Genomic DNA, 72,089 nt, shown 5'->3' on the forward strand with positions numbered 1-72,089 from the left:
ATGGTTGGTGGTGCATGTCTCCCCTCGTGCTTCGTTGTTTACGCATCGGCACATTTGATACGCCTTGTTGGGGGCACTGCAGACAACGAACACACCTTGCCTGGCTGCAATTCTTTGAGACTGTGGGAGAAGCCATGTACATGGAAAACCACCACCGTATTCCCTCTCGTGCGTTGCACATCTTGTCTCCTCTTGTTTCTTCCCTTCACACGCTGTAGTAGGCTTTCGCTCACAGCCACCAGGAGGCTGTCCGCGTAGCCGGCGTTACGCAGCCTGGTTACCTGCCGGTTGAAGCTCGATGACAGCTCATGCGCGCAGGACTTCTCAATGGCGGAGCGCAAAGCCATAGTTGCAATAACTCGCTTCACTTTCTTGGAGTGTGCCGAGCCGTTGGGTAGGAGGCTCTTGCGTCTCCGTGTCTCGCACCGCCAGCAGATATTCCCCATGTCGAATCGCAGGCTGCAGTCCAAAAACCTCAGGTGGCCATTCTCCGGTAGTTCATGTGTGAAGGGTAGTCTTTGGGCGTTGTCTTCAAAGTACCCCATAATTTCACCCTTCAGGCATCCGTCACTATCCCGGTCATTCACGCACAAAACCAAATAGTCATCCACATATCGAAAAATGGCCACAATCGGCTTTCCTTCCGGACTTCCCTGAATGCGCCAGTCCACCTCCGCCAGGTATAGGTTGGACATGTGGGGGGCGACGCGAGACCCTATGCATATCTCCACCCGTTGCACATAGTTACGGCCTTCATGGGACACTGCGCTAGATCGCAAATGGGCAAGTACGGCTTTTTAGAGCTGCAGAGCTGCTCAACACGTACTTGCGATCTATGGTTTATACGGCGCTCCACAGAAATTAAGCTTCTCCTTGTCTGGAAGCGCCCAAGTAGAAAACAACTGGACCTAGGCATCCAAATTAAACTTGACGGAGCTGCGATCACGCCTTCCTCATACAAAAAGATACTGGGGGTGACCTTTCAGGGAGACTGATCCAGCTCTATACTTTTTTGCGGCACTTCACTCAAACAACGGAACAGATTGTTCACATGCTCCGCCGAATCACCACGAAGACTAGATGGCTTAAGGAAGAAGCTTTCATCATATCTCGCATCAGTTAGACCAACCCATATGCCATCCTCTCCGAAAGCGACGTAAACAAACATGATGCACTCATTCGGAAAGTATATAAACAAGCACTTGGTCTCTTTATCACCACGACCCCGTACAGGCTCCTCAAACTTGGAGTAGACAACTCGGTAGAGGAGCTCATAGAGGCTCATCTGGTAAACCAGCACCACCATCCACCGACCACAAAAACAGTACTCCAACTGCTTGGTCGCCTAGGATACAATGCCCCAGGAGAATAAGCCAATTGTTTCATGGACATAAGCACAACCATAAGGCAAAACATCTAGGTGGCTCCAATTCCACGGAATATGCACCCTCCGTTTTACCAAGGAAGACGTGCTGCGAAAGCACAGGCATTTCATAGAGTCTATGGATCCAACCTTTCAACTCTGCACACGAGCGCTGCGGACTGCGCTCTCATAGATGCGATGGCAGCTGTCGTCACTACAGGCACCGAGCATGCCGCCAGTGTCACACTTACTGGAATCAACACTACCGAAGCCGAAGGAGCAGCCCTCGCCCTTGCCATTGCCCACACCTCTTCCGATACAATCATTACTCACTCTCAAGCAGCGTACCGAAGCTAGTTAAACGGAAGAATATCAAGACCAGCTGCAAGAATCCTTCTTTAGCGACCCCTTCAAGGGTTTGGGCCCTTGCCCACTCGTTCCTTCGCGGGAAGTAGCCCCCATGACAACTCAAGAATTTTTCATTCATTTCATTTGGCTTTACTTCCAATTCCAACATTAAAGTACAAAACAAACTGCTTGGACTTATAGGTGGTATTCAATAAAAAGTTTAGGGGGCGATTTCTTCGCCTGGTAACACTCAAAACCGCCATGTCCGTGGCCACCGTGCCAGCGCATGCGCTTTTTATTTATTTATTTATTTATTCATACTGTAAGCCTAATTAAAGGCTCATACAGGAGTGGTACAGTGCAAAAATAAGACACTTTAACAAATCTTTGCGCCCACATCTCGAAGAAAAAAAACAGCGTATATCGTCTGCTGCGTTTCAGCCCGACTATTTGGAGTTCGAATCTATAGAGTATGAAACCGCGGCTGCGAACGGCGCGTTTAAGCAGAATAAGTCCGACGCTGCAGTTGGCTGCCGCCGCGGATGTCAACGCAAGTGCACCCCCACCGCATCCACGACTTTGTGTCTGGTACGCGCCCTCTAATACGTGGTTGAGTACAAAAACCGCATAATTTCATTGGAGAAATGGTTCACGCGTACAGCGATTTAGCGCTGGCTTTCTCGAGTGCTAAATGTTTCACACTCAGCAAAACAACTCACGCCTGGCGTTACAGCGCGGCGGCTGGCAATCATCTAATCTGCGGCGGCTACTTCATACACGTCTGGCGATAGGTAGATCGTACTGTGCTGCACTCAACAGCACTTGGCGTAGAGGTATTACTTTGCGTTCAGCGGGCAACAGTATGGAAATGATGCAGTTCCTGCTGTCCAACGGACCACTGCGCGCACGTTAAACTTTTGTGCCACGACCGACTCGCAATCGCTCGTAGGTGTGCGTAGAGGCTGGGGTTGAATTGCAGATAAAGTTGTCACACTCATGAACGGAACCATGACTTTTCGCGTAACCAACGCTATCGCGGTACAACTGACTATCGAATCACTCGCACACGCCTTGCACAGAAACACAACTTCACGCCGCGGACCGCGGCCTGCCTGGCCGTCATGAAGGCATAAAGGAGAAGAGGGGTGCCTGATCTGGGGGTCGTGCGCACAACGTCGCCTAGGCAACAGACGCTTGGCCACAGATATGGCGGCGCACTCGCATGGTTGCCTGTATGCATTCCAGGCCATTGAATACCGACTATAGCCAACGGCTAGTATGGGGTCCAATGTTGCGATACAAGGCATTGTAACAGGATACAGAATACAAGATGCGAAAACATTGTGAATAGAGAAGAGAAGATTAGGGAATTGTAGAAACATATATTCGCACACTCAAACTTGGGTAGGATAACAGAAACATGCAATTTTTATACATAAACAAAAGAAAGGCAATGAATAATAGCAACTACACACTAAACTTCTGCTGGACCTAGTGACATTTGTGGCCAAGAGTTTGACGATTTTGTTACTATTTGGGGAGTCACTGCTGGTCACAGAGACTCATTAGGAGGTCAAGGAAATGTTTCTGAATTTTAAGGGGGAAGTTAACAGCTTATTTTATGTTATATCCCTGGGCAAACTATTCCAGATTTTGGTACCGATGAACTGCAGTTGTCGTTCTCCATATACGTTATTGGTGGGAGATAGGTTGAAATTACCAGCAACAGAATTCCTGCTAGGCCGGGATAAGGAGCACAGAACGGACGAATAAACAGGGCGGGTATACCTTATGATATGATTAATGGCAATGGCTGTTTCCTGTTGACGCAAACTGCCCGTTGGTAAAATTTGTAGTTTACTAAACCGGGATGCACCGGGATGATCATTGCTTGAGTGCGTTGTTATTTTTAATGAGCACTTCTGTTTTTCGTAAAGTTTCAAGGTACGTAATGCAAGTCCAACCCCATGAATCTATGCAGTAGGATAAATGGCAGTGGACGAGTGGAAAGTAAAAAATCCGTAATATTGCAAGGTCGAAATAATTTTTCGCTTGCAACAATGCATGAGGTTCCGAAAGAAGAAACTCTACACTTCGTGAACATCAAAATATCTGTATCTGAAACACACGTGTGTTGTATGTATCATTCAAGAGTTGCCAAGGAGGTTTTACCTTATCATTCGCCGCATTCAAAGACCGTGAAAAGAGGTATTGCTGCAATGTACCTAGAGTCTTCTCTTATGAATTCGTGCTCGCACATAATGAAGGAAAGTTCTAAAAGCCAAGTGTCCCGGTTGGACGAAGCAGGCTTCCCCTGTACTATCTTGGCATCGGTGAGTCAAACACTCATCCAAAAGACAAAAAGTAAAACGCGCAGAAGGGTTTCAAAGGAAGGTGCGAAGCACAAGGTAGCCCACTGTAGTGTTCTCCGCTCCTGCGAATCTGGGAGAGCTTTCTTCTCCCACTGCAATGAAGAGAGCCACAAGGAGCGGATGTGCAAAAAAACATTCCAAGTACTTTGTAAAATGCGCAAAAGGCGTCGTGTATGAAATTCCAGTGACATTCGGAAAGGCCTACATTGGCCAAACTGTGCGCTGCGTGAATGATCCTGCAGGGGGGCGGGCATGAGCGCACATTGGGAGATATGGATGCTAGAACCAACTTGACGGACCATTGCAGAAATTGCGAAAAAAGTGGGTGCAGGCCGTGACAGAATGAGATTAAGATTCTTGGCCAGGGGCAGCAGTGATGTCGCACGTGAGATAATGGAAGCCTTCTTGATAAAAATGCGCACAATGGCGTGAGTAACGCATCCTTGGCTTTATATAAAAGAGAGTCTGATTTGTTAAAGTCTTGCTTGTAGGGTATGGCGATGAACATGTTCCTTCTAGGAATTTCGCATATGTATGTTCGGCGCACGCACCAATTTTTATTATATTGGGGGCAAAAGCCCTTAAATAAATCAGTTGTTCGTTGCGCTCGTCCTGTTGTCGTCTCTATTTTTGTGTCATCCTTCCGCGCAATCGTCGTGGCTTTGCAAGTGTGAGCCCAACTAGACCGTCAAGAAATCTTGCTGAACAATGCATGGCAGTCAGAAGATAACCTTGAACACACTGAGTGCATATTGGCTTGCCATTAGAAACGGTTGTCAATAACGTCACCTAGGTATTTAAATGAGTTGGTGCTTTCGAGTCCATAATTAATTTTTTATTTGAATGCTATCTAGATTTATGGGCGTATGTTGTGAAAGAATTATCATGTTAATTTGCTTTTTTCGCGTTGACGGTGAATTTATTTGCCTTGAAGCAATTTTACAAATTTGATAGTTCGGTATTTGTTTTTGTTTAGATTTCTCGCATATTTTCCCCTGTAACAATTAAAGCTGCGTCATCCGCGTACAATAATAGCTCTGCGGAATTGATAACCAGTAGTGAGTCATTTACATAAAATATAAAGAAAAAGGGTGCAGGACAAATCCCTGCGGGACCCCTGTGCTTATTGGTTTTTGCGAAGAAGTGATGCCACCTAAAGTAACAACCTGACTGCGATGAGTTATGTAACTGGAGAAGAATTCAAAGGTCTCATTTTTAAAGCCACAGTTATTGAATTTGTTATAAAGGATGCTGTCGTCGATAGTGTTGAATGCCTTTTGCAGGTCAAGAAATACGGTGGAAACTAATTTATTGCTATTTAAAGCTGAGTTGGTATTTTGTGTCAATGTTTGAACTTCAGGGGAAGTAGAGTATCCCGTACGGAAACCATGATGTTGCGGACATAGTATTTGACATTTTTTCCAAAAATTTGTTGATTCGAGAAGAAAGTAGCTTTTCAAATATGTTGATTATACTGAGAACTGATATCGAGCGCTAACACAAAGGGTCGGAGGGATCACCGTCTTTGAATACTGGTAATACTTTGGCGATTTTTAAAGGATCGGAGTAGGACGAGGTGGCTAGGGAATGATTGAAAATGCGGCACAAGATGGGTCGTAATACGTCTATGTTATCCTTGATCAGGCGGACTGTGATTCCATCCAGCCTTGGGGTTTTGTAATTACACAATTTTTTCACTGTAGATAACAGTTCGCCTAACTCAATGTCATGAGTAGAGAAAGTATTGCATATGGACCTGGCTAAACACATGCAGTTGAGCCAGGATGACTAGACCCCAAGGACGAACCAATACTAGTGAAGTATGAATTGCAGCTTTCAGTAATTTTTTTGTGTATTGGTAAAGGGAGAATACGTTCCGCACGAGAATATCCTACCAGTCCTTGTATATTTTTCAGAATTTTTAATCCCCATTCGCGCGTTGAATCAAACTGGAGTAGTCGTTCTTTTTGCGTATGCAGATTATTGCCACAAATTCATTCCGTAACCTTTTAAACTGCCCTAAATACTAATTACTGGCCTACCGGGCACCGCGAGACGACTGGCTCTAAGCAGGTCATTCCCTAGTAACCTACCAAAGCGTCACAGAGCACTACAAGCTGAGTTGGCAACAGCATTCCCCTGCCCACTCGTCACTCAACAAGGAACAGAAGCATAAGCTCAGGCTTTTGCAGACAAACACGTTCCTACACCCATCCACACCTCACGCCATCAATTCCACCTTCTACAGCGCCACCTGCTCACACTGCAGTGAGAACTCTACCCTCTACCATATGGTGTGGGACCGTCAGAAAAACCCTCATGTGAACCCACTTCTCATCCCTTCTCATGAGAAGTTGGGAGAGAGAACAGGCCAACTCGAGCACCAAAACTCATTTTCGGCTGGTTGAAATGGTGGATAAAATAGAAAGCTGCAATGGGATATTGAATTGAGGCATCAGACCACGCGCTTTCGCTTTTTTTGCAAAATAAAGTTAACGCTTTCTCGCTGTCCCAGTGTGTAGTTTTAGTACGCGTTGCGTTCTAACGCGATGCGTTTGAAAACGGGTGTCCCGGTGTTTTAGTGCCATGACTAACCGATGCGAGATATGACGACGACGCCTACCACACAAGACGCCGACAGTCCGAGCCCCTAAGGTGCTTCGCTCCTTGTTGTCAATTCAACAAACGCAATCTCTTTCAGCCAAGCCTTCATTCAAATTAACAATTAAATTCTACCCTCAGCGATCACTCGGCGATCTTTCTTCTTAGTGTAACTGTGGCACTTGCCATTTGGATCGCAAGCAACAGAGCTTCGCATTTTAACTATCGTCGACGTTAGGCGAAGGCGTGCCTAAATTTTGCTACCAATACAATCCAACCTGGTCTGTGAAACACAGCAGCACTGTTCAGCCTAAAGAATAATAAAACCTGGGTTAAAAAAGTCAGAGCTCCGCAATTGTTCCATGTTTCAGTAAATCTATGTATAGAAGCACGCCTTCTCAAAACGACCTTGGCATGCAAACTTTCAACTTCAAGTCACCAGGTTTGAAGCAAAAAATCGCAACTACTGAAACTAAGGGTGCAGCAAATTTGGGACCAGCATTCTGTTTTTCAAAAAAATCGATTAAAAGATTCTAGCAACATTTAGATGTGTTTTTAAAACATGCTTCTGATTTTGCGTAATGAAACAAGCTCTGTTGACCAATCTTTGTCCTCGGACCTAATGAAATACCAGACACATAAAGCCAGCTTTTTTTTCCGATAAACAAAAAAATATAGATCATACAGGTCGTTGCGCAAACACGCAATGCACCGGCGATCCTAATTCGGTATCTATACTTTTGAACAGAAAGTTGCCTCACAACTTGAATCCCTACTGCAGTCACGGAACAATTGTTGCTGCGTACGTACCGGGGGCCATAGTTGCAGCTCCTTATTGCTCGATGTGAAAATGCCGCCATAATGTTTATTCTTTAAGTACACCACAACTGTTGATTTAATTTGTGCAATCGAGTATTCCAAGAAAACATGTCCATGCCCCTCCCCCCCCCTCCAACCGGTTGGCCTTTCACAATTGATAATCCATTTCGTTTAGAACAGCCTTGTCGTATTGTATCCTTGAGTTCAAGCCAGTGCTGTTTGAGTGCGGATTTCTGCGATACGCGAAGGAAAATGTTTATATTTAAGACTGCCGTATTCAAAACGTCGCGCAACTCTAAGAAATATCGCCAATTTTTTTAGGTCGCATTTAGAAACGGACTGAATTTTCGGCGCTCTGTTTTGTAGCGTACAAGTACAGATTTACTAGAATTTTGTCGTATTTTTTAGGGAAGTAAACGCGTTATTGCGTGCACGTGTTGCGAAGTTGGCACTGTGGAGTTTTAATGACTTTGGAAATAGTCCGTTCCTTCGTGGTCAAGATAACGGAACCGGAATGCAATCATACCATTCGATCGAGAATTTAAGGGGCTACGGAAACAGACTATTACCGATCACGAGATGTATATAGAATGAATGGATCTTTCACGAGCTACAAAAAATCTTAAGGTCGCATCTAGACAGCCTTCCCAGATAGCCGAGCTGGCCTTGACACATTTTGTCAACGGGGTGAATAATCAACGTCCCCCATGCCCCCCACCAACGACTAAGACGACAGGGAAGAAGTAGTGTACGGGGCGTAGCCAGCCCGGGCTCAGTTATGCCTCAATGTAGGTAGCTCATCTCATTATATAAATACATCGCTTTATCGCTACATGGCTCGTGACATCTGCCACCGTGTTATATTTGGTGCAGTGTGTGGGGTTATCCCCATCCTGGCCTCAGCACTCTATCGAATCGGCCTAGACGCAGCCGTCAAGGAAAACGAAGCCGTGCCTGCGAGCCCCAGCCGAACAGATACCAGAACACGACGATGTCCCCCGCCTCGTGTTTCCAGCCGGAGAGACCCCAAGGAACACCAGTCGAGGAGAGCGGTGCTCAGACAAGCCGAAAATGCTTTGTTCTCCCACCCTGCCGCCCGGACCTTGGGCGCCAGGACCTTCGGCTTTTAAACACGACTAAAGCCATCGTAGTTGCGGGACGAAGCATCGTCAACTGCACCATCGTTGTCCGTGGCGGAAAGCGATTCGTTACTGTATTTTTTATTGCAGCACTCATCCGCATCCAATCGTCAGCTTGCCTCAGCCTAGACCGAGACGGTCGGGGGAGCGTGATGTCACGGGACGTGGTGGGCAATCTTCGTCGCGCCATGGCTTACCACCAACGTCGAAGACGGCAAGGAAGAAACTGTGCGCGGGGACCAGCCATCCCAGGCTCAGTTATGGCACCATGTAAATAGTTCATTGCATTATGCAAATACATCGCTTCAACGCTGCATAATTCGTGTCATCTCATCTGCCGCCACGTTACAATATAAATGACACGAATGTGGCTGACCACTGCCCTGAGTCTTTTTTTTTTGCCTATGCAGACTCGTTGCTGTAATTGTACATCCAAATCAAGAGATGCAAACAACAAATGAGAAGTTGCAACTGGTGACATAATGAGCTACATATAAGGCACTACAAGGGCACTTGCACAGAGCTATTTTCTATACCAACAACAAGAAGAGCTGGCGGTAGGGCTCGCCAACCACATTAACCATTCCGAACAGGTTTACCTTGCTTGGGTTTCCAAAAAAAATTTTATTCAATAGCGTATTGACCGCATTGTTTATCCGTCTTTTCAGCCAGAGAAAAAAACCAATGACAGCATTCCGCAATATGACATTAGGGGTGAACCTGGGAACCACATAGCTGATTTAGCCACAATTGATCTTCTGCAACGTCAACACGCTTTATCGAGGTGCATTTGTGTACATTCAAAATCTAACGCTTTGTTTTCAATGCGTTGACAATTGGCAGGGCATGCGAGTCTTGCTCGGAACTCGTGGATTCCGTTCTCACACTGGACGAGTCCCTTTATTTTCTTACCAATATATAAAAAACTTGAAAATGTAACTTCACCAATCGCAGCGAAAAAACTGCGTATTCTGCAATGTTTCCCTCGGCGTTGTAGACTGTTGGACTTCCTGTTTGTATTTCCACAACGTGCCCCTCATTCCTACCCATTCACACACACACAAATGTATATATTGTCGCGAAGACAAGGACGATGCAGTTGTCTTGAATGAGAAACACGTTTATTGGAGCGAACTTGTGCTCCCCTAACAACTCAAAAGAATACAGAGGCGGCGAAGCAGCGGTCAACAAAGTGACTTGCGTCGGCGAGTGTCGTCGAATCGAATGCACCAGGGTCTGCTCTGCAGGCTTTTTATCTTTCGGCGCGCGTGGTTCTGAAACCGTCGATTCGCATCGAGAACATTGTAGGTGCAAGAAGATTATTCCGGGATGTTCACGTTAGATCGGAATGATCTCCCTATCAGAACAGATAACACATGCGGCACAGAAAGAAAGAATGGAACACAAGCTTCCCTTGGCGCAGAGATAACACAGACCGGCGCAGCCGGGCGGTAAAAGCAAAACACAAATAAACAAACCCAATGTATGGTTCGCGGCATTACCCCCCCTCTAAGGGTGCATCGACCCGATGCTAACATAAGCCACAGTCCAAAAATAAAAATAAAATTCGTTATCGACCGTAGAAAGGTTTTAAGCGAACCACGTGGACGACTTCGGGCCGCGTGCGTCGTCGTGATGTTCCGGAATCACCATGGGGAATCACCTCGTAGGTAAGTTGGCCGACACGTCGTAGAATCTGGTAGGGTCCGAAATACCGTCGCAGGAGCTTCTCACTGAGTCCGCGTCGTCGGATGGGAGTCCAAACCCACACACGATCCCCTGGTTGGTACTCGGCGTCTCGGCGTCGGAGGTTGTAGCGGCCCGCATCTACCAGCTGCTGGTCCGTTATACGAGCTCGAGCGAGCTGGCGGGCCTCCTCCGCACGTTGAAGATATCCGTGGACGTCGGCGTTGAGGTCATCGTCTTCTACATGTGGAAGCATGGCGTCGAGCATCGTAGTCGGCCTTCTAGCGTAGACAAGCTCGAACGGCGTCAGCTGCGTCGTCTCCTGGATAGCCGTGTTGTACGCAAACGTGACATACGGGAGCACTTCGTCCCAAGTCTTATGTTCAACGTCAACGTACATTGACAGCATATCTGCGATTGTCTTGTTCAGACGTTCTGTTAGTCCGTTCGTTTGGGGGTGGTACGCCGTCGTTCTTCGGTGATCCGTGTTGCTGTAGCGTAATAATCCTTGCATCAGCTCCGCAGTAAATGCCGTTCCGCGGTCGGTGATTAGGACTTCCGGGGCTCCATGTCGCAGCACAACTTGGCTTATAAAGAACTTTGCCACTTCTTGTGCAGTCCCCCTCGGAAGAGCGGCGGTCTCTGCGTAGCGCGTCATGTAGTCTGTCGCTACGACAATCCACTTGTTCTGTGATCGTGACGTAGGGAACGGGCCTAAAAGGTCCATTCCAATCTGTTGAAATGGTCTCGAAGGGACGGCGATCGGTTGCAGAAGTCCGGCGGGTCTTGTCGGCGGCGTTTTTCGTCGCTGGCAGTCACGGCAGCTCCGGACGTAGTGGGTGACGTCATAGGTAAGGCCGGGCCAGTAGGACCTCGCCTTGATTTTTCCAATAGTGCGGGCTGTGCCCAGATGTCCGGAAGACGGGTCGTCGTGGCACGCTTCCAAAATTTCGTCACGAAGGTCCGCGGGGATGACGAGAAGGTAATTCGCTCTTGTTCCGGGGCTGAAATTCTTCTTCACGAGGACGGAGTTTCTGAAGCTGAATGCTGGTAAGCTGCGTTTGAAGGTCCTAGGAACGGCAACGTTGCATCCCTCGAGGTACTCGATTATGACGCGTAAGTCGGGGTCGGCACGCTGCTGGGCGGCTAGGTCGCTCTCCGTCACGATCCCGAAGAACGCGCTGTCTTCATCAGCGTCTTGTGGTGGTGGGTCGACGGGGGCGCGGGACAGGCAGTCGGCGTCGGAGTGTTTCCTGCCGGATTTATAAACGACTGTAACGTCTAACTCCTGCAGGCGCAAGCTCCACCGCCCAAGACGGCCGGAGGAGTCCTTCAAATTGGCGAGCCAACACAGCGCATGGTGGTCTGTTACAAACTTGAATGGCCTTCCATACACGTATGGGCGAAATTTTGAAATCGCCCATATAATAGCCAGGCACTCTTTCTCAGAGGCGGAATAGTTTTAAATGCAGAGCATTTTAGTAACTCACGATGTCACCCGCGTTGGCGTCCGTAGTCCGCATCACTACGTAGTCCGCACCCTACACTATATAAAGAAATAATACCTTCCGGCGCCAGGTTTCGATCCCACGACTCTGCGGGCGGAACGCAAGGTACACGGCACTTTACCGACTGCTCCACGGAGCCGACACAGAATGGAAGGTTACGCACGCGCCTTATATCCTTGACTCATTCAACCGTCGGCCACAGGTGCGCCCTCTCCCCCGCGTTCTCCTCGCCTTCTCTCCGCTCGCAACACCCTCTCTCGCCGCGTTCGGTTCGCGTTCATGTGGTGGCGCGATTTCGGCGCTATAACACTCTCTCGCGAAGGGCATTGGATTGGATTCGATTGGATTGGATTGGCTTGGCTTGGCTTGGATTGGATTTGGATTGGGTTGGATTAAAGTGGATGGTGTTGGATTGTGTTGCGTCATAGCCGCGCCACGTTGCGTCGTAGCCTCTCCACGTTGCGTAATAGCCGCGGCAGGGGGTTCACGGCACGTTTCACGTTTCACCATCGACTTCATCGACAATGTCTACGCTGGAAGACAACAATTACAACAACAACAACCAATACGTAATCCATAAGACTTGCAGGCACGCCCCCGGCGGAAACGCTCTGCATTTGATCGTGCCCCTCGCGAGGGGGATGTTTTTTAAGTGCGAATGCGTTTTATAAGCGACCCCAAACCATCCACCGCCGGCGGCGGCGGCGGCGGCGTCCGCAGTGCTCCTCTATATTTAAAAAAGAAACAGCATCCGGCGCCAGGTTTCGATCCGAGGACTTTGCGGCCGCAGCGCGACACCCTACCGACCAAGCCACGGACGCGACGCTGATATCAGTGTTAGTGACGCGCCTTATATCTTTAACGCATTCAAACTACGCCGTCAGCGGCGTGCGTTGGCGACTCAGCGGCGTTATAGCGGCTTGATAACTGCGTGGTGTACACGTGATACTACAAACCCGATGGAAGAGATGGAAGAGAAGGCGGCGAGGCGGTGGGCAGCGGGGGCCGAGCGCAAGCGCCGCAAGCGGGCCGACAACCGTGCATTCGCACTTTCACATTCTCCCCCTCGGGGAAATGCGGGGGAATTTTTTCTTGGTCGTTTTCCCAGCTGAAAGGGGTGCTATGTTTCGTCAAGCGCGTGAGTGGCTCTGCAATGCGTGCGAAGTTTGCGACGAAGTGCCGGTAGTATGCGCACAGCCCGAGAAATCTTCGCACGCCCTTCTTGTCTTTCGGCCTTGGGAAGTTCGCAATGGCTGAAGTTTTTGCCGGGTCAGGTAGGACTCCCGCGGCGTTGACGACGTGGCCCAAGAACTTGAGTTCCCCGTATGCGAAACGGCACTTTTCAGGCTTCAGCGTCAACCCCGACGTACGAATGGCCTCGAGTACAGACTCCAACCTTGCAAGGTGTTCGTCGAAAGTCCGGGCGAATACCACTACGTCGTCGAGGTATACGAGGCAGGTGTGCCACTTAAGGCCAGCTAGCACAGTGTCCATGACTCTTTGAAACGTCGCTGGTGCTGTGCACAGCCCAAACGGCATCACCTTGAACTCGTATAGGCCGTCTGGGGTTATAAATGCAGTCTTCTCTCGGTCTCTCTCGTCCACTTCAATTTGCCAGTAGCCGGTCTTCAGGTCCATCGATGAGAAGTACTTCGCGTGGCAGAGGTGCTCGAGGGCGTCGTCGATTCGGCGGAGGGGGTACACGTCCTTTTTCGTAATTTTGTTCAGTCGCCGGTAGTCAACACAAAACCTTAATGTGCCGTCTTTTTTCTTTACGAGTACGACGGGCGCAGCCCAGGGGCTTTTCGATGGCTGTATAATGTCGTCGCTGAGCATGTCGTCGACTTGAGTCCGGATGGCGTGTGAAGAGACGCGGTACGGTGACTGTCGGGTAGGTCGGGCTCCATCTTCGGTTATTATTCGGTGCTTCGCTAGAGGGGTCTGACGTAGTTTTGCGCTCGACGAAAAACATTCGCTATAGCGACGCAGCAAAGCCAACAATTTGTTCCGTTGTTCTTGCGGTAGCGCCGGATTTACGTCGAAGGGCTGCGAGAGCTTGAAGGTTTCTACGGGTGTGCGTTCAAAGTCGGCGACCGCGATCACGTCACTTGCTTCTTGCGTTTCTTTATTGTGCAAAACGCAGTACCATTCGTGGCAAGCAGTGCGCAAAAGGTAGCGTTTCTCTAGCGGCCAGATTTATGTATGTGGTCTCTACGTCTCTACGTTTTGTTTTCCTGCCCTGGAAACCAATCCTTAACTTATCTTTGCCATACGGCCACTAAATTCGCTCGGGTCCGGGTTACCCAGTAGGTGCTGTCGAACAAGTTAATTGAGCCCGCCGAACGAAGCGCGCAATGGACGTGAAGCTGCGGCAAAACAGGCCCAAAAGAACCGCCGCTAAAGCAGACGACAGAGCCGATGGAATGAGTCGCACCGTCGGGTCCTCCGGCGCGCGGGTAACACTTGGCCATTCGCCGCGCCATCTACACCGTGCTTCGTGAGTTCAAACCGCCCTCCTCCTCCCCAGCCGCGTTGGGAGTTTCTTGTCCGGCACGCCACGAAAGAACCGCTGACTTTTTGAGTTATAAAGCTTTGCTTTAATAAATATAGCTTTGCGATAGAATACGATCCAAACTAGATACTTAAGTCACTTACGAAGCTTAAACACAAACAGGATATGACGTAATTTCCAATACTTCTGAAATACGAGGTCGCTGTTACGTGGTTCTTGTACAAAGAAATCGAGAGACCATGACACCCTTTGACACCATGCTGTTGCTCTGCTTTTTGCATTCTAAGGCTCCTGTAGTTCGGCTTTATTTGCGAACTTGTGGGGCGGCCGCACAGCTCACGAAATATTTTAACTTCTTACACGCCTACGAAACGCAAGAATAATTTGGCATGCTCTAACAAGCACTTGCCAGCACCAGAGTGTGGCCTGACGCCAGTGTGTGCGCGCTCAACAAGGTACACAGAGCTTGCGCTGGTATTTAAATTGGTTTATTTTATGTAAACAACTGCTCACGAACATAGACCTAACCACAGAAGAAGATAAAATGGAAGATGTTGTGCGAATTGCGACAAAAAATTTGTTATTAAAACTAAATGTTATATATAACGAAATTTCCTCCTTAGGCACTGAAAAAAAATACCGATAGAGTTGCAAGAACATTCCCCCCAAATTCCCATTTAATCTTAGCCGCCTAATATAACGACGCGTTATCATGAATAGAAAACATGCACCATCCGTTCTTAATGAAAGATGGTGAGAAGCGTGAAAGATGAAATTGCGTCTATTCTTCGCTGAAAGTGCGTCCAGTTGATCGTCCAGCTTCAAAGACACCGAATCGCAATTGAATAACGCACCCATATAATAATTTTTCGCGCACTAAGTAAGTGCGTCTGGCTCATTCCATGCCAAGCGTCCCATCACGTTCGCTCAAAGATATCAGATTACATTAAAAAAATTCATAGTTGATCACTTCTCTTCACTATTTGTCGTCATAGCCGAGATTTGGCGGGAAATTTTCTGTCTCTTACAGCAACTCCAAAATCGCGGCAGGTACGAAAGCCTACGTTGAGGAAAAAAATCTCAAAAATAAATTAACACAGTGAGCACAGTAAATATTTCCAGTGATAGAAAACGAAACGCGCTCCATTTGTACAATGCATTGAGAATTGCTAGTGTTCTTGAAAATAGGCTTTGCGGTGACGCATTGCGGTGTTTCTTGGTGATTTTTTACACAATTTTACAGCTGTTTATTCTGTCTAGAGAGTATGCAGATGCAGATATTGTTGATTTTGGCGCAATGTGCGAAAAAAAAAAAGCATGGTAACCGGGAAGCGGGTGGTTTCAGCGCGATAAAGACAATGATTTTTTAAAAGTTTGTAAAATGTTTAATGTTTACACGGTTCTCCCTCTACACTACGGTCCATGTAAAAATGCACATTTAGGCTTATTTTAAACGGCGTACAAACGAAATTTGTTTCAGAAAGTGTAATTGGAGTACGCTTTGTTTTAAGCGAGAGAGAGAGAGAGAGAAACAACGTCTTTATTTGGCCTGCGGAAACCTCGGGGGGTACCTACTATCGCCGGCCTCCCTGGTGGGGAGGTGACAAGTTCGGCCGCTGGCGATCGATGGCCGCTAGCGCGAGCTGCGCAGCCATCTTCTGTAGTTCATAGTCCGCACTGGTCACCGCACTCTCCAAGCGCGGCGGCAGCGGATCCGCAGTGGTTGAGTCCGTTTGCTGGCATTCCCAGAGCATGTGCTGCATGGTAGCGCGACCGTCACCACACATCACACACTTTTCTGTCTGGAATAATTCGGGGCACACGTGTTTGGCGAACACAGGCGTCCATATCGCGCGCACCTGTAGTTGGCGCACTAGCACCGCCTCTCTTCGGGTAAGATTCCGGTGCGGCGGCGGGTAGGCTCTTCTGCCCTCCCGATACCAGGCCAGCACCTCCTTGTATGTGTCGATTGGAGTTGCCTCGACGTGGTGTTCTTCATCTTCTTCCTCGCCTTCCGCAGGACGAGGGGGGGAGCTCGGGGCAGCGCTGTGTCTGGTAAGCACGCGCGCCGCTCGGTCTGCCCCCTCGTTGCGGTTGGCACTCGTTCCCACCGGGCCCATGTGCGCCGGGAACCACTTGATGGGCACCGGCATTGTTCGTTGTGGTAGGGCCCCGCACACCCTAGACGCGCACGAGTACACTTTGTTTGTGGCGTAGTTCATGACAGCACTGCGCGAATCACACAACACCGTCGCACACTTGGGGTTGGTTAGGGCCAGCGCTATGGCCAGCTCCTCCGCTTGCCTCGGGTCCTGGGCCCGCACGCTGCCCGCCGTGTACAGCTCCCCTGAGGTCGCCGCTATCACGGCCACAGCGTACGTGCCTTGGCGGTTCGGATATGCCGCCGCATCGACGTACTAGGCGTTAGTGTCTGCCGCATGCGCGGCCGTGAGGGCCTTTGCCCTGGCCAGGCGGCGTTCCCGGTTCGTTTCCGGATCCATGTGCTTGGGGACCGGCGGGACCTGCATGAGTCCGAGCAGCCCGCGCGGCAACGACCGCGGAGGCGGCGGTGGCACCGGTCCCCTGTCTCCCTCCCCCTGCAGCCTCGTCTGGCAACCTACTCTGTGCAGGATCGACCTGCCGGTTCTGGTTAGCGTTAGTCTAGTAAGCTGTGCTGTGCGCTGTGCTTCTGCTATTTCGCTTAAGGTGTTATGGACTCCTAGTTCTAAGAGGCGCGTTGTGTTGGTGTGTGTATAGAGGCCTAGCGCCATCTTGTATGCTTTGCGTATCAGAGCGTCAACCTTGCCGCTCTCGGCCGCCGACCAGTCGTGGAAGGCCCGCCACATATGCCACATGGCTGATTGCAAATGATTGAACCAGCTTCAGGAGGTTGTTCTCTCGCATCCCTCCGTGCCGTGTTGCCACCTTCTTGATTAGCCGTATTGCCGTCATAATCTTCGTCTCGAGCTTGGTGACGGTAAGGCCGTTGTGCCCGAGGGCGTCGACGTGCAGTCCGAGGACGCGCAGCGTCTTCACCCGCGGTATGGTCGTCCCGTCTCGAGTTCGGAGGTTGATGTCGGGTTCTGTTTTGCTTCCCTGACCTCTTCGTTTCGGTGGAATAATCAGCAGCTCCGACTTGTTCGGGGAGCACGTGAGGCCCGTGTCCTGCAGGTGGTCTTCAACTTCGTCGATGGCGCTCTGCAGGGACGCCTCGATCTCGCCGTCACTGCCGCCGGACATCCACAGCGTGATGTCATCTGCGTAAATGGTGTGCCCGACGTTCAGGATGCCCTGTAGTCGTTGGGCAACCCCGATCATGACTATGTTGAACAGCGTTGGCGAGATCACGGCGCCCTGCGGCGTTCCCGTGCTCCCCAGACTCTTCTTGGGTAGTTCCATATCTCCCGCCACTATCGTTGCGGTGCGGCCCGTGAGGAAACCGCGGATGTAGGCGAAGGAGCGCTCCCCCATGTTGAGGCGCGAGACCTGTTGAAGTATGGCTGAATGGCGAACGTTGTCAAACGCGCTCTTCAAATCCAGGCCGAGTACCGCTCTGTTGTCCATGGAGCCGGCCGGTCGGTCTAGGACTTCGTGTTTGATGAGCAGCATCGCGTCCTGCGTGCTGAGCTTGGTTCGGAAACCCAGCATCGTGTCGGGATAGAGACCTTCTTCTTCCAGGTACGCTTGCCATCTGTTTAGGAGGACGTGCTCCAACACCTTCCCGATGCAGGACGTCAGGGAGATGGGCCGCAAGTTGTCGATACTCGGCGTCTTGCCCGGCTTTGGGATCAGTACTGTTCTGGCCTCTTTCCAGCTGGCGGGGAGCTTGCCCGCGCGCCAGCACTTGTTAAAGTAACCCGTCAGCGCCGTTATGGCCGCGTCGCTGAGGTTGCGCAGCGCTTTGTTCGACACCCCGTCCGGCCCCGGGGCCGACTTGCAGTTGATGGCTTGAATGACTGCCCGGACCTCCCACTCCTCGATGTCGGCGTCGAGCTTGGCGTTAGCCTCGCCCGCGTAACTCGGGAGGGGGGTCGGCGGGGTGGATGGAAGGTATTTGTTGTCGATGCGCCGGCGGACCTCAGCTTCGCCGAGCTCCTGCTTCGCCTTGTGTAGTGTCCGGGCAAGGATGTGGTGTTGCGTCCCCTTCGTCTTGCTCTCGTCCAGCAGATGACGGAGCAGGTGCCAGGTTCTGCTCTTGTGGATTTGGCCGTCCGCTTCCTGACAGACCGCCTGCGACTGCTGCCGGCAGAGCACCTCGCTGTGCTTTTCGATCTCGGTGTTTAGTAGGGCGATGCGTTTACGGAGCCTCCGGTTGTGGCGTTGTCGCTTCCACCGGGCCCTCAGTGAGTTCCTCGCCTCCAGCAGGTGTGCTAGGCGGCTGTCGACTTGCGGGGTCCCTTCGTCTGCCTCCACCTCCGTTGTAGCTGCCCGTGTCACCGCGTTGAGCTCACGCGACCACTTGTCGATGTCTTCTATCTGCTCGGTCAGAGCGTCCAACTCTTGTCTGTATTTGTTCCAATCCGTCATCGCTTGCCTGCGGGGGACCGGCGCTTTGCCGCGCAGCGGCACTGTTATCTCGAGGACGCAGTGACCGCTGCCCAGCGTTTCGCCCGTGTTCCGCCATCGGACTCTGGTGGTAGTGTTGCAGAATGCAAGGTCTGGGTTCGTATCTCGTTGCGTGGAAGTGCCGTGTCTCGTGTGTACCGATGGGTCGTTCAGCAGGTGATATTCCGCCTCCATAGCTTCCTCGTAGAGGCTCTGGCCCTTGGTCATAGACTTCGGGTACCCCCACGCCGTGTGCGGCGCATTGAAGTCTCCGCACACGAGCGCGGTGTTGTCCCCTGCCAGTTGTTTCGTTTTGTGCATTAAGGTTCTGAATCTTTGTTGGAACTGTTTGGGATTGCTATAGACGTTTACTATGTAGGTGCTCTCCTTTCTCTTGCGGCCCGTGACGACCTCGATGGCTAGGTGCTCGATGGCGCTGTTTTGGAGCAGGCCGTGTTCGATGTAAGTGAGTCCCTTCTTCACCAGGGTACACACCCCCTGACCCGCACCTTTCCCAGCCGTTCTTGCACTGGGCGGGCTGGCATAGGAGCGGTACCCCGGCAAGCCCGGGGGAGTCTCGGTGTGTGTTTCTTGTATGAGTATTACGTCTGGCCGCCGGCCGACTTGTCTCATGTATTGTTGTAAGAGTGCCTTCTTTTTGCGCAGGCCATTCGCGTTCCATTGCCACACCACGAGCTCCCACGTTAGCGCTGTTCTGGCCATGTTGGTCGGGTCGGGCTCGGTTGTTGCGGCTGCTGCTGCTACTGTGGCTGCTGCTGTTGGTGGGTTATCTCGTTGAATCGTGTTAGGAGTTGTTGTAGCATGCGTTCCATGTTAGACATGCGGACGCTCATGTCTGCTGTAGTTGCCTCTACCATAGCCAGTCTTCGGTTGATTGCCTCTATGTCCCTCTCGAAGCGGTCCATGCGCTCCTCCAGATGCTGGTGGCTTTCCTCCAGCTGTTGGTGGCGTCTCTCGATCGCGTTCATTACTGTGGCTCTCCTCTTCGCCCTTAGGCTGAAGTCTTCTTCTTCTGTGGTTGAGTCTCTGTTCTGTACCGTTTCTTCTCCTTCTTCGACTATTTCCGCAATTCGCGGTTCCACGGCGTGTATCCGCTCGGGCTCCTGCGTTTGCATCTGTTCTTGCTCTTGTTCTTGCTCCTGAAATCGCACTTGTCTCTGCGCCTGTCTGCGCGTTGCCTTCGATGGTAAAGCTGGGGTTTGATGTTGCTGTTGATTTGTAAGGAACATATCTAGCTTCTTGCTGAATTCTTGTAGTTGCCGCTCTTGTTGTGCAATCTTCTGGTCTTGTTGTGCGAGCTGCGCTCTGAGGCGCGCATTCTCACTGCGGAGTTCCATCGTTTCCGGAGTTGGTTGTACCTGCTGCGGTGCGCAGCTCCTGGGCTCCTGCGGGTTAGCTTGCCGCCTCGGACGCGGCTCCACCACCGCGGCTGCCCACGTTATGCCCTCTCGCGGGCTGGTCTTGACTTGATTTCCATTGCCGCCGCCGCTGAAGCGGCTCGCTTCGCCTCCGCCAGCTGCTGCTGCCGGGGCGCCGCCAGCTGTTGCTGTTGTTGCTTTCACAGCTGCCGCTCCGCTGACGTCAGCATTCTTCTGTGGTATCCGTTTCGTGCCTTCCCCGGCCGTCCACAGCTGCGGGAAGTCAGTTAGGCCTAATGTTGGCGCACGCCTTTGCTGCTCCTCCGTTCGTTTGCGCTCCCATCGGCGCTGCTTGACCACGTGTGGGGTCTTGTAGCGGTTCTTGCATCCCGCCACTCCGGTGGGGTGTGCCCCGCCGCACAGCTTGCAGCGGGGTTTGCATTCTCGATCGTGTGTGGGGCCCGGATTGGACACTCCGCACGCAAAGCATACCTCGGTGTCCGGATAGGGACACACGTCTGCGCGGTGACCTAGCCTGCCGCAACAATGGCATACCTCGTAATGTTGTTTGTAAAGGCTACATCTAGTTATCATAGCTCCAAATTTTACTGTACTAGGCACTTTCGTACCCTCGAAAGCCACGATTACTGTGCTAGTGTTTCCAATTCGATGCGCTTCGAGCGCGAGCGGGTTCGCTTCGTTTACGATGTTCTCCTGCAAGTCCTGCTCCGTGTATGTAAGCGAGTTGCCACGTATGACGCCCTTCACGGTGCCCTCGGGCGCCGGCACGTACGCACTAACCTCGTGTTCCCTACCCGCGATTCTGAGTAGTCGGATGCCCGAGTACATTCGAGCTCTCTGCTCATGCGGGGTACTTATTACTATGATATTTTGGGCATTGTTGGTACAAATCGTGTCTTCCCAAGATTCCTGCAGTGTAGTTCCTGCCATCTCGAAAATGGCTTCCATTAGCTTAGGTGCCTCGGTACGCGCCACGTTTAGCCCGCCGCGTGGCCTAAGTATGACTTTAATATCCTCCTTCGGCAGCGCATGCGGCATTCGTGCTGCCTTGGTAAGCCTAGCGGCGACCTGCTTCGCGAAACGTGCCTGATTCTTGGGGGCTGCAGGGGGAGTAGTGGCAGAAACAACAGGGACCGACTTACCGCCAGCCGCCCCGGCCGCCTGCCGCCGCATCCGCCGCCTCGCCACCTGCCATCTGTCTTCGCCTCCTTCCTCCGCCGGTGTTGGGCCCGTGCCGGTAACCGCTGCCGACACCCGTCCGTGGTCGTAATTCACTTGCATCGTCGATGCTCGAGGGCTTTCTTCAAGTGGAGAGGTGGTTTCGATGTCCATGGTAGTCGCCATCTCCTCCAGGGTAGTTGCCGTCTCCGCCATGGCGGCCGTCATCGGCGCGCCCGGCCCGAAGTCGCGCTAAGCCTAGGTTAGGCCTAGATGGCCGACCACGTTGGCCGATCGGTCTTCGCCGATAAATGGGTGAAAATCGATGCAACTTGCCCGAAAATGGTGTCAGTCGATTCCTTGGGTCAAGCTGCGTCACCCTATAACAGAATCTCGTTGATATCTTCAATTAGCCCGGCGCAATTATTCGAAATCAGCGGACCTCAAAATTTTGAAAATAATCGTAAATTTGAACCAGATTGAATTTGAAGCGAGAAAATAATTTTTATATTGAGCGCCAACCACGGCCCCAGACGGCGGTCCGTAAGTCAGTTTAACTGCAATGCCGGTTCCTGCTCGGCACAGCAGAGGTGGGGCGACAGCGCAGGCCGCGCGCGTTTCACGTTTTCACGCCCCCAGATTCTCTAAATGAGTGCGGCTGGCTGGTACTTGATTTCAAAAGGGCATTACCGGTAGATGACCAGTGGCTGCTGCTCCTAAATGAATCTCGAAACGCTGGGTTCATACAGATGATAGAGATGTAGTAGGATATTGTCTGCGAATCCGGCCTTAGTGCATTTAAGATGGTGCGCGTTCTCCCCGACGTGGGTTCGTTGCGCTGGGTAAGTATGGGTGCCCGAGTAAGACGTGAGCTTAGCATTGGGAGTTGTTAGTGATGACGTGACAAAGTGGTGAACAGTGTGCGTACCTTTCAAAGGACTCAAACCATTTATTTTGTCACCCAGAGCAGGGATATATTCTTAATGTTCTCTTCCACCCATGTAAAGAACTGATGAGGTGTAACTATTTCTCCCTGCAGCTACGATCTCTGAACACTGGCTTTGTCTGCTAATCCGTTAACGGTGCTGGCAACCCCGTCGCAAAAGATCTTTCAATGTGGCGGTGCCGAAATCCCATTTAGTCGATAAATCAAAGTCATTGTGACAACACAAATTCAGAAAATGTTTCTTGTTCTTGTTCTGTGATGATGCCCCGTTGGGAACGGAAGTGAATTTTCGGACGGCAGGGAAGTCATGTTTAACAAGTTTTACCGCCTCAGATAGAAATGTAGCCACGACCACTGTGGCGTGGTCAAAAAAGTCCGAAATGACGACAAGTGATCTTACACAGACATCCCCAGTCTCTTCAGAGCGATGGTATGCACGGAAAGGCGTATTGTCGCTTGCATATTTACTCAGTGGTACGATTGTGAAGCATCTTTCACCGTTAAGCTATATTGACTACGAAGCCTAAAAGAAGAATCATCTCCTTACCTCTTAAGTTACTTTTTAGCTCTTGCACGTATTTTTATTGCTGTTTGCTAATGAAGTGGTGCATCTTGAGATCTTCTACAGCGTCTGAAAGCTTTTTAAATTATTAGGCAGAACTCAAAATTATATTCTCTATTCTGCAGCTAACACCTCCGATCCAGTTTTCAACATGAAAGTCATCACTTTTGTCCACACCTAGTGCGCTCTCCATAAGGGCATCTTTACGGGATACACCGGACGGCGGCTGCACATGTAGCCTTCATTGTGGATATTGCATACAGTTTCTGGCATCAGTTCTTTGGTGCTGTGCCTGAAGCATGCGGCATGAAGCTTGAGTTTGAAGTTTTAGTGCCCCATGTACAGGCGAACTGTGTGGATGCCACTTCCACCGGCCAAAACGCAGCGTGGTGGGCGCACAGAACGAAGAGATTTCGCACTTTAAAGAGCGCATTTTTTTTCACTCGTGGTGCAGTTATCTCAGATGTAGCAAGGGCAATCGTTTTTGGTGACCGCTGAATACATGTATTCTTTGCGTAGAGTGTAAGAAACTGAATTATCTTCATACAATCTTCTTATTGAAGATTTCGGTTCTTCACTGATGGAACGTCTTGCTTTTCTTGGAGGTGCACCAAGAGCCCATCCTTGCTTCTGATCCACATGGCTTGACGCGCCTGTCGCTCCGAAGAGTACAGCAAAGTTATAGCTTGCAAAAATAGCATGCCTTAAACAAGGTATTCATACGCTCGTAATTCAAAGAAACAAGTAAAACAACACCAAATACACTCTTCGTCTGCGGTACCGCGAAAGGCCTGAAAATGCATGTGTCATAACTTTAACCGAGCCGGCAGCATTGTTAGAAAACTACAAAACATGCAGTATATGATCGACCTGCGCTACCGCTACACCTCTGCGCGGTCGCGCTGCTACCGTCGTTGCAATGAAGGGGCATGCCGTCCGCCGTGGGACGGCGTGGTGGGCGATCAATATGAAATTTATTTTTCTTGCTGTTTAATAAAAGCTTATTCCTTCTTCTCCGCCTCCTTCCGCAGAAAAAAGTACTCCGGCTAAACCGTCTGAATAAACGTCCTTTGTACATTAGTTCAGGTGCATCTAAGCCTGTATTTTTCATTAATCGCCACAAAGCACGATAAGCGTGAAAACATGAACAATTTCCCAAATTTTTCAAAGTTCATATCTTTACCGCGCATTACCTACCCGCTTTTTAACTCCAGTATTTTTCTTCCGCACTTACTGCAACAATAAAGACAAAGTATGCAGCTTCATTGCCTTTAAAAACGTGCAAAACTGTGTGAAACTCACTCAGAAACGCCGCTTTGCTTCAACGCAAAGCCCATTTTTAAACACGCTAGTAACTGTCAATACATTAGAGAAAGGTAGCATACTCCCGTTTTCATCACGTGAAGGTATTTCAGTGTGCTCTGTATATTATTGTGGTGTTCCGATTTTTTTTTTCGCCGCTTCGGAATTCAAGGCCGTCGCGATTTTTAGATCGCTGTGTAGGGAGGTGATCACCCTAAATTTTTCTAATGTAATCGAATATAGTCGAAGGAACTGTGAGGTACGTTTGATGATGATGGTTGGATTTTTATGGCGCATGGCCAAGAGGTGAAAAGAGCCCCAAGTCAGTGGTTATGTATGAGTGGTGGCGATGTAAACACTGAAATTTCTCAATAAGAACAAGAGTAAAATCCGTTGAAGAAAATGGTGGTGGCTGGTGTAGGGCCAGTTTTGATTATGCGTGAGAGGAAATGAGGTTTAAAAACTTAACATCAGACAACTCTTTAAAAACGCATTAGACAGGTACCTTGGCATCGCCACAAGACAACAAAGATGGGTGGAGTGGAGGGTTTGTGTGTAGAGTTGCGGAAAGTGTCGGATTCATGTTGTGTCAAGTGCAAGAGAGTGAATTGTGGGCTTAGTTGGTTCATAATGTTCAGAAAAGGGGAAACCAGCGAGCAGAACGCAGGACGAGAAGAGGAGGCACACACACACAACACCGCTGGACTAACAACTGGTTTATTCGGAAGGAACACATCACATTTATACGCCAAACCTGCGCCCGCGCATACTTTTGAGCAACGTGAAGAGCTGAACTATAAAGATAAGAATTCAAATTCCTTTTCCGTTATCGCAACTGAAGGATCACTTACGCAACTCTGTTTATTTTTTCCTATTAAAAAAGCCGCCCGCATCTTCCCACGGGGGAAACTCGAGTAAATGCGTCGCATCTACTCGAGTCAAGCAAAGCGTCACGTCAAGCGAAAGCCAAGCAAAGACGCCCTTGACTGAATTCCGAACGCGCGCTCCGCCGCTTATATACGTTGAGGGGACTGCGTATGCCGGTCCCAGTCGACGACGTTGGCGTACTTGTAGAGCGGCGTGGACTCTAGGTGTTTGAGCCAAGTGCGGATGTTGCTTCGCCGGAGAACGGCACAGCGGTTATATGCGCAGCGGCGCGCCCGAAGGAGAGGAAACCGCGGAAGAGAGAGTACTGCACATGCGCCGGCCCCAGCGCGTCTGCCGCGGCTATACGCAACGTGCCGGGGCTATGACGCAACACAATCCAACACAATCCACTTTAATCCAATCCAATCCAAATCCAATCCAATCCAATCTAAGCTAAGCCAATCCAATCCAAGCCAATCCAATCCAATCGAATCCTATCCAATGCCCCTCGGGAGAGAGTGTTCGAATCCAATCCAATGCCCCTCGCGACAGAGTGTTCGCTATCGCCTCGACTCGACGCGCATGCGCAGTGAGCGTGCGGACTACGGACGCCAACGCGGGTGACATCGTGAGTTACTGAAATGCTCTGCATTTAAAACGCTTCTAGCAGTCCGCGCTCACGTCTCGATTTCCCACGACCGATAGTGCTAGCAAGGTGAAACCGTGGGGCACAATTCTGGCAATATTTTACATGCAAAGCTAAATTACTTCCCGTACCCGAGCCCAAAGTTCCTCGGTGCTGCATCAGTCTGTCGTGTGCAGGCATCACTTTGTGTCAATATAAAGCGTTCCACATGAACGTGCCGTACCGGATGGCCTTCATCATGCTCCTCAAAATAGTTTCTCCGCAAGACAAACAAGAAAGTGTTACTTTGTGTATGGAAATCGATAAAACTAATCTGTTGGTTCTCCGCAAAGTGTACCATCGCATGATTAATAGCGCATGAAGACTGGCCCGGAAATCACAATATTTCGCCAATTACTCTTAAGCTACAAAATCGAACTTCTGTTCAATTTATTTTTTAGCGATGTATGGGCTATGTTCTCGAGTTAGATGGAGCACTCCTTAATGGTTGACTGCAATTACCGTGCACACAAAAGCATCAGAACCGCTATGATAGTAAATAATTGCATTCGAGCAGCATCGGCGGCCGGCGCTCTTTCTTCGCTTCTTCGTTTCAAATATAGTTGTCCATCCGTGTAGAGTTGTTACTAAATAAACAGAAGACGGCAGGCTATCCGAGAGTGATAAACATTGTGAGAATATTAGACGTGAGTTAAAACAGGGATTTGGGAACAAGTACACAGCCAGTAATTTGCGGACAGCCATGCATACTGGACGGCGACGGATTATTTTTGAGACCAAATAATCTATACAGAGCGCTCAAATGTAAGCACACTGATGCTTTTCCGTCTCCTACGTTACGCTATTAGTTACCAACCCCAACTTCGTGCTCAGTAGCGTAGTCAGTATTTTGGACACTGAGCTGACGTTGCGCTGCAGTAAATTAACCATAAAGGGGAGATGTGCTTAGGAAAGCAAACATATTGTGGTGATCCGTGCAGTCAAGCACTGTGGTGCTTTCGAACCGAAGAGTCCGACCTTTTCTCTATTACGTCACCGCTGGCGTGGTGTAGCAAAAATTTTAATGCTTTTCAATAGTTTGTTTCGTTGTTCGGTTAAAAAACCGTCTTTCAGGACTGGTATGGAGTTGAGGGAGTTACCAAAGGCTGGCCCCTTCGAATTATATGAATTTGCATTTGAAATTCTTAAGCTGTTTAAAAAGAGACAGATAAACATCTGAAGAAATGAAAACGAAAGAGAATTATTAAGACATGGCAGCAGCGGTTTCGCTGAAATTCCGAATATATATGCGCGCAGGTTCCAATTTCCTCTTAGTGGTTCGACTTTGTGCACAACTTTCTTCCAGTTGTTTTGTTCCGCTAGTTGAATGAACACAAGCTAAACGTATCTGCCTTTGCAAATTACGCTTTCCGATGCGTAAATGCTCAATCTGGCTTGTAACGTCTGTAGGACGATTTTTTTATGTTCAAATCAAGCTCATAGGTCTCGACTATGCACAAGTGTAAATAGCTAAAATTACCGCAAAAATGTATTTACCGGCTTTAGTGCAACACGTGGATTATGCATAACCAAGAAATCCAAATAAAGTCTTATCGCGGGCTTGAATAAGCTCGGAGCCTCTATGGTCAAAATTGCCTTTTCGGCTTCCCACGTTGTAAGAAGTTTAAAGTGGGAACAAATTCGAGACTAAATGGAAAATATCTGTTGTATGCATAAGTCGGCACACTCACTCATCAGTGCACTCACACACCGCCCACTCACCACTCACTCGGGAGTGGTGAGTGAGTCCCACCATCGTTTTGACCTGGTGAGTGCGAGTGCGAGTGAGTGCGAGCGCCACTCACGGTGAGCCCCGTTCACCACTCGCGAGTGCGAGTTCCACTCGCGGCGAGCCACACTCCGCACTCGCGAGTGCGAGTGCCACTCGCGGCCGAGTGGACTCACCACTCGCGGTGGGCCCCACGAAGCACTCGCGAGTGCGAAAGCCACTCGCGGTGAACCCCACTCACCACTCGCGAGTGCGAGTTCCACTCGCGGTGAGCCCCACTCACCACTCGCGAGTGCGAGTTGCAATCGCGGTGAGCCCCACTCGCGGCGAGCCACGCTCACCACTCATGAGTGGCTAGTGAACGCGCGCTTCTTGCGCGATGTGCGGGGCTTACCGCGGTGAGCATCACTCACTGTTGGCATTCGTCGCAGGAGCCGCTTGCTTTGGTAATTGCTGCTGGCAATATCCACTCGGACGCACAGCCACTAGTTAATAGAACGACTGCCTTTAGCTTCGGGAATATGTGGCTACTCCTCTTTATAATTAAGGCACCGTGGAATCAACTCTCCAGTGACCTGTTGATTTAGGAATACGATTTCGATGGACGTCTGACGCCATAATGCACTGATACTCTCACTGTCATGACTCATTCGGGCTGTTACACCTACTCTCGACGAATGATGATGATGATGATTGTTTGAGTTTAATGCGCAAGGCCGACATGGGTAAAGAGCGCCAAACACAAAGTTATTTGATGAGGAGGGGACACGGATAAATCAGTTAAAGATTATGAGCACGGCTGGTGTAAAGGGCCAGGGTGAAGAACAAGACTGGTTAAAAGATAAATAAGGTGGCTGGTGTATAGGACCAGGGGTAAAACTATGGGTGGTATGAGATGAGTTGTAAGAAGTGAACTTCTGATAGGAACTTAAAGGTGCGCTGAACGTACCTGAACGTGCGCTGAAAGGCTTGATACGGACTCAAGGAAAAAATAGGCATTTTGCCTGAAGTTCCGGTCTCTAGTCATGACTCATTGAGGGGCTTTTGCGCGCACTCTCACCGAATGATGTTTCTGGCTCGCAGTGTTGTGTTGGAATTAGTGTCGGTAACGTCGTCGCAACAAAGCGATTGCACTTCACTACCGCTAAGCGCTGCGGTGGAGGCATTAGGAAGCACCGTGATCTAGTGGCGTAATACTTGGTGTACGGCTTGCTTGCTTGGTGTAAGGCTGGCGTACGGCTTGGTGTACTTTATTTATTTATTTATTTACCCTCAGGGCCGGAAGGCATTACAGAGGGGAGTGGTTACAATCTACAATACAAACATAATAAAAAAGCAGTCAGTTACAATATAAACGCAAATAAAGCAATCATTTTGTTATATAAAGATACATTCATATCAAGTAAATAAACAATTCAGGTAAATAACAAAAGCAGTCAGATAAAATACAAACGCAAATAAAGCAATCAGTTTGTTATGTAAAGATGAGTTCACCTTATTATACAATGTTAGGTAGGGTATCGTGAAAAAAATGGTTATCAGTAATCGATACAACTTCTGCAGGAAGGTGGTTCCAGTCTCGTGATGTACGGGGTATAAATGATTGCGCGAACGTTCTCGTAAGACATGAATTGAGACCTACTTTGTGAGCGTGATCAATGCGATGGGAATGGTAGGACGGAGAGGGAATTAATTTATGGCGTAGCTCATTATGATGATATAGTTTGTGAAATAAGCTGAGGCGAGCAATTTTACGACGAGTCTGTAGTAACGGCAGGTCAAGACTGGACTTCATAGTTGTTATGCTGGCTGTACGGTTATAATTGGAAAGAATGAAGCGCGCAGAGTTATTCTGGACCATTTCAAGACGGTAGGTTAGTTTGTCGTGACTGGGGTCCCATACTGATGAAGCATATTCTAATTTTGAGCGCACTAATGTTTTATACAGTAGTAGTTTTAATGATGATGGTGCGTTATGGAAGTTCCTACGCAAGTAGCCCAGCATTCTGTTAGCGTTATTAGCAACATATTCCACGTGAGCATCCCATGCTAGGTTAAAAGTAATATGGACACCTAAGTATTTGTAAGAGTCAACGGATTGCAAGCATACGTTATTGAGGTAGTAGGAACATCGAGTTACGTTAATCCTAGAAACATGCATGACTTTACATTTATTTGTATTCAGTTCCATTAGCCAGGTATTACACCAGTTATTAATAGCAGAGAGATCAGATTGAAGTATTCGACTATCATTTTCGCTGGTTATTTCCCGAAATATAACACAGTCATCTGCGAAAAGGTGCAAATTAGAAGACACGACATTATGAAGGTCGTTAATATAGATAAGAAATAAAAGCGGACCAAGGACGGATCCTTGGGGTACACCAGAATCAACATTACTTAGTTTGGAGTTATGGCCGTTAGCTGAAACAAATTGGGTACGATTAGTTAAAAAATACTCAATCCATCTAAGGACATTCCGATCTATGTTTAGTTTTCCTAGCTTATGGAGTAGTAGTTTATGTGATACCTTATCGAATGCTTTTGAAAAATCCAGAAAAATACAGTCGGCGTGTGATGAGCGATCTAGGATTTGATGCAGCTTATGAGTTAGCAATGCAAGCTGAGTTTCACATGAGTATGATTTGCGAAATCCATGTTGTGCCGATGTGAAAAATGAGTTTGATTCTAGGAATTTTACCAAGTTGGAGTAAATTACGTGTTCTAAAAGCTTGCAACAAGTACTTGTAAGAGAAATAGGACGGTAGTTAGCTGGATTAGATTTGTTCCCCGATTTGTGAACTGGAACCACCTTTCCGATTTTCCATGATGTGGGAAGACTGGACATATCTAATGATTGTTGAAAAATTTTTGTTAGTAGGATGGCACTGTAGGTGGACGTGTTTTTTAGAAATTTTGTTGTGATGTTGTCATAACCAGGGGAGGAATGATTACAAAGACCACTAATTAATTTATATATACCAGCTATGTCGAAAGATATTTGAGGCATGATGGTGTAGTTATAGTGATTTGTCACAGGAAGGTAGTTGTGTTTTGCATCCGAAAAAATGTTAACGAATACCTCTTGCAAGACAGTAGCACTTTGATCTTCAGGGATCAGGTTATTTGACGGGTCAACCAAGCTAATTTTGTCAGAATATGACGGATTAATAGCTCGCCAGAACTGTCTAGGGTTGTTTTTTAGCATGGCTGGTAGTGTATTGGTTAAAAAGTACAATTTGGCATTTTTAATAGCTGAAACATAAGCATTCGAAGCAATATTATAGGCGGACCAGCGCGTGTTTGTAGGATTTCGTTTGGCCTGGCGATAAAGACGCTTCTTTTTGTTAGCTAGACGTTTGATATGAATATTGTACCAAGGTGCATGCGTGTTAGTGGTGATTGTACGTTGTGGAATGTGCTTTTCGGTTAGTTCATGAACTTTACGCGCAAAAATGTCCCAGTTTTCTTCTACCGAACGATCATCAAAATTTCGAAAAAAAACTTCAATAAATTGTGACAAGGCGTTATTTATGGAAGCGAAGTCAGCTCTGCTGTAGTCGTGTACAGTTTTTCTAACTCGTCTTGTTTTTAAGATCGGTGCGTGAATATCGAGAGTGAGAAGACAATGGTCGCTTATTCCAGGCAAGTAAGTGATTGGGGAAACGAAATCAGGGCGATTAGTTAAGATAAGGTCGAGGGTATTTGCACAGTTATCCGCAATTCTAGTCGGTTCAGAAACTAATTGTGTTAGAGAGAATATAGAACACATTTCAAGAAGGTCGCTGGATTCCTGAGAAAACGAGGTAAGGTGAGGCTGCTCGGCGTGCCAATCTATGTTAGGAAAATTAAAATCGCCGAGTAAGAAAACAGGCGACAAAGGAAAACGGTTTCAAATATTGTTAATTGCGTCATGTAAGTCGTTAACAAAACCGGGTGGTGAAGAAGGAGACCTGTAGCAAACACCTATTACTACTTTTTGATGATTGATTGTGACTGAAGCCCAAACCATCTCGAGGGTGTTTTTAATGTGCACGCATAATGACGGAAGATCTTTTGAAATGGCTAGCATTACGCCACCGCCTCGTCGTATGGTTCTATCGCAGCGATAAAGGGAAAAGTTAGAGGCATTATGAAAGATTTCGGAGTCCCGGATATTAGTTGATAGCCACGTTTCGGTTAGGGCGATAATATGAGCGTTGCAGGTGTCGATGACTGATGACAGTGCGTCGCGTTTGTTAACTGTGCTTCGAACGTTGCCAAACAAAATGGATACGACAGATGGACACGTGGGTGAAAGTGACGAGCCACTGCCCCTCACGCGTTCCTATGTTAGGGCCTGAGGTTGACGGCTGGAAGAAGCGTCTTCCTCTGCCTGCATTTCGCGTATGGAATTCGAGATAAGATCGTAGGTGTACCATTTGTTGTTTAGCTTCATTTTTTTGTACCTTAGCTGAAATTTGGGTGATCCAGGTTGTTTTTTGCCGAATTCAATCAGTTTTTTGTGTATCAGACGGGTACTGGGTGAAAAGTCCTCGCCGACAGTGAGGTCTTTTTCTTTCAGTTCTTTCCTCAAACCGAGGAATTTATCTTTTGTTTTGAAGTTGCTGAATTTAACAATGATTGGCCGGACTTTGCCGTTTGAAAAACTACCCAGTCGTATAAACTTTCGACTTGGCTTGCTGCAGCTGTCAATAAGCCGGCTGTTCTGAAGAACAAATTGTGAGTGCCCGCATTCGTTTGAAAAGGTATCGCAGATTTTTACGGATTCGCGTATAAGGATGGCGAAATGGTTCGGATGGGCGAGTTGCGTGTTATCTAAGCAGTAGCTCATTTTGGAGGCCTTGGCGTATTAAACGTATCAGTGTTTGCCATTACTTGTTACGGCGGCGCTCTGTTATGATGCTCGCTTCCACGCGGACTTGGCGTCAAACATCCTTCTATGGCAGTTACGGTGCGTGCCTTGAGGCATGTGATTTGCTGCTCCACGGGAGTTTGACACACCTGAAAACTTCACCGCTGCTGTTTTAGTGAAAACTTCACCAACACTTTTACGTTTCGTTATGTTGCGTGAATGTTGCATTGACTCATATACGCCGATGTGCGTACCTTTCGCAAGCAAACGAAGTAAGCTCGCTTCGCATCACCTCACATAGTATTTGTCATGACGACTCGCCGACTGCACCCCTTTGTTGAGTTCCCTGTCTCCCTCTGAAGTTTGTGTATCCGTTCGTGTAGATTCACAAGAATCGTACGTTGTGTCTGACTCCTCATTCGCCTTACCGAATCGTGGAGTTCGAATCGTTCCTGTTGTGTGCATTTTGTGAAATATATATTTCATAACTTCAGATCGCGAAAGGTAAGATACTCGGTGTTCGCGCTGCTCTGTTGTTATCGACCGTCATTTACCATTACGCTTGTGAATTTGCCCGCCCATGTTGAAATTGGGACCTGGGCTCCCGCATTTTGCTTTTTTTATTCTGTCCATTCATGGTCGCCGACCAGCTAGTTATGAAGGCTTCCGCTGCTTTATTTTCGTATTTAGCGTTGTGGTCAGCCCAAACACTGCAGTCCCCGTCACGCTTGTTACACTGATTCGCTGAAAAGAGCTTCGCAGTCTATAAAAAAAGTGTTTCTCATATTTTGTGCCCCGTATGTGGATCGTCGTCCGCGTGTTGATGGCATGCAGACTAGCGGAGGAGTACTGTGACCCCTGTGGGGTATGACGAATTGTACGCGTTCTCGGTAGTCGGATAGCGTAATTTGTGAGTGGGTGAGTGAGTGAATGAGTGCGTGCGTGCGTGAGTGAGTGCGTGTGCGTGCGTGCGTGCGTGCGTGAATGCGTGTGCCTGTTCGCGTGAGCGCGTCTGCGAGCGTGCGTGCACGCGAGTTCGTATGTGTGTGCGTGCGTGCGCATATTCAAGTGCGTTGGTGTGTGTTTGCGTGCATGTGCGTTTGTGTGCGTCCGCACGCTTGTATGTGTTGGTGTGTTGCGTGGGTGTTCGTGCTTGTGTGCGTGCGTGCGTGTGCGTGCGTGTGTGTGTCCGGTGACTTATTCTCCCCGTTATTTCGTATAAACTTTCGACGTGAACTTGTTTCTGTGCCCGGTGCGGGCGCATGACGGTGTAGTTTACGATCAAGCTGCGGTTTTGCTCTGTGGCAGGTTGGCGCCGTTTAGAAAGGAAGCGGGGAGGGAAGCGGGCGCCAGGCAACTCGTCTCCATGAGTACGCCCGCGCTAAAGTCCGGCGATGCCGATTGGGCGCTACCACGCGGCGCCGCCTCTCTCCCTCGCCTTGTCTCCGCCAAGCGCTCAAGGCCAAGCGCTCCAGTAGCGTTCCTCCGCCTTGCTTGCCGTTTTCAATCTTTTTGTGGCGGTATTTTGCTGGGCACTCTCGCAATGCGCCCTTTTCACTTAGGATTACTCTTGAAATAAACTGTTTGGACGGTGGTCCAGAGCAAATTGACTGCGCAATTTTAGTGGCTCGGATAGCGCGCTTCGAGGTGGGAATACTTGCGCGCGCTAGCCAGTATTTTGACAGATGACAACAGCTTTTCTAATCTTTTCTTCCGACCTGGACTATTTCTTTTATTTTTGCCACCGCTGTCAAAATTGTCTGTGTTTCTTTTCTTTTGTAGAATATGAGCAAAATAGCATAGACAATAATAAAAAGTTATCATGAATGGCTTCAGGCAAATTTGCGGAAACTTGTTCATTTCGTAAAAGATTCCAGCGACGATTACCGCTTTGAAAGCGACATATGAGGACATGTGCTTATAATAACCGCATACGTACTTGCGAAAAATTGAGCCCCCATTCCTGAGAAAGGTGAATTTTAGCTCAAATCAGTTAGCATTTCATGCCCGAAAATATTTGTACTGACGACAGCAAAAACGACGAATGCCGCTCATAACAAAATCGACGCATTAGTACTTGTAAAAAGCACAACCTACTTTAACGTCGACACAATCTAAGTACCAAATAATAAAATCACGGCCTATTGATGACCGCACGAGATAAGACGTCACAGATACGACGTGACGCATCTTTTGCTGACCAAATATCTACACAACGCATATGAGCTGCTAAACAGGCTAGATAAATGAAGGCTGTCTTACCATCTTTGAATGTATTTCATATCCTTATTTCTAACGGCTACACAGTTTCATTCAACGGAGGGAATTTCAGAGAAAAGAGGTAAAAACGTATACAAAACATGACCACAGACACATACATATACACACGAAAAGTAATCCGGAACCCAATGTTATTGCCCTCAACACTAACCACGTTTATTTACTTATTTATTTATTTTCAGTGTCCCTAAATGCCCTCGTGAAAGAGTATGTTATACACTCTTAGTCAATTCCTGGTTATCCGACCCGCATGCGGGCGGGCTGCTGCGCCAATTTAAAGCCGCTTATAAAGCGGCGGTTCAGGCGGCCTGGAGCGCAAGCGGCCCGCCGAACACGCAGCCCGGCGTTTACGCGGCCCTCTTGAGGGCCGCCTAACCAGAGGGCTACTTAAACTCGGGCCGCGTGTTAGGCGGGCCGCTGGCCGTAAGTATCCCGCTTTAATTCTGGTAATACAGGCTTTTTTTTTTCAGTTGGATCAAGTTGGCAGGAGTTAATGATTCTTTTGGGGCATGCCTCATAGCCAGTGAAGCTTATCCCTTAAAACAACCAATTTTTTTCTCGCTTCACGTAACATAGTGGTGTCGGTGTCGATAGGGCCTTCTTGAAGGTCTCCACAAAATGGAACAATTCATGTGGTTTACAATAAAGGCGAAGTTCAAACTCCCGTGCTGTAAAAAAACAAAGTCAGTTGGAATGTGAATTAGCAGTGGTTGTGAGTGAGCGTGAGTGGGTGATAGCAGTGGAGAGTGCGTGTGAGTGGAGGAAGCAAGTCGTGATTGCGAGTGAGTGTGAGTGGCCATTGCAAGTGGTGAGTGCGAGTGCGAGGGAGTGTAAACGGTGAATGTGAGTGGCAGCGTGAGCGCGAGTGCGCGCGTGTGGTGACGATGAGTGGTGAGCGCGAGCGAGAGTGAGTGTGAGTGGTGAGCGTGAGCGCGAGTGAGTGCGAGTGGTGAGGACGAATGGCGAGCGTCAGCGGGAGTGAGTGCGAGTTGTGAGAGAGGAGTGGTGAGCGTGAGTGGGAGTGAGTGCGAGTAGTGAGGGGGGAGGGGTGAGCGTGAGCGCGAGTGAGTGCGAGTTGTGACAGCGGAGTGGTGAGCGTGAACGTGAGTGAGTGCGAGTGGTGGGGACGAGTGGAGAGCGTGAGCGCGAGTGGGAGTAGTAAGGGCGGAGGGGCGAGCGTGAGGGCGATTGAGTACGTGCGGTGAGGGCGGATTGGCGAGTGCGAGTGCAAGTGAGCGCGTTAGGATAAATATATATTTTTTGAGTGAGTATGAGTGAGTGGCATTCAGCTTTGCCGAGCTATGGTTGTATGTGCCCATTTTCTTTCCTTTTGCTAGCGTGTATTTTGACTGAGGCTGGTCACTGTATATTTTCAATTCAATATGTGAGGTTAAGCTAGAGTGCAAAACCTTTGGAAAGATAAATTCAGGTTGTTAGTGTACATCATAACGCATTTTTATGCCCATGGAAGCCATAGAAATTGCATCTTGTGCTTTTATATGTTTTGTTTAAATATTGTTTTAAAAGTTGTTCTCGTGCGAACACTTGATTTTAAGTTGAATCAATGAAGAGTGTTTGGTAATAAAATAGGGTAGGCCTTAACCCGTGCGATGAACCAAAATTAATAAGAGACATTACTGAGATACCATGAACGTATTTTGGTGAGAAAAGGAGCGATATCATAACCTCTGGCGCAATTTTACTTGTTGAGGTTTGTCACACACCCAATAATGTAAGAAAAAATTGGGCCAAGTTTTCGTAGCAATCAGTATCCCGCAAAAGATATGAATGTTTGCGTTTGAAACAACCCCCAAAATATTAATTCTGACAAGGTCAACAAGGAAGAATTCAAAGAAGTGCATCGCATGCATAACATAAGCAGGAAAGCTAAACACCCTAAACTGCAGCTAACTCAGTCTTCGTGCATGCTCTTGTCTGATTTGTATCATGCTTCAATGGACTCGCTGAACACTGAAGCCTCTAGGTCAGTCTCGCACTTCGAATTCCTTGTATTGCTTGCTGGGAAACTTTCATTTGTTCGCCTACATGTTATATACTCACCATATTGTGACTGTCGAGAAAAACAGGTAGTAGACAGAGTAAATCATCCCTAAAGCAGTGAACCGCTTTTCTGACGCCTCCTCAAAGCCTCCGGAAATCTAACAACACATCCAAAATATTGCGCGTCCGCATGGTCAGATGCTTAGGATTCTAGTGGATAAATACTGTGGTGAAAATGGTTTTAGGGCATTATTACATTTTTGTACGTGATGCTCTTTTTATAACAGCCAGCAAGGAATTGCAAGTCCTGGCTGTTTGCGTTACGCGCAAAACTAGAGTACTGACACGAAATGTCATGGCTGAGATCACTATATAAAAGGCTTCCTTTGTATATGGAGATATGTCCCACCAAGTTTCAGCAGTAACCGTTCAGTATAACATATTGCCACTACGCAACTGCTGATCACCAGAACTCAAAGGCTTTTAATAAGTAGACCTTGCTTCTTGCTCTTTTACCTAGAGAACCACGCATGACCTGCTCCACGAGCACACGCTCACGAAGATCGGCCTGTCACCATCTTCGCGGCTTGGCGTTGGTGGTGATGGTGATGGTAGGTCTTACACAACATACCCTCTTCTGCCGACTAGACAATGCGCCATCAGCTTTGTAAATTCTCCGGTAGGGATTTGGCATGCGACACTTTTTCCAATCCATTTTAATATTTGCGTACACGAGAACGGTTACAATGAATACCATTTCAACATCGGCATCAGCATGACGCCATCTACTCCTGGCCCCGAACTGCGAACAACAGGTTTCTTGTGACGTAGCCAACGTGATGGCTGTGGTTGGCAGGCGCTGCTCCGCGGTGTGTATCACGTCACGGTTTTGGGGCTGACGTCATGATGCCCGGAGCGCGTCCACACCGAAAGTGGTGAGACAAGAACTGTAATGTTACGGGTGCCGTGCTGTCATGGCGACCGCCGCGGGGCTCGCCCTGTCGCAACCAAAAGTGACAAGAATAAACAAGGCTCTAAATAATTATTTACTCTGCAATCGACCATCTAATATCCCATTCTATGACTAGTTGGTTGGTAGTAACCCATAGCATAGAAAAAAACGTAACAAACATTTTGTGCCAGTACTCCTTCAAGTTTCGATTTCGTAGAAGCCGGTTGGGTTGGCACCTAGGGAAAATTTAGCGATTTAAAATGATAAATGCACTGTTAAAAAGGCAGTATGAGCAATATTAATTTTTTGTACGTGATAAGGTTGGCAAATACCCACAAAAAAAACACGTATTATAGCATTCTTTATTACTGCACACAAATCTGTCACATTCAGTTTCGGTTTCGAATACTCCTGGTTGGGTTATGTTCTTTATGCATTTTTGAAAGAAAACAGACTTGCCAGGAAAACATTTTTCTCATTGAAATGGTGCCGAATAAATTCCACACCTAATAAACTTGGACACAGAAAAATACATCAAATGTTTGGGGGGGTTTTCAGCTGGCTTCACATATACAAATGTTCTTAACTGTATGCACAGAACGTACTAGAACGTTTTCCTGATCAGAAAAAAAAGGAAAATTGCTCCCCGCTGGCCAAATCACGAATTGCGTGGGAGACATCTAAGGTGAGGCCACCGTGAGTAATACGGAAACTTCAGCCTATATGAATGTGCAACGTGCCGGTACATCCACTTTGACAGACCTAGTCTAGCTTGAACATCCAACGACACAGAGGGTTCAGGATAGATGAAAATTTTGTTCCGTCATTTGAGGAGGATGCTCTGGCTCCTCTGTTCTTGACACGTTTAGTTCATCACTGATCGTGTTGTCGAGAGCTTTCGATAAACGCTCAGGTTGCCGGCTTCTAGAGCAGGAGCAGCATTAGCTGCACATACACACCAAAAGCCAAAGAATACATATATAACCAAAAATAATTTTTAGGCACTAAAAAGCCCATATAGGCACTGATCTGAAGATAGGCGCCTACAGGAACAATAAGGTATTGCTTAAAGTGTCCCCCTTAACTTAGTTTGTGCCTATAGGTTAAATGAGCACTGTAATGAATTTGCCAAGTTTCTGTTTTTGCTTGAATTGCGCAGACTGGTTCAAATAAACCCCTTTCCCCGTTTATCCGGTCGATAAGGCGATATTTATTATAAAGCCTTAAGGAATAAAAATACCCTTGTGGGGTCTGCGGTGGCCATCCATCCATACGCGATGCTACGGTGATAGAACGATGTCCAAGCTTAGAATGAAAACCAGTTTCGGTTTCAGTGTGTGAAACAACATGCTTACATCCGATATTATTGTTGGCTGGGCATTCTAGATATCGCAGTAATTAGCATACTCCGCTTCTGACATGTTTTAAGCTGCTAAATGCGTCCGATAAGATTACCAGCCCTGCTTGAAATCCTAGCAATCACTACCCGAGGCTTCCGCAGTAAATGAACGCCTTCCGTGTCACCGAAGAGGCTCAATTTCGGTGCCTTTTGCCGCATCTGAGAAGCTTGCCTGGTCGTGTCTCTATCGCAAGACGCGTGTTTGCACCAGGCAAACGGTCCGCCGTTAGGGGACTGTTTTGATTGTCCCCGCAAGCAGTCGGTGCTTATGACAACACCACGCCAACGAGAACTCGCCAATGCGTCAGTGTCAGTCTGAACGCGTTCTGCGAACTCTCTCTTGGAGCAATGAACGTTACAGCGGGAAAATAGAGAATTTAGTATCGAAAGCATTGCCCAAAAACAAATAAATCAACTTCAAAAAAAGCATGCACTATTGGGGACTCGATCTTGCGAATTGCAAAAACAATTTAGGTAAAGCCGCAAACCACTCGGCCACCAGCCAGCGCTACCAAGACTGAGACTATGAATTCTGCATTGTGTAGTCCATTTACTTTTTTATTTAGTTTTAACGTTACAAGTAGCTCAGAAAACTAATTCTTGAATAATGAAGCGTCCCCCAAATTTCCCAAAATTCGCACCTGTAGCGTCCGCATTCCTTAGGCTTTCAGAAAAGCGATCACAAATGGGTGTTCGTGCTGCTGGCCGCTGTGCTAGTTCACCCAGCCCAAAAAACTTGCTTCCCGCACTTTGGTTTTACCCTGTGAATAAAAGCTTCGCTTGATTTTATTTCCCAAGTACCTATATTAACTTCACTGACTCTTCTCCCGCCTTTAATTGGCGTTTTTTCTACTAGCGTACCAGCAGCAAAGCGTCGCATGGCGCTTGTGTGGAGCAACTTGCGCTTAGAGCTTGATACGGTCAAAAAACTAAGAAACTAAAGGCACATTCTTCCAGGCACGAACGTGTCGTGACGCAGTTACAACTGAGCTAACTGAGCCAACGTGCGGCAAAGACCCGCCAGCCGCCGGCCGACTAAACGTTGGGCTGACTGATTTCGTGAGAGGATAGGTGAGCCATGCAGTAGCGCAGTCAACCCAAGCCATCTCCTTTAGGCGTCATACGAAACGTCACAGGAAATCGGCAAGGAGGATTCAGAGAGGGGGACAGCATTTTCGAATTGATTGAAAAATCTGAATTTGCTTCCAACACTTCGGCGTGAGTAAATCCTGTGTTCAACTATTTCTTGATAATGGCAGTCAGGCTAACGAATTTGAGCTTAGTAGAGGAATCTTCGGTGCAGTAGCTACAAGAGTAAAAAAAATGAACAACAGAACCGTAACAGTGATTTTAGTGCAATTATAGATAACAAAAACTGCAAAATAACCGTTCACGCCGGCATTGTTTGCGGAGTACCTTTAACAACTTTCTAGTAACAACTTTTTCAGCCACGCGCAACACCGTCTTCTCCAAAAAGCGTTGATAAACAACCCCAGATTTCACACATATACTTTAAATGCAGCAACTTATTCTTGGCTTTAGCAGAAACGTTTAGTAAACTCCAAAAACGCGCTTTCTGCATTCATGATTTGTGATATCAGAAACGACATTGCGGAAAGGTGTGCGGTAAGTGGATTCGAATGTTCACTGTATTGAAATGTTACATTATTAGGCAAATGATGCTCCCGCGAAAGTACAGTTGCTGTAAAAGAAATGTATTATACTGAGGTGAGCCAATATACTTTATCTGTTCAGTGACCCTTTCCGTTGAAGCGGCGAATCCGAAGAGCTTTTTTGTTGGTTATTTTTTTTACCCTTTGGGTAGATTGCCACTCTTCTTTAAAGAACTACTTCGCACCAAGGCTATGAGGAAAAGCATTATTTCAAAGATTTGCCGAACAGATGAGCCTCAGTTGGATTGACTCGCACAATTTACTATCACAGCACTGCTTTCTCTTTTTCTGAAAAACTAAAATAACAAAATGGACCCTAAGCTACTAGAAAAAAAGCAACTTAACGTCAAGCAATACTATTTCCCTGTTTACGACATACAAATATAAATTCTGTACGAATACCGTTTCCTCAAGTAAACAATAAAGTGTTCAAAAATTCCAAAAAACTCCATGTGAGGATGTCAAAGCCCAGCAGCAATGTTCAAAATTCGCGAAGTTCTGTTGCCATTTGACAAAGCAACTTACGGTCAAATTTCGGATGTACAAAGGAGTTACAATGCCATGCTTCGAAAATGTAATATTGTTTAGGCAACGCAACTTTAAAACTCGCGGGACATCGTCGCCTAGAGTACTGCCGAACCGCCCGCGTTTACCGACTTCGGCTCCTATATACTTCACCGCCAGCGCTTAGTCCAACTACCTTACTGTGATGACGCCGTTGCGCGTACTGTTATGCCTGGCGTCTGGCAAGCGCACACTTAGGATTTTCCCTCCCGCGGCACTACAGCACTTTTATTGGTCCTTTACCAATGATGCGTAGTTGCTGTGGTCCTTGGTGTTGCTCTTTCAGCCTTTGCTAACTAGGGTTGCTCGACGCCACGGAGTGTGTGGGTAGGTGGTATGAGACGTTACAGCAGTTGGTCTCTTTAGCGGAGGGTGGTAGCACAGATACTTGCAAAAGGAACTCGAGGTGTCACAGGCGATTTTCACGACCGGTGATCATGCACGAGTAGACGCACGTTACACCGCTCGTGATAGCCCGCCTGTAATGCATTAGCCCTTTTAATGTAATATTTAATAATAGCCCGCTTCAATGAGGGCCAGTACGTTCCGGTGTAAAAGATGTGGATCGACACAGCGATTAGAAGGGAGAGAGAGAGAGAGTGGATGAAGAATTGCGCAAATGGCGAGCAGTCCAAAACAAGATGATAGAGATTTACTGTAGTTTGAGAGAAGCGGTCTGGTCATTTCCGTCACACAACGTGCGCAATAAAATGGGGACACCTGCGCAGCGCATACCGACTTTAGCTGCCGAGGCAGTTTTGGCTTCGAAGACACAAGACGCCGCTGCCAGCGATTGCGTCAGACAGGGCATATCCTGGCTTGCAACCCATGGGAGCTTTGCTTTTTTAGTGCTGCTTTATCCTTGTAGCCTTAATACAGGACAAGACTATCACCAAAAGTGCGTTATGTAACGTTTCGGTGTCACATTTACACATAAATAACCAACCCGGCCCTCTGCTATACACAGTTTTTCACTCTGAATTATCAACGTTTACGTGTATCAACACGACCTGGTATTAGAACAATTACGCATAAAAAAACGACGGTCACCGTATAAGTACTGAACCAGTGAAGCTCGCCCTCATTCTGTGCTTAACTATCCCTAGTCCCTATGACGGAGTATGTGCACATTCAGGAGGGTATTATAGGCTGTCACCTGCTTCGCCGAAGCCCTTCGCTTCAACTTGGCACCTTCAATAGAACATTTCGCGGATTTGGTTTGTTTGAATAAAACTGAAGCAGTATTGAGGGGTCCATTGATATTTCCTTTTGTAAAACTGGGAATATTTTTCAACCATCATCGATTTTGATAGATGAGAACCTCACCCCAACCGAGCCCGAGCATCGCTATGCCGAGGCCCGTTTAGATCGGCAGTGCACCTCTTCCGCGAAGTAAATAACTTGTTCTAGATCTTCTTGCGGCAGCTATCATTGCGTAACGCCAAACCCCCTTGGGGGGTATACAGGTATAATACGGGACGTGTGTGGTAAGAGATGCACCAGGTAAGGAATTCCTAAAAACAAGCATTTCGAAACTAAAGTCCCACTTTTCACTCCGGGTCGATGGTGGTTGAGAATTTCAAAAGGACAACTATGTTGATGTCGATACTCTTGGATAAGGTTTCTAATTCTCACAGAAAAAAACATTTATTCAGGAGTTGTTTTATTGTGCTTGGCGAGGATTTTCGACAACTTAAAATACCACTGTCCTCTACGGAAGGTACTTTGGTGTTGACCGAGTACGCAAACGGCGGTAAATGATTTCTAATACAGGTTGCCGCCTCCTGGAAGCGGTGATGAGGCGTCTGCTGAGGACACCAAATGAAGGAAGAGAGGCAGTAGTACTATTACCACTACTGTCCAAACCGTTCTTGCCAGTCGAATTGAAGGATTTGACGGCCACGAGTTCCACGTCGGTTTGTGCTATCCGCGCATCATCCAAACCAGATATCGATGCCTCCAATTCGGTGCTATTGTCTCCGTGTAGCTTCCCAACATCAGAAGCGGCAGACGGGTACGGATTTTTTTCTTGAGGAATAATGAGGACAGGGTCGTTGATGTTGTCCAGATGGTTATCTCCAAGATCGCTGGCTCTAAATTGGCTTGCCACGCCAATTATAACGAAGATGAGCGCGGCAAAAACAACTAAGGCGAAGCTCATTGTGGCCATTTTTCGGCAGAACGGTGTGTCGATCGTAATACCTTGCTGATGCGAAGACACAGAAGCATCGGAGGCATGCTCGGGAAATCTGGACCTTGTTCTCAGACGGGATGCGTCATGTCCCCACAGGTGATACAGCAATGAAGTCGTTGAAGAAGAATGTGCAGGACTTCACACGCCAGGACTCTCGTAGCCTTCGATGAGGTCATGAGGCGAACTTCTGACGCTAGAGGAGGCCGAGCTGAAGACAGGCGCTGAAATGCTTGGCCGCAAACGGTTCCGTTCGATACTAGTTGGAGTACACCTACCAGACATGGCGGCAGGATGCCTCTTCGTTCTCTCGTCGCGTGATAGCAAAAAGACGTTGCGAGATTGACCATGGCACTAGCCCCTAGTCCCGGATAATTTTAATAAGAAAAATTTCCTGATGGAAACTCTTGCAATGCTTAAATGGGAGCATTATGCACATAGCAATTTCAAATTTTCACTTACGGTGTGAGAAAACCTCAGCGCAAACCCTTCTGCCATGCCCCCTTACTGCAGTCTTCAGCCATTTCTTTCAAACTGCATGATGCTGCCAGTCTTCCGAAAACAATTCCATAGTATTCCTTTTTTGTGTCCCGCATGAAATTCTGAAGACTTAGGTAGTGCACGAAACAAGACCGCGTTTTGTGTAAAGCTGTAAACTTCAAACGTGCAGGTAGTAGTCCGTGCAAAGAACTGACATAAATTGTGATATGGGTAACAAACTGCAAAAGCTACGATTATTTGAGGATGTAAGACTGCTAATACCCAGTGAGTCGATACAAAATCACGCTGCTATTTGTTCGTGGATATGGATGACTACATAAAATGCAGACATCACCATGGGACTGGGCAGGAATGCGGGAAACCAACGTTCGTAGCACGCACCAAGTGTTTTTGCGTTCTCTGTCGTAAGCTGCACCAAAAAATATTCTCCCCCTAATATGTTTAAAAGTTGGCACAAAAGCTATTGGTCTCGGACAATCCATCGTGATTACCTAGATATTTTAGCGCAGAAAAAGAAGCAGGTCCACCCTAGATGCAGCTAAATAATATTCGAAAGTCATCTTTACTATAGAGTCGAGCTTTCTTACTACATAGCTGAGAGCCTAGAAATCAATGTTACGAAAAAATGAACACCTAAGAGTTGGTGGCAGTGCTTTCGACTGAGTCTGGAAATTACAATGTTGGCGATTTAATACTATACCAGGCCCGATCCTTTATGCACAGCTAATGCTGCCAGATCAATCGACCTTACACAATATCAAACATGCCGAAGCTTGGAAGTATTTGCCTTACTACACTCTAAGAAAAAAGGGTGTGGTAGTTTCTCCCTTAAGGGTGAAACAGGAATGTATCATGTATTGCTCCCTAAGAGGCCGAAAGATACTCCCTTTAAGAGGGAGGAGCGCGTTTCTACCCCTAGGAGTGGAGGAAGATTTCCCCCTTTCGTGAGCTAATGGAGGAGCGTTCCTCCCCTGGCAGCGTCACCCGAGCAAGGCTTGTCATGCGAGAAAGGCCTAGCGAGCTGATCGGTTTGATAATCGAGGAAGTACAAATAAGTAGGTTACTGTGGATGTGTGCGCTTAAAATGCGCTAAAATAACCAAAAAATTACCTACCGAGCACCAGAACTGCGGTTAGCAAGCGATGTCGCCAATCGTATAGTATGCGCTACTTCTTGCATTCGTCTCGCTCCGCGCCCCGCTTACCCGTTCAGAGCGAACGCGCCACCGTAAACACAGACGTCATACCGACTGCTTTCAAAATGCCGCCTTTATTTGCGAAAGGCTCGTAACCCCACCGTTCACCGCACACGATATCACAAGAATCCAATGCGGCCGTTTGAGAACAAGCGGTTGTTGTTAGGCGTCTTACCTTGCTACAACCGATGCATCAAAACGCTTATCGTCCCAATCGTAAATCTCAGCGCAAAGGCAATGCGGGCAACACGAAAAAAATGGGCCCATCTCCCCGCGAGGGGGACTCAAGTAAATGCGTCGCATAGGGGGTGGGTGTGTTGCGTTAACGTTTAGTGTTTGGGGGGTTGATGCTATCACGTGTACACCACGAACTATCCCGCCGCTAGCACGCCGCTGACGACGTAGTTTGAATGAGTCAAGGATATAAGGCGCGTTTGTAGCCTTTGATTCTGTGTCGGTTTTGTGGCGCTGTGGGAAGAGCACCATGTACCTCGCGTTCCGCCCACAGGTAGTAAATGCGTTGTATCAGCAGCTTCTTGACGTAGTTTGAATGAGTCAAGGATATAAGACGCGTTCGTAGCCTTTCATTCTGTGTCGGCTTTGCGGCGCAGTGGGTAGAGCACCATGTACGTTGCGTTCCGCCCGCAGGGTCGCGGGATCGAAACCAGGCGCCGGTAACTGTTATTTCTTTTTATAGTGTAGGGGGAGGCTGGCTGCTGCGGACGCCGACGCACGGGTGACATCATGAGTTATCCGTCGCTGTCGCACCCTCGACAATGCTCGCCCTCTGGCGTGCTCTAAGTAAAGCAATAGTAAACGTTTTAAAATGACCGATAGATGACGCAAAAAAAGTAGGGGTGGGGAGGGGCAGCTACTAAGCATCACCATCAGTGGGCACTTGCATCAAGGCGTTTCCTTGGTTTACTTTATGGATAACGTATATTAGTATAGCCAACATCACGGAGGCCGCATGTGGGCGGGCACATATTTGGAAGAAACATAGTACAACACAGCGACATACACTTCATTAAAGGCACTGCCAACGCCCAATACATGTAACCCACAACATACACGCATACACCACAACATATAGTACACTTTTCACATGTCCGCATGATCACAAGCCGCAACTAAGCATTGAAACGGCGACAAAGTATTTATAACCCTGATCGCCGAGAATGCAGGTAGGAACAGTGAGATCGTTGCTTGTTTCGATAACCGACGGCAGTGGATAACCGACGGCAGTGCGTAAGCCTTAGGTGGGTTTTGTTATTTCATCAAATGCAACCCGTGCAATTGCAAACTTTTATTAATTCTAGGTTCTGTAAGAAGCAGTAAAATAGCTCAAAGAAGAAAAAAACGTTCCACGAAACAGTACGGCAGGTATGTTTGGGCAATGACACCCATTGCCTCGCTTTCGCTCTTTTAGCGTAGAGCGCAACACTGGTCTGGCAACCATTCAGCCTGGACGTTACTGAATGGGGGCCTTTGGTGTTGGTAGTGTTGGTAACTGATGCGTCAATATGCTGCGGTCCGTGCTCGTTGACAAAAAAGGGGCAGTTTGCTATCATCGCTGACCTTTTTTAACCTTTGGCGTCAGTATAAAACGTCCACAAATGCAGTGGTAACATTGAACAGGGCGCAGGCGAGTCGCTCACAGCAAGCATGCAGCGGTGCCCACAGAATGTACTTCAAAGAAACGGCTGGCGAGCCGTGCATGGGCGTGGTGGGCACATGGTAATGATAATAAAAAAGACAGTGAGAAAACAAGCAAGCACAACTCCGCAGGGGAGGTGTTGCTCATAGTCGTCGTATGCGCCCGATCGGCGAAAGCCACAGTGCAACGATGAACGGTTTCGTTTTCGGCGTCGGCGCCGACAGCAGATTGCAGACGACAGGGGAGAATATTTCCTCCCCCGTTTCGGTGTTTCGTAGAGGCCGTACAGAGGGCGCTACGTGGAATTAGCTAAAGGGAGAAGCTCGCTGGTCCGTGGGGAGAAAACCCTCGATTTCCTCCCTTTTTCTACCCTTTTTTCTTAGAGTGTAGTCCAAACTTCAGGCGTTCTGGATGTGGGATGATTGGATACACTCGAGATAGGATAGCATGAATGGAAAGCGCCCTTATCTAACCTAAAAGAGTAGCAAGTTAAGGCACCACACAAGGCAACGCGCTATGAAACGCAGCATAGTTAACTGCTAGGGTACATCAACTGCATATAGAACACGCATTTTATGGCACACTACGCCCTGTATACACGGAAATTGCTTCAGTGGAAGCACAGTTGTGTTGGAAGCGCTGGTGGTCTAAATTGCAGTGTAATCAGAGCAACCCGTCACCGTTTTTGGAGAAGTACCCCTTATAGCGTTGCCAGCTTGCCGTATGAATAATTTCGCCGTAATGAGGATTTACGATTCTCTAAACATGAACAAAATGGCGCACAAAGAAGAGCTCAACTTCGAAAATAGTGCGCTTGATAGGACTAGCTTGCAGCGAATGTGAGCAACTTCCTCTCATAGGAGTTTTATCTTGGGTAGAAGGCCGAATCACGCGGCACGCAAATTCATGCAGTTGTACCACAAAAGGAAGCGACCGAACGCCGATGGTAGCGCAACCACCGAAACAAAATTCTTAGATGCGCTAAAGTTATCAGAGTACAAAACAGCTGGACCAAACACACTAAATATTTAGACCCTTATTGCCTAAAATGGTGCTGTATAAGTGAAATAATGGTGTTGGGAAGTCATTACACCTTTTTCCTAGGTTTCAACACAGTAATGTCTACCTTTACACACTTTTTATGTGGCTAACGGGTGATGATCGACTGCAAGACGCTCGGTTTTCTGTGGGGTGTTGAAATAGTGGCAAATAGGTGTTCAATTGAGGCAAAAATACAGCTGAGCTGAGTGTCGAGCTAGCTTCTTCCGTTGTTGTTACTTTTGGCTAGGTTTTGCATGACTTTGCTTTGTTTTGTACGGTTTTTCGATGTACTTAATAGGCTAGCCTAAGTGCTGAGGGGTGAGGTCAAGTTTAACCGGATTTTACAAGATGGTTCTAGTGTGTCCTGGGGGAAACAAGATAGGTCAATCCCCAGCTCCGCTTTTTCTCCAGCCTTGCACCACTCGAGCAAGATGATCCCATTTTTTGAGCGTTAGCATCCCCAAAAGGCTGTCACATTTACAATGGTATAGTAGGAGGTGCGCATGCGTATGCGCCAATTGTGCTCGCACTCGAACAAGCGCGAAATCTCGCTTCACAGTTATGATACCCTATCCGCGCTGGTGACCCTTTATCAGCGCCGCAGTTTTATTTCTTGGTATTTTTTGCTCACCCCTACAAACATCGCTCGAGCTTGAACAGCTCCGATTTTTTTAATCCTGCCAATTCATATCGTTTTAAACATCGTGAGGTACAATACATCCGCCCGCTTGTAGCAAATGGTCCAGTCGACTGGTGTAAAAAAAACCTTGTATGCATTTTTGGCATTAATCCGATTCCCTGTGCAAGCCAGGTCAAACAGGTAGAAAACTGGTAGAAAGCGCTTCCAAATTGTGAGGTCTTTTACACCCGTCTTCTAAGTTCGGCATCTTTCACAGCCTCTTTCTTAGTTTCCAACCACTTAATCTGTAGCTTTACACCCATGTGAGAAAACGTGTGTTGAAATAAAGAACATCTTTCCCGCGGAGTGTTGAAAGGGTGGGGAATAGGTGTTTGGTACAGTGGAACCACGCTGATACGTCCCCCGGACTTACGACAACCCGCTTCTTCCGACGGATCCCCGCGGTCCCGGCCAACACCCCCTAGAAACAGTGTATTAAAAACCCCGATGATATGACGCTCGGGTGCACACGGTCCGCTTCATACGAAGGACCTCGGCGCGTATAAACCGGCGCCTTTCCCATATTTTACAATGCTTCACCGCCCGTTCTGACCTTTTTTTTATTCTCAGCTCCCGTTTGACACTGCTTGATGTGCAAAGGCCCTTAGGCGTGTCAGGCCACTTACTGAACAGACGCAAGCAAGCAGGCCGGTAGTCGTGAGCGGGAGACAGGGCGGCAAAGAGCATGATAGGGGGTAGCAGTGAGCATATAACGGCGTTACAGCCCATTATGGCGAATCACAGCTCTGCACTTCCAACAGCTTTCAGGTTGACTAGAACGGCTTTATTTTTACGTACGGAGCACCTTGAGACCACACAATGTCCGTCTGCGTCCGTGCTCATAGCATTTACAATCACACAAAATCACAAAGGCACCAGACCAGCAGGATTCTAGCTTGTGTCTGGTAGACCAGACAGAGTTAGTGTCAGTCGTCTTACCCAATGGGCTACGACCGTGAGTTAGTACCCGAGAGTCAAACGGCTTACTCCCTCGCCTGTAACGGTGTGGAGTAGCTTAGGACCTCCCAATGTCCGTCTGCGTCCATCCGTTAGCACACCACCAATAAGCGAAAATCAAGCGAAATTCGATATGTGCTTGATTTGCAGTTTCATTTAGGGAATAATCAAGGTGAAAGTCACGGCTGAAATCGAATGAAGGTCGGGGCGCAAATGGGATGTCACTCGGGGGGCCGTATACTCCGTACCTTCGCCATCATCCACGTAGTGGATATGCTGCCGTTTTTCTTTGCTAGAGTGCCTCATTTCACGGGTGTCCGCCGCCAGGGCAGAGCAAAATACAAGAGGCATTGGGGGAAGAGACGTACCCATTGGCATCGCCATTTTGGGTCCCTCGCTGGCGGCCGCAGCAAGTCACTGTAGCAAAACCGCGCTGTAATTGTCACGCCAGCCGGTTTACTCGCGAAGGTTCAATTATCTTATCTATTTCGCGTTGCTGGATTTCATTATCTTGCCTATTTCGCGTTACTGGGTCTTGCGGGAAACAAAAACAGCTATGTGTTGAGCACTATGACCCAATAGCGATGGCACGGGAGCGTTCAAAGGATGTCTCCGCCATTTACGACAATAGGGCTCCTGCGTTGCCCAGGGGGCGCTGCGAAACCGACTTCCGGGCAGTACTTCCCAGTAGTACAAAGCTGCGGGGGTCCCGTAGGATCCCGTGTTGACAGAAGCAAAATGAGTTCCATACTCCCGATTGCTTTGCGACACGGTGTACAACCCATCCCCGACGCGTCCGATCCCCTCCGGCGATCAACTTGGCTTTAGAAAAAAAAAATGGCAGCATCTCCACTCCGTGAATGATGGCGACGGTGCGGAGTACGGGGACTCAAATTGGCAGTCAAGTTGCGCACCGAGTGACATCCGATTTGCGCCCCGACCGTCATTCGATTTGAGCCGGGTGTTGCACCTTAATTATTCACTAAATGAAACCGCAACTCATGGCTCAAATGGAATTTCGCTTGATTTTTGCTTGATGGGGGTGTGCGCACGGATGGACGCGGACGGACATTGGGAGGTCCTAAGGTACTCCACGCCATTACAGGCGAGGGAGTAAGCCGTTTGACTCTCGGGTGCTAATTCACGGTCATAGCCCAATGGGTAAGACGACTGACACTAACTCTGGTCTACCTGACGCAGGCTCGAATCCTGCCGGTGCCTGTGTGATTTTTTGCGATTTTAAATGATATGCGCACGGACGCAGACGGACATTGTGCGGTCCTAAGGAGCTCCGCACCTGAAAGCTTTGCAGGGTTAAGTCATATATCCCCAGTTCTAACTTCACAGACTAGAACAAGGGCCGGCAAGGTATTCAGGTGTAGTGCCCAGTTGCATGAAGTCGACACGGCGGAAGGCTGGATGGCAAATCACGTGGGAGCGGGAGGAAGCTTTGAAGGCATAGAAAAAAAAATGACCGGATTGCCAATAATATATGACATTACTCCGGCAAAGTGGGAATATAAGGAAGAATGAATCTTGAAGCGATCAGTTTCCCGTCCTTCTCTCCTCGTCAAACACTATTTAAGGTCAAAACAGGCGTGTCGGCGTTCCGTTCAGATTATGAGTGACAGGGGGAGGTGGGGTTCTGACGACGTGCTGGGGGCTGCATAATACAACCCCGCGGGCCACATTCGGCCAGCGGGCTGCAGGTTGCCGACTCCTGCAGTAGATATAATGAACACTGTCAGTGACGATCGCATGTAAATATTGGGGCCGCCCACCATGTAAGTGGCTGTGTTGTGTTACGTAAATATAGAATTACACATCTCTGCAATAGCGGACATACGATTTGGTGCTTGTTTTGCGTCCTTTAATTGCACTTAATTGGTTTATTTTATGCTGCCGTTCGTGAATCGTATGGCGTAAAATGTTAACCAAGAAGCATTTAGTTTGCGGAAATACAAAATCAAATTTCGGCTCGTTTTCAAGGCGGTGCCAGGCCAGTAGTGTCAGCTGAGTCGGCTGCGCTTCATCGCATCGTCTTGTATATACGCTCCCGCTGAAGCAACCATTTATAGTAGCAGCATTCTAGCTTTTTATGGTATACTTGCGAACTGTTTCTTTGTCAACGATACGCAACAACAAATAACGATAAGGATCCTCAGGAAGTTAGACCACCCGACTTTGGGATACTGTCCCACGTCGCTAAGATCGCGACAGCTCGCTCAAAAGAGAGCCGATAAATCGGCATGTTGTAGTGGATATTATTTTGCTTAGCCTCTGCAACTACTTTAAGGGCATTTTATTCAGTATGCAGTCACTTAAACGCACTACAATGTGATTAAATTACGTACCACCAACTTTCGCTCTGGCTTGTAGTTGAAAACACATGGAGGGCGGTGAGGGTCGTCTACTTTTGTACTACCCAGAGGCGTCGGGCACTAGGCGCGCTGCATGTTGCCAAAACTCCAGCGCAGGAGCCCTATACTTTTTTCTGCTCATCTCCGCCTTGTAATGTCATTCCTTTCGGTTGGCTTTGCGAGTTTCACAATGCCTTTTCCATTCAATTTGTTCGACCATGTTGGCCTTATATCGCGTAGCTCGCGGCGCTTGGCTGGCGGGCTAGCTGGACGCCATAAAGGGGAGCGGAGCACACATAGGCGTTGCTTTGTTTAAACTTGGTGTTTCAGCTAAAGGTTCGTACATAACGCCAGAACGCGCTAAATATAGTAGTTTAAATAAGTTCTTAGCCTACCTGTCGTGTGAGACCGTGTATTCAGCCGGCATTCACCCGCACCTCGGTCGTACGACACCCCAGTCATACGACGCTTTATCGCGGTCCCTTCAAAGTCGTGTTATCGGGGTTCCACAGTATTTAATAAACTTCTGTGACTTATTGAACATAATATCCACCTCACAATTAAACAGCTTTGCAAATACACCTGCGGTCCTGTATGTGCTCACATGAAAACGCATAATTCTGAATTCGCGCAAAAAGTATCTGATTTTTACGAAGAGCCCACCAACTCTATCAGAGGACTTTCTTCTGCTAGCTATGAAAGTATGAAGAGCAGATCAAAGAGCAGATCAAGAGCAGATCAAATGCTCAAAATTTCGAAGTAAGTATAAACTCGCCTTTCGCATGAATCACGTTGATTTTCTTGCTCAATTCATTTGTGGCCTAAGTGTGACTTGTACGTGCTGCATGTGTCTGTATGTCGTACTGCGCGCTCAGCCGATCCACATTGCCACGCGTAGCGCGCTGCCACACTTTCATTTTAGGGAGGTAAAACACCTTACACCCGTATTTCAGGGCGTTCACAAGCACACGTTTATTTCATCCTTACACCGTTTTTTGCCAGGACACCTTTTTAACGTGTGTGCGGTGAGACGAGTTTTTTGCAGCCTTTTCGATGAAAAAGGGTCTAAAAACGTTTAGTGTGAAGCTGGCTTACGCCTTCTTATTGCATTTCACGCAAGCTCAAATTTCTGCATGATCATTAGGTTCTCTGCAGGATAACAAGTTGAAAGCCGTGCTCATTTGTTGTTCCTCGTCCTTTCAGTCAGCAACCCTTGGTGCGGGAGCCTGATTTCACAATTTCACTTTCGAAGGAGGATTTCCTTGCGTTCGTTTGGGAAACCGGCATGGGAAATAATTGGCATTTTGACGATCGATATTACCGCCATGATGAAGCCCGAACCGGATGGGAGCTGAAGGTCGTCAAGGAGTCAAAACTTGGGTCAAACATAGGAAGAGGGCACCAAACGTTCTGTCTGTGACAGTTTCAATGCTCAAAATTACTAGGCGAAGTTTCCGTTCTTGACACGTCTGAACCTGGCGACTGCGCGGCTCGGATGCGTCGATAGGTAGGCGACCAGGCTTTGTTACGCGCTCCACGTGTCTGCAAAGGAAAAGAATCCCGGCGGCGTGGGGCAGTTATAAGAGCGCATGGCAAGGACAATACTTTAAGAGAAGCCGCCCGGCAACCGATGGCCGGCGAAATGTTTACTTTTAAAGACGATAGTCTTTCTTGGGCTACTTACTTAAACGCAGAAATTTTGGTCTGTCTGTATGTCTGTCTGTCCGTCTGTCTGTCTGTAACTTGATACAGCCACCCGGCCAAAGTAAAACAATGCCTGCGCAATAGTCTTATATAGTCATAGCTAAATGTGCCCGTCGAAGTCCGGTGTAATGTTCATACTTGTCAATATTGTTGAATAACAACAAGACATTACGCATATATAAGACAACAAATTAATACAGAAGTGATATTGACAGCGTTCCATTATAAAAAATCGTACATGTTTGATTTTGGCGAGATTAAATACTTCATCAACTGAATAAAAAATATCGCTCCGCCATCGCCTGCTGTCGCCCGCGCCATATAGCTTCTGGCGGCATTTGAAGAAGTCAAGTGGCAAGAGTTACGAAAGGTTCCACTAGATACGTTCCACGTTCTGCTTGGAACGCACGTGGACTAGGGAAACGCGGTTCTATAAACGTGGAAGCAGGACGCCTCGATTCACACGCGTCTTGGCCGTACGGCACCGTTGGCATCGAGACACCCGGTCTGGAGCAGTGGAACGCGGAAAATTTAAAATGATTTAAGCAAACATTTGGCGTCTTTACCTTGGGAGGAGCGCCACGCAACAGGAACAACATGAGAGGTGAGCGGGAAAGCGAAGGGAGGCATTCACTTGGCAAAAGCAGATAAAGACTATCGTCTTTTGACGACATTTGCAACGAAAGGAGCAGATACGCGGCCAATTTTAGTTTGGTTTGCAGTTGTTTTATATTTGTGTTTTGCTGAACCCCTCTGAGTTTCAGGATGAGAGTGAGAGAGGTGGGTCACGTGACTATTTTGAACCCACCTAGCTTTGTTTGCAACACTGGCCAATCAGTGGCCTAGGGTGGGTCAATCAATGAGCCATCCTCACTCTCAAGTTGTGGCGTCCCGTTTGTGGGCGGGGTTTAGTGGTAAAACCGAGGAGTTTGATGTTTCGGGGGACGGAGATTGAGAGGACAGAGGAGAGCGCGGCGAGCCCCGCTCGACGCGGGCTTTGCCGACCTCTCGTATGCGATCATGAGCCTTGAAAGTTGTAAATACGTAGTGTAAATAAAGTGTACATATTGTACATTTTGAGTTTGCTTGGAGTATCTCATCGTTAGCCACGTGCCCTCGAACACGAGCCAGTGATCACCGCATCATCGAGATACGCGACCGATCCACGTTTGGATTTAACTACGCGTCGTTTTGTTTTTCCCGCATGAAACTGGCTCCACAATCATGATGCCGCATTTTGAATCCGGTAGTTCGGCTTCCAACGCTTCCGAACAGTAGTCGAAGATTTATAATGGTGGCTTCACGTGTACGATGTGTACTGCACGATTCCCACCGTCTGCCGTAATGTGGACTGCAAGATATAGTGTTAAAAATGGTGCCCAAATTTTGAGAATTTCTTACTAACACGTTAGCATCCTTTCTTTGCTCTGCTTAGACCTGGCCGTTTTATGACGATTTCACTACTTGACACGAATGTTTCCCTGTGGAGAAGTTTCATTGAAGGCCGTTAAAGGCTTTTATCAATGAAGGGGGGGGGGTTCCCAGTGCGCTCGTGGGCTGCGATATCCCCCGTCGCCAAATGGCGACGGCAGTAAAAGCACAAAGTCATTGCTAGCACAATGAAAAATCTACGGTTAAGCCCCAATAACAATTACATTTGTTGATTGACCAAATGTGCATGTACTTTGCATATGTAAGGCTCCAAGGATTACCGCTTTGCCAGTACATTCAGGCCACGCCCACGATTTTTTATTTCGTCAAAGTACTAGAATTATCTTCCTCCTTAACCTCTAAGATGCACCACCTACGGCAGTGGGTCCTTAATGCAAGCCTACGAACTGTATCGTACTTTGTACATAATCAGTGCAGTACGACTGCGTCCCCGCATTTTTCTGACAATTAACAATGCACCTTAAAGTAACACCATTAATTACAACCTTCATGACCCTCGAAGACGTACCAAATGAACGCACTTTAACCTTTATGAGAGGCGTGTACTGCCTTTTATTTGCGCGTATTAAATCATGTGAGTTTATTTCCCTTAAAGTACAGCTCGTTCGGAAAGCGAAAGCGATAAATGCCTTAGGAAAAAAAAATTGCCCCCACCTCCCCGAAGGGAATCGTGAGGAAGTGCGAATGCATTTCTTGCGCCGAGAGTACACGGCGTAGTAATTCTGCCATCGCCTTGAGAGGCGCAGTACCGGCGAGGGGGAGCTGTCAGGCGAGGGGAGAGGCGCGCGCCGAGGGTGAGTGCAAACCTAACGGGGGGAGAGGCGCGCCAGCTGCAGAGCATGTGACGTCACGGCGCGAGGAGAGGGGGAGCAGACGCAAAGGCGCCAGCGCGCGGTCACGTGGGAGTGTGACGTCACGGCGCGAGGAGCGGTGCGGGAGCCGGCGGGGGCGCGCGCAGCCATGGCGCGGGAGGCGGAGCGCGCGCGGGTCACGTGGGGTGTGACGTCGCTTCGCCGTTGCTACAGACGCTCCTCTCCGCTCCTCGCGCCGTTGCTAGGGGAGAGGAGGAGGAGCGCGGATGACGGCGGATTCAGGGTCGCTTATAAAGTGCATCGCACTTAAAAAAATTGGCGTCCGCCGTAGGCATGGCGGAGAGACCGTACTACAAATGCCCGTGAGCGAAATAAAACTGGGTTGTTATGTGCCGCGTTCTAACGCTGGTGCTACAGCATGCGAACACCCGATTATCTTTTACACAAGTGATCATACTTCGTTCTAGCTGACTGACTTCGTTGTGGCTTTCGACTTCGAGGCAAGTTTTAGATGCCACTATTGAGACCCAAAAATGTAGTTTACGGGTGCGAACTACGGAAATGCAAAGGCAGCTTTACGCAAATAGCGCGTATGTGGGGCTAGGAATGGCAATCGGACAGGCATCTGAGTCATAAAAGCAAAGACGAAAAAAACGATGTTAAAAAAATGTCATGACATCTGTAATGAGAGGACAAAATCGCACCTATGAACAGGATTCTGCTTGTCTGTGCTGTCTCATCTTCAATGGACTCTGTAGCGCCTGTTTACCTACAGGCCAGCGGTGAAACCTCATCGCTCAAAGAAATACGCATAAGAAGGAACTGCAAGGAAACGAAAAAAATGCCTCGCAAGGGGGCGAACAGGCAGGCACTGAACGCAGCTAAAGCAAGAGCCACCATACATCACCGGTACCGTTATATCTCGAAGATTAGGCGCCAGACCCCGGGGAGCATGAAGACATTTTGGCAACAGAACACATAAGTACCAAGGACCAACAAATCTGCAATGAGAATCGCAAAGCTCGAAATAAAAAGTCGTTGATTCACGTTTCCGGAAGTGGGCATCGTGAAGTTCCTTTGGTGTTTATTTTCTGACTGATTAACTGGTTTAAACAAATGTCCACGTACTGGAAAATATCTGCCTCCATTATACGGTGAATATCAATTTACAAAATCCGAAAGAAAGGCAGCTCACTTACCTGCTCTTCACTCTTGTGGGTACTGTGATCACCACCAATATTTGAGCCTCGGCCTCAATCAGGTCTAAAGTTAATCCCATTTCCAAGACATGCACCAAAAAGCTAGGTGTTAGGTTACCATCTATTAGTCGAGTTATTTAATGGCTTGTGATATTTTTGCTGGGTTATTTTTTCCGAAAGCAATTTATGTATCGTTTTTTAGTCTTTCACTTCACACCATACAACCGACTGCAATAATGCGACTACATATATTAAAAACTTAGATTGTCAGGCTATTAATCATCTCTCTTCAAAGTATGGTTCTTGTTCGGCATATTAGGAACAGGATTCTTGGCATATACAATGAATGCCGGTAAATAGAAACGTGCGACGCGGCTGATATTCGAAGAACGTCCGGTGGAAATAGCGGGAAAAGTCTTGCCGTACGGTGGATATTTGACGCTTCTCGGACGAAACTGCCTGTACGCCATCGACATTGATGCTGGACGCTGGAAGCGCCTCTGGTTATCCATCTTGACAAGAATGCACGTGGTTTCGTGACTTGGACGTTCTTCTCCAATCAGGGAGGTTTTCTCGGCGAAGTTGTTGCTAGCTTGGTCGAGAACTTTGGGCCGATGTAACGTTCCTGTGACAATAACTGCGAGCACAAAGCAGGCCATTAGAACTAGCAGGAAGATGATTGTTGCTGCGTCCTTCAAACACGACGGGTTGACATCAGTTCGCTTTTGTGGCACAGGCGGAGGATTCTTCGTGAGAAACCCAAGACCTCCGTCGCCAGTTTCGAATCCGTGGTGTGCGGGGTCGTGGGCCCAGAAGTGGTAGAGCAGCGACGTTGTCGGCGATCTGCACGAGTCCCGTGAGGGCGGTAGATTGCCCGGTTCACCAGAGTCACCGGACGGCCTTGTCAGGTTCACGGACTTCGTGTGGAAAGCCGGCGCAGACAAGGAGAAGCGCCAAGGAATCATACCACTTCACTTCTGGTTACACACAGGCTGCAATAAGAGTCTCTTCTTCATTTTCAATGTAAAAGCTTTCCTTCGTTATCGATGTGGGGAGAATGACCCTTCCTCGAAATCAAGGAGGATTAAGAATTGTATATTTTCGACAAGGACAAAACACAGCGATGGTGTCGAAATGCAAGCGATGATTTTATTTGTTTCTGTTTATATGTTCTCTAGTTTCCTGTTGAAACTTTGTGCCCCTCTGAGAAGCAGTGCAAGGTCACCTGGAAAACGAAAACACTTAATAAAATAAGTTGCCTATATCTATAAACGTTTTTCTCTTGCAAATGGGTCACTGCAATGTCTTTCACGCGTGAAGGTCTTGTTTAGTTCAGAACTGCTCGCTTGTTAGGGCTCGCCCTTGTGTTTTCTGCGCTGTAGCAGGCGCTCGCCGAAGTGTCTGTTTAGCAACGACTGCTGATGCTGCACTGTGGGTGCATGTCATTCCTTGAAAAAAATTCCTTGGAGATTCCTATCTCAGGAAAATACGGCAAGATAAAACAGCCGGCGACGAGCAATAAATGAACGATTTAGGTTGCTTATTGCTTATGCTACTGCCGCTACTCCCACTGACGCTACTTTAGGTTGTAACACTTGCGGATTTCTTCACCTATGACAGTTGGCAAATGAAGCAGCGCTTGATACGCATAAAAGCGGTCTTAACAGGGAATAAAAAAACGGGTCCGTGGTGCCGGATGGCGGTCTCCAAAGCAGCCCTCATGACAAATTTAGTACTAGCTGACAGATGTAGTGCCTCGAAAATATTAGCAGTCGAGAAACCCGATCCGCTCAGTAATTCGCACCGGTGTTGTGGCACAAACCACACAGCGGCAAGAAACGCTTCGGTCACGGTAAGCGAATACAAAAGGAAGCAGCTTACCCTGAATCTTTTTAGTCCTGGGCATGTTAATTGCTGGGTAACTTCATCATCTGTCATGTAAACATTACCGCGCGAAGAGCACTCGATACCGGCATTGGGTCTCCCGCCGGCCTCGAATTTTGTGCTTCGATTCATTGATTGATTTAGGGGATTCACGTGCATAAGCTTTACCTGCGCTATGAAGCGCGCCGTAGTGGAGGGCTCTGAATGAATTATGACCACCTGGGGTAATCAAGCGTACGCCAGAACCTCGATGGGCGTCTTAGATTTTCGCTTCCATCAGAGAAGGTAGCTTCGCGGCCGGTATCAAATCTGCGCCCTTGTGCTCAACAGCATAACGCCTATGCCGTGAGCCGCAGTGGTGGGTTGCCATGGCGCTCCCCGTGAGAAAAAAAGTGTATGTTGATAGCTCCCTCACCTTGTTTTCGTCGTTGTGTGTCACAAACCCCGGGGGGGCTTCGTATGGAGGTATTCACATATCATCAAACATGGCGGCGAAGCGTCTGGTCACCACAAGATGGCGACAGTTTTTACGTAACGTCTATACACGGTTTACAAAGTGGCGGCCTGGGCGCAGCTATTTGGGCAACGGGACGTCACTCGCCATTGCTGACCTTCAAAAACGTGTTTCTCACGGTGGCCTTCGTGGAGACGGGGCGCATGGGCGAGCGCCGGGGAGGCTTTATGGGCAAATTGTGAAATTGTTTTGGACTGCCCCTCTGAATGAGGATGTATTAGACGCGTACATATTGTGTGCCTACCTTCATAGATTACTTAGTCGAGAAAAACGGCCCTTAAAGATTCCTAAAGCGCTGTTCCGACAGGAGGCCAACGCTACATTCCTGTTCACGTGTTTCATAGCAGTTGACGCCTGCCTTTCCAAATTTCTACGTACACAGTAACCATGAATACCAGAAGTGGCACCTGCGGCCCACAGACGGCACGCGGGGAAGTAGTATGCGGCCTCCGCACGACTTCAGACCCACCCTCCCACCGGTCACTTCTGAAGGCTGACATGTCGATTGTAGCCTCAAACCGCATCCCTATATCCTACCACCCCCCTTCTTCGCCCTTATTTGCTGTTCGGTGGCTGCCGTGTCGGGCATACTTAAACTCGGTCCTCTGCCTCAAAAGGCTGCCAATCCCTGATATTAAATGAAACTGCTTTGAGCAGCTGCTTGCCACACTTTATTTCATGAGCCTGTACGGGTTCGATCGCTTAGAGAATATTTACAAATATTGTAATAACGGCGGAGCCGCAGCCTCCAGCGCAAAGCAACTGCCCCCACGGGTTAGCTCCGGTTGCGCCAGCGTGCATAATACAAGCCTGCAGTGCCACGAAACACATGCAATGCTTACTGAAGCCAGATGTCTGCAGTCGTCACGAGAAGGAAGAATGGTTTAGCGAAATCGCCGATAGGCGGTGCTCCGGGGACACCGGTGGTGCGATGAAAATGGTTTGTTTCACTTTACGTAATGCGGGGCCAGATACTCTACGCCGTAACAAAACCGCTACGCTAAAAAGCTTGATATGCTACAAAACTTGACATTGTTACAAAACTATAACTTGACCGTAACCCTTCGCTTTAAGTAAAACCTGTGTCCACCAACAGAGCATTTCTTGATGATCGGATTCGGACCAGAAGAATTTGAGTTCAGTAGAGCAAACTTCGATACAGTGGATAGAAGGCTAAACCGCTAGACAACGAAACAGTAAAAGCAATATAGGTGCCGGAATTGATAACAGAAAATGCCAAATAACCATTCATGTCGCGAGTGTTGGCAAAATACTTACAAACATTTTCCGCAAAACTTTATCGCCCACGCACAAAATCTTCTCCTCCTATAAATTTTCAAACGTAGGGACAACCCGAGATTTTTATACCGAAATAATATTTCATTGCACGAACTTATTGTTTGATTTAGCAACCGCTTTTGCCAAACTTCACCAAGGCGCTTTCCGCACTCGTTATTTGGGATATCACAAATTATAATTAAGGGGAAAGTGCACTTAAAGGGAATACGAATATTCCCCCTATTGAAATGATACATTTTAAACGAAAAGAGTAGATTGCTCGCATGCCAATGTAATCCACTAAGGGTAGTCAATCTACTTCGACAGTTCAGTGCTCCTTTGCGTTGAAGCGGTGGATACTTTTGCTACCCTTCAGATAGATGAGCATTCTTCTCCAATGAAGTATACTTCGCCCCAGAGATATGGGTAAAACCAATGTATTTGACATAATACCGAACAGATGAGCCCCCAGATGGAGTGAATTGTTCAATTTACTATGACAGCCCGGCGTTCTTTTATGGAAAAACCAACGAGTCAAGACAGACATTAGGCATATAGGAAAAAAACGATTAAGGCCAAGCGATGTTCTTTTTGTTTCAGGCAACGGCACACTTGGGTTTTTCCTTCCCTCAGAGCTGCAGCACTTTTATTGTCCCGTAAGCAATGATGCGTCTTTGCTGTGATTGTTGGTGTTGTGTTGTACCCTTTTCTGGCTACGGTGGCTCGAGGTCGCGGAGGTATGGGTGGGTGTTATTAGACGTTACAGCCACTGGTCACCTTCGAAAGCGCAAGCTGGTATCACAGAGAATTGCGCAGGGGGCTCTAGGAGTGAATGCAGTCGATGTTTATTGCCGGAAATTGTGCAAGAGTAGACACGTTATAGCGCTCGTGATGGCTCGTTTTTATTGGGAAAACTTTCATTGAAGCAGTGTGTTCCCGTGTAAGGCGTATGGATCGATAGGCCTGGCAGGGTAAAGAGGATGCGGTCGAAAAATGCGATGTCGAGACAATTTGGGGCAGTGTCAAACAAGATGATGATCTTCTGCACACAGTGGCTAGGGGGGAGGGGGGGGGGGTGCTGAGCCCGAAAATGCGGCTTCGATTCCCGGCCGTGGCGGCAGCTTTTATGATGCAGGCGAGAAGCGAAAACGCCGATGTGCTAGAGATTTCGGCGCACGTTAAAAATCCCCAGGTGGTGAAAATTAATACCGGCGCCCTCCACTACGGCGCACCTCATCGCTTGTGCAGCGACGGCGCATTAAACCCCGCAAACAATTAATCATATTTTCTGTAGTTTGAGACAAGCAGAAGACATTCTAACCCTATATCAAGTCGGAGCCGATGGGGGCAACTGGGTAGCGCATACCCGTGTAAGCATCCAAGAGCACATTTGCTTTGGATCCGCATGAGGCCGCTTCCGGAGATTGCATCAGACAGGCGCCTACCTGCCTTGGCTGCTAATGTAGTTGTGCTTTCCGAGTCACACTTTGTGACTGTAGCCTTTTTAGCAAACATCATTATCCTGAACACTGTGTTTTTCAGTGTTTGTTTCCGCATGTGGTCACTGCATATATAGAGAACCAGTGAAGCTCAACTCCATTATATGCTTAGCCATTCGTAATCTTTATGACAGATTATATGGGGATTGAGGACAATTTATTGGGCTGCCACCTGCTTCACAAAAGCCCTTCACTTCGACATTACATACTTAATGGTGAGATATGCGGGTTTAGTTTCTTTGAATTATTTTGAAACTGTACGTAGAGGCCAATTGGCAATTCGTTTGGAGAAGATACAATATTTCTCCAGCGTCATAGATTTCACAGAAGGAACCTCACCCCGCCCAAGCCCGAACCTCGCTATGTTGAGGCACGTGTAGATCGACCGTGAACTCCTTCCGTGGTGGGAACAACTTGTTTCATTTCATTTCATTTCATTTATTGTACTCTTACGGACCCGGAGGCATTGCGTAAGGGGGGATAACAAGGTTTGCAGGAGTACTATTGAAGGAAACAGGAAAAAAACAAGAAGGTGAACATAAAATCCGGAAAATACAGAAACAATGAATACCTTAATAAAAAGTACACAAAAATGTACAAAGGTAACAGCGAAATTAAGCGAACAGAATTCTAAAATACAAAAAGCAGTTAAAGCATCAATAGGACCATCAAGCAAGAACAGTAGAATTATATTGGTAACACATCATATGAACGTCTTTTCAAGCTTATCTCTAAATTGTTTGTTATTGGTGCATGTGGCGATGTCGGCGGGTAAATCGTTCCATAAAATATTAGCATTAGGAAAAAAGCACGAGACCAATGCTGACGTTCCGCCAGTTATCGGGGCTAATGGACAAGTGTGATTTAAGCTGGGTGATATTCTGTGAAGCGGCCTTAGGAATGTGTGTCTTTATACTGGCCGATAAAAGAAATTATGGAGGACGCAAAGGCGAGCAATGACGCGGCGTGATTCAAGGGTCCGGAGGGAGAGAGATAGTTTAAGGGGATTGGCGCTGACATTATCTGATTATTGCGAAGTGATAAAGCGTGCAGCGCTGTTTTGAATGGATTCAATTTTTACAGTTAGGTATGCATGTGATGGATCCCAGATGGCCTATGCATATTCCATTTTCGGCCTTACGAATGTTAGATAGGCTAGTATTTATTGCTTCAGATGCAAGTTTAAGGTCATGGCGAATATATTCGAGAGTACGCGAGGCTTCCGAGCGAATGATGTCGATATGCGTTGCCCAGGAAAGCGATGACGTCATGTGCACCCCGACATATTAAGTGCAATGCACTTCTTAAGCGACCCTGAACCTGCGTCCACCGGCGATGTCCGCGCACCTGGAGATGGGCGCGCGCAGCCTGGCCGCTGACATAGCACATACCCACGTGGGGGATCGACCAGGAATCTCCTCGTCTTCCTTGGCAACGGGGGGAGATGGGCGCGCGCTGCCTGGCCGCTGACATGGCACATACCCACGTGGGGGATTGGCCAAGAATCGGGCGTGAGAAGGGCTAATGCACCTGTTTAAAAGAGTACTGACACGAAATTTCAAAGCTGAGATCCGCTCTAGCAATCACGTACAACGACAACACAAATAGGTGTCTGTGAATAAATGCATCTTTCTTTCTTTGTAGTTGTGTGTGTGTGTGTGATCTCTCTTTCGCGAACATTACCGAACCGCGCAAATCCAACTCGTGCATTCGCACTTTCACATTCTTTCCATCGGGGAAATGCGGGGAATTTTTTGTATGAAACGACTGAGCTTATCCATATGTTGTTGGCGTGATAAGTGTATTTAGATATGGCATTTTTCCGAGAAATAGAGAGTGATTTTCATTTTGTCAGGATTAATGGCATGTGCCATTTTACACAGCATAATTAAATGCTGTCTAAGTTTGATTGCGGGTTAAAATTATCATTGGTGGCATAAATGGTATTGTACAATAAGCAGTCATCTGCAAAGAGTCTTAGATTTGCTGTCATGTTAGTAGGCAGGTCATTTATGTATATTAAAAAGAGTAGAGGCGATAGACTTGCAGTCTGCTGGACAATGGACGATACGCTGGTTAGACTAGTTTTGTGCATATTAGCCGAGGTGAATTGAGCGCGTTCTTTTAGGAATTGTTCTATCCATCATATCAGGTTATAAGGGGTGTTAGCTGATGATAGTGATGATAGTGATGATAGCTTAGCTAGTAGGTGATTGTGGCTGACACGATCGAATGCTTTGGAAAAAACGCCCGCCCGCATCTTCCCACGGGGGGAACTCGAGTAAATGCGTCGCATAGGTGTGGTTGTATTGCGTGAGCGTTGCGTAATTGGGTAGTACCCCCCCCCCCCCCCCCGCGCCGTTATCACGCAGCTGGCACGCTGCTAGCATGCCGCTATCACGTGTACACCTGCCGCTGTTGCTGCTTCCGTACACAAGCGCGCGACCTTTCCACGACCCCCCCCCCCCCCCCCCCGCGCCGTTATCACGCAGCTGGCACGCCGATACCTCGCCGCTATCACGTGTACACCTGCCGCTGTTGCTGCTGAGCGCGACGGAGCGCACGGGGTAACTACTGCGGATGCGCGCACACCCGCGCGCTCCCTGCCGCACCGGCGCAGCTGTTGTTGAGAGCGACGAGGCGCACGGGGTAGCTACGGCGCATGCGCGCGCAGACGCGCTCCTCCCGTACCGCCGCGGCTTTTGCTGAGAGAGAGGAGGGTACGGCATAGCTACGCCGCATGCGCGCGCAGACGCGCTCACCCGCACCGCCGCAGCTGTTGCTGAGAGCGAGGAGGGTACGGGGGAGAGACGCACACCTGCGGAGTGAGCGTGTGGACTGCGCCGCCATCAACGACGGAGAACCAGGCGAGCCTAAGAAATGCTCCGCATTTAAAATCCAAGAAAATTGCGTCTACTTTATGGCTATTGTCCATTTCCTGTAGTATATCTTGTATAAATTCGGCAAGCTGGGTCTGACATGAGAACCATTTACGAAAGCCATGTTGGTGCGGATAAAAAAATTAATTGATTCTAGGTAGGTCAATAGGCCAGAGGTGATGATGTGTTCGAGTAGTTTGGGAGCAATTATGGTTAGAGAAATGGGGTGCTAGTTGGTTATCAGATAGCGAATACCGGAATTAAATAATGGCACTATCTGAGCAACCTTCAAATCGTCCGGAAGGCAAACTGAGTGCAATGACTGGGTGAATATTATATGTAGAATAAGGCTGGAATATTACTGAGTGTTTTTTATAATTTTACTGGTAATGTGGTCGTATCCTGATGATGATGACAGCTTAAGGTTACGGCTCAGGATGGATATTCCCCCCGGGTTGATCTTGATATCGGGAAACGTGGTGGATGAAAAGGAGCGTGGTAATGTGATGGTGTCGGAATTACACGTGACAACGGATGCAAAATAGTTGTTAAGAGCTGCTGCGCATTTGTTGCTTTTAATCGGCTCCCCTTTAGGGATTTTGAGTTGAAGTTGTCTGTCCGGGACTTGGGAGAGAGTATTCGCCAAAATTTGCTAGGATTTGTTTTGAGGATTGAGAGTAAATCGCAGAAAAAAATTTGTTCTTTGCTTCCGTTATTGGTTTACGTATTGTTCAGCGCACGCGTGGTACTTTTGCGATGTGGCTGGCTTGCTACTTTGATTTGCTGATCGGTAAAGACGCTTTTTTCGGTTAAGAATTAATTTGAGGTGTCCGTTAAAGCACTGGTTGTTTGAGTCAGATGTCACGGTTCGTGTTGGAATGTATTTGTTTTGTAATCTAAGAAGCTCATTTTTATACAGTTCCCAGTTCGCTTTTACGGCGCCGGTTCAACGTGAGTCTTTGAATTGTTCGTAGAGGCGAAAAAGTTCCTCATTGATGGCTTTATAGTTTCCTCTTTTGAAATCAGTTATGTATTTTGTTGGTAGTTTCTTTCTTAGTGGCAGAGGTACGGAATTATGTAAAAGACTATGAATACTTAAGCCAGACAACGATGTCACGCTTAAAACATCATCGGGGTGTGTTGTTAAGAGCAAATCGAGTATGTAGTAACCTCTAGTCGGACATGTTATGACTTGATGAACGCTGAAATCGACTAATAAATGGACAAATTGGTTAGCTTCGTTGATGGAGAGCTGTTGAGAACTGACAGCTGAGGCCAATTTATAAGCGGGAAATTGAAGTCACAAGATAGGAAGATAGAAGCGTCGGGAAAAGATTTTGTAAGTCGAGTTAGGTTTTGTCTGAGTAGATCGCAAAAAGATTGGTCGCTCTCGGGTGGTCTTCAACATACGCTGATAATGGTTTTTACTGCCTGATAATGACTTAGTACCCATGTTAGTTCAAGTGAGACGTCGTGACATATGAGTGAAGAAGCAATTGTGTTTTTGGTAGCAATGAGAATGCCTCCTCCTCTGCCACCGATTCGGTCACGGCGAAAAAGGGTGAGGTCGTGATTTGACGGAAAGATTTCGCGGTAGAGAATGTCAGCATGTAGCCACGTTTCGGTTAGAAGGAATATGTCAGCACTGATGTCATTTTTGATACTGCGAAGATCGTCACGCTTAGGTATTAGGCTTCGTATGGTTGTAAATGCAATGTTGAAGTTCATGTATGACAAATGCCAAGACGGTGAGCGTGGTTTCGGGCGTCGAGAATGTCATCAATTCATGACATTAGTCGATGATTTGGTGGTTTCTGTGACGTTAGGAAGTGCATTCTAGTACGGAGTTCGAAATGGCGTCGTAATAGTAAACCTTTTTCCCAACATGCAACCTGTCAAGCCAAAGATTGAATGCGCATTTGACCGTGGAGATAAACTTTAGAAGCTTAGAACGAGCAAGGCGAGTGGTGGCAGCAACGTCATCCCTTATTGTAAAATTTGTGTTTTTTTTTAGTTTAGGACCGCAGCACAGTATTTCTTCTTTTGTTTTAAAGTTCATTAATTTGACGATTATAGGTTGCTTTTTTTCTGGGGAAGGGAATCCAGTGCGGCGGGCTCGTTCAATACTTTAGGAAAAAACTCGAAAGATAGCTTATCCTTGCAAAATACCAAAACATTATCTTCAGAGTCCTCCGACGTTTCTTTGTCCGTATCGCCAATGCCAAGGAAAAGTAGGTTATTTCTACGCAGCCTGTTGCTCACGTCGACATTTGCAGCTTTGAGGGCTGCAAGGTCGTTTTTTAGATTGCCTCATTCAATAGAGATTGGCTCGGCTAAAGGATGATCCTGCAATGATTCTAGCTTAGTCACTCTGTCAGTCAAGGTAGCTAATAAGCCTTCATGAGCATCATCGGCTTCCTTTAGTTCATTTAGTTGCTCACGTATAGCAGCCGGACCTTGCTGCAGTTCTTTTAGTGTGGTTAAAATGGCTGTTATACCTTCAGATTTCGGTTGGCCAAGGTTGAGCTCGACGTCACCGGTAAGTAGCAAGATCCGTTGACATAATAGGTGTTCCGCGAGCATGTCACAACAGGTAAGGTACACAAAAAAGACGACGTCGATGGGACACGACACCGCTACAAGATACCGATTACTACAGCGAAATTCTTTGTCATATTTAAGGTAACTAATCCGGAAAGTTAGCAGGGTAGGCATGGTGCGGCGCACGATGTCGTGCCCCAAGTAGTATGCGGTTCCGCGCAGATTATATCCACCGCGCTCCGGCCACGTGACTGGTGACGTAGCCGATGACGGTCGTTGCCAGCCGAGGGTGGCGGAGCGAGCCAGATTTGGAATTTCGAACTGCAGCGGCTTCATGGTTGAAGGGCTGTCGACTGGAAATGGTGCAGTCCACGGCTGTGAAACCAGGGCCGGGCAAAGGCTGGTAGAGGACCATCACAATAGTGACTAGAAAGTTAGTAACGTAAGTATGGTGCAGCGGATGATGTCGTGCCCCCTGTCCTGGATCTTCTCGCGGCTGCTGTCATTGTGGATTGCCAAAGCTTGTTTATGTTGTACATGTGTAACGAGACAGATTTTCGTTAATGGATGCTGGAGATATAACATTTATATAGTCAAAAATAAGCCTTCCAAAACTAAATTCCAACTTCTCAATCCGGCTCGAGGATGGTTGAGAGTTTAAAAAGGAGGCGCTCCGCATTGACGCCGGTGCTCTTGAATTTAGTTTCTTATTCTTAGAGAAGCAAACAGTCATTGAACAAAACAAGTTTTATTGTGCTGAATGAAAGTTCTTTATTACTCAAGGTACCACTGGCTTCCACGAAAGATACTTTGGTGTTGACCGAGCACGAAATCGGCGGTTGGGACTTGCGTGTTGAAGTTGGCTGCTCCCAGAAGCTGCGACGGTGCGTCTGGTAAAAACAACTAATGACGGCAGAGAGCCAGTCGCACTACGACCGCTCGGGGCAAAAACATTCCTCACCGTCGAATTGAAGGACTTGTGGGCCAAAAGTGTCATGTGGGTTTGCGCCGTCCGCGAATTGTCCAAACCAGCTACCGATGCCTCCAATTCGGTGCTATCGTTTCTGTGCAGCTTTCCAACGTCAAAATGGGCGGACGGGTAAGGAATATTTGCTCGAGGAAGAACGAGAACAGGGTCGGTGAAGTTGCCCAGACGATCATCTCCAACACTGTTGGCTCTGTATATGGTTGTCGTGCCAATAAGAACGAGGATGAAGGAGACAAAGACGATTAAGGCGAAGCTTATGGTGATCATCTTTAGGCAGAACGGTGCGTTCATTGTAATACCTTGCTGATGCGGGGACTCAGAACCCTCGGAGACGCCTTGGGGAAACCCGGTGCTCGTTCTCGGGCGGGAGGTGTCATTTCCCCAGAGGTGATACAGTAATGAAGCCGTAGAAGAATGAGCAGGACTTCGCACGCCAGGACCCGCGTAGCCTTCGATCAGGTCATGAGACGAACTTCTGTTGCTAGAGGATGCCGAGCTGAAGACGGGTGCAGAAATGCTGGGCCGCAAACGGCCCCGTCCGATGCTGGTTGCAGTGCGCCTACCAGCCATGGCGGCAGGATGCCTCTTCGTTCTCTCATCGACTGACAGCAAAAAGTCGTTGCGAGACTGACCTTGTAAATGGCACCTAGTCGTCAAACAATTTTTTTAGGAAAACGACTACGTAATGGGAGACTCTTGCAATGCTTACATGGAAGTGTTGTGTATATTGGCGAGAAATTTTTAATTTTTAGTTCCGATCTGTTTGAACATCCGCGCAGACGCTTTAAGATGCACCCGCCTTGACAGTGCCGTAAATCCGGAAAAATCCAAAGGAGGGACACACATCTTGCGAGGCGACCATTTGTTTTTAAAAAATATAGGTTTTACGAAATTTGTTTTGTAATTAGTGGTTCAGGACTCCTCTGACTTCCAATGATTTACGTCACTGTCCTTGGAGCGATGAACAATGTTTCTTCAAAACGTCATGATGCTCCAAGCCATCCGTAAAGCACTCGATTGTGTTCCTTCTTCTGCGCGCTATTTGATATTTCCAAAATTTATGTAATGAAAAAAGCTACGTCTTGTTTTGGGTGATGCTGTGAACTTCCAAGGTGTGCATAGTTTACGCATGCAAACCGCTTATATAGACTGTAATATGCGTTGGATACTGCTAAAAAAGACGGTTACTTGAAAATGTAACACAGTGTTGACCCAAGAGTTGATACGAAATACCTGTGAAATTTTTATGTGGTTGCGGTAAACTGCACAAAATAAAAATTTACCACGTTACTGAGCACGAGAGGAAGCTACGATACGAGGAAAACCAGCGATCTGAGCACAGGGCCTTTATTTAATCCTGGAAATTGCCCTGCGTTGTTAGCGCCGAAACATTTTCTACTAATGATATTTCTCCAAGTTGCCAAAAAACCGATTTTTCAAGGCCAATCCCTCGAAAGAAGCTAGCATTTGTATACGTTCTAAGTGGGTATGCCCGCGGTTGTGTCTCGCTTCCGTAGGCAGAAAAAACGCAGCTCTACATTGCCTGGAGCTTAAGGATGGTGAATCATCATTACCCTTGACACCAGGTATCTTACTGGCATTTCTAATGGCTTCGAAATTAAGAATTAAGTTTACCAGCAAACGAACATGTAAGAATTCCCGGCGTTTATTTTGACTTAGCCTGCAAATTACAATGTTGAAGCACGACCTCATACTTCACGAACAGCTAACGCTGCAAAACCAATCCGCTTAGTAAAGAAAAAACTTACCGATGCTTGACCATTCTACACCCTACGAGTTGCAAAATCCGGCATTGTCCGCATGGGATGATTGGAAAACCCACGCTCCCTCAAGTAAAAAGAGAGTAGCCCGTTAGGTAACCAAACACAGGAATTCGCCGTGAAAAGCAGGTCACTTAACTATTTCTGTACGCCAACCACACTTGGAACAACCTTTTGAGGTACACACGTGCCTGGATATAACAGCATCGCTTAACTCGAAATCTTGTTGTATTCAAAATGTGTGCGATACCCTTGCTCTATAACAGGAGCACTTTATCACCACTTTTGCTGAAGCACCGCTGATAACAAAGTCACTTTGCTGTCCGAGAGAGAGAGAGAGAGAAATGACCTTTATTGCGTTGTCCGGCGGGGGGTGCGGGTCAGGCCACGCAGGGCTTCGCCGTCACCCCTGTCTATCTACCTATTCTAGGTATCGGGCTGACCTCGAAGCAATGGACCTGGCCTGCGGCTCGGGCTACTAGGGGTGTCCCCGCCCCGCCCCCTGTCACCGTTCCCGAGGGAAACAACCGGGGGGGGAGCGCGGGTCCTCCTTTCGCCGTTGCCGTGCCAGAGCAACCTCGAGCCGCTGAACGGCCCTGAGCTGGAGTCCGTGCTCCGTAGAGCCGATCATGTCGCGAACGTCCGGTGGGAGGCCGCGGCCTCCGTCACGCGCACAGTGTTCTTCGCAGCCCCACATGAGATGGGCAAGGTCCGCGGGCACTCGCGCACACACACTGCACTTACTTCGTTCGTAGAGGTCCGGGCACACGTGGCGCGCGAGCGCCGGCATGAGAACCGTTTCTGTCTGCAGTTGCCGCAGGAGCACTGCCTCCCCTCTCGTAAGCCCCGGATGGGGGGGGGCGGGAAGGCTCGTCTCCCGTGCCTGTACCACCGGAGCGTGGCGCCGTAGGCGGTCAGGGGCTCCGCGTCGTCATCGTCGTCTTGCTGTTCTTCTCCGGGCTCGGAGGGGGGTCGGGCGAGGGGGGGGGCGGCTCGGCACGTGGCGTGGTCTCGAGCCGCGGCGTCCGCCTCTTCGTTGCGGTTGCGGTGGCCGTTGCGCACCTCCCGGCCCGCGTGGGCGGGGAACCAGCGGATGCTCGTGCTGTTCGCGCGGGCTCCCTCCCCGATGCTGGAGAGGAGCCGCGCGCTGCTCTTGCACACCGTGCTCCGGGCGAAGTTCGCTATCGCCGACTTGGAGTCGCTGAGGATGGTCGTCGTGCCCGGCCGGACAAGGGCGAGGGCGATCGCCGCCTCTTCGGCCTGGCGGGCGGTCGTGGCCCGCACGCTCCCGGCGCTGAGCAGTTCTCCCGTGGTGGCCTTCACGACCACCGCCACAAAGGTGTCGGCCCGCTCGCGGTGCTTGGCCGCGTCCACGAACACTGCGCCTTCGCGCTCGTTGTACTCCTTGGCGAGCGCGCACGCGAGCGCCGACCTGCGCTCGACGTTCCGATCCGGGTCGACGTTCCTCGGGAGCGGCGGCACGATGACGCGGCCGGCAATGTCGTCCCGCAGCGGAACGAGCTCGTCCTCCGCCGCGGGTCCGAGGGGCGGGCTCAGGCCCACCCTCTGTAGTATCTTCCGGCCCGATTTGGTGGTGCTCAGGCGTTCGGGTTGTGACACGCGCTGCGCCTCGCTGATTTCCGCCAGGGTGTTGTGCACGCCTAGGGACAGGAGGGCCGCGTTGCTGGTGCCGTTGAGGAGGCCCAGGGCC

Source organism: Haemaphysalis longicornis, unplaced genomic scaffold, assembly GCF_048455015.1.
Source record: "Haemaphysalis longicornis isolate Haplotype H1 unplaced genomic scaffold, Haemaphysalis longicornis Haplotype H1 scaffold_2, whole genome shotgun sequence".
Classification (NCBI taxonomy): domain Eukaryota; kingdom Metazoa; phylum Arthropoda; class Arachnida; order Ixodida; family Ixodidae; genus Haemaphysalis; species Haemaphysalis longicornis.